General features: G+C 33.5%; 1 protein-coding gene across 1 annotated transcript; it reads right to left on the reverse strand.

Annotated features, from left to right (window-relative positions):
- Window positions 1–3,294: 3,294 nt before the first annotated feature.
- On the reverse strand, window positions 3,295–40,532 carry LOC143245633 (inactivation-no-after-potential D protein-like). Its single transcript, XM_076491984.1, has 8 exons — window positions 40,290–40,532; window positions 20,209–20,303; window positions 18,714–18,783; window positions 17,607–17,663; window positions 16,802–16,903; window positions 13,363–13,434; window positions 12,342–12,480; window positions 3,295–3,515 (listed from the first exon to the last, which is right to left on the reverse strand). The coding sequence occupies exons 1-8, from the start codon at window positions 40,371–40,373 to the stop codon at window positions 3,295–3,297; spliced, it is 840 nt and encodes a 279-aa protein (XP_076348099.1). The 5' UTR covers window positions 40,374–40,532.
- Between the last annotated feature and the right edge of the window lie 31,557 nt (window positions 40,533–72,089).

The raw sequence follows: 72,089 nt of genomic DNA on the forward strand, positions 1-72,089 counted from the left end.
AATCAAACTATTATTTTTAGTGGTTAATTTCTAAGTATTGTATACAACAATAAATGTGTTTTTAATAAAATATTTGATAGGACATTATTACCATAGGCGGATGAAGCTACTAAGGATAATGTTACATTAGTTTATAGGATGATCGATTAATGAATAGTATTTCACCTTATCTGCATATCATACATTTATAAATAACTATCCTTTTCAGGATAGATTTTTCGTGATGAAATCATTTAACTTTCAATCTTACTGTTTGACTAGTTTGGCTTTATGGAGCAAATAGATTCATAGACTGTTCCTTTATCTATATAACTATGTTGATAGTTATTTTATAGTGTTCATTTACATGTTACACATGTTTTACAAATGCTGACGGTGCTCCCATAGGCGGACAGTGTTATTAAGGTTCTACAGGCAGATGCCAAATTGTGGCACTACAGTTAGTGCTGTTAGGGTGGGTAGTGTTTCTGTAACTGAATAGTTCAGTTGGATGCTGATCTAATCACAGGGTGTCTGAAAGTATTTTAGCATGTTATTATGCTATTGGTTTCTGGAGTTAATTATATTATGTTAACAAAACAGCTATTATAACACTCTTATTTCCTGGTGGGACAATAAAAAGTCTACTGACTTCCATCGCTAAAATCCGGGGGTTCTGTTCCCCACGGTGGAGAAAACAGATAGCCCAATGTGAGTAATATATCTGTTTTTAAATGTAAAATAAACATTAAACTAGTTTTTTTTTCTGAACTCACAAATGAAAGCCCATACGTAGAGAGAGAAAATGATATTGCTGGTGTCACAAAACAATTATGTTTGACTACAATGCACATGAGTATATCGTTTATTCATCTATTTATGTAGTGAGAAGTATTGATACAATATAGTAAAACACCTCGTGAAACATTCAGTGTGTGTTTTCACATGATGTTACACAAATTAAAAAATATATTAACTAACTAAAGCAGTAATTTGAACGTAATGTACAAAAGTTGAATGAAAATTAATACAGTATTTTATAAGCTACGATGTTTATAATACATAAGTGTATTTTGAACTTTTCAATAAATGATTCGGCATGTTTGTTAAGTATGTGATTTTACATTGTTTTGCAAAGTGTAATGATAAACAGTAAATAAATGTGATTTATAAAACATGAAGGAATTATCATGTAATTGACAATTACAAATCATTTTAAGATTATGATTTTCACCTTTTTTATATAAACTATGTTAATTTGTAAAACAAAACGTAGTTAATACTTTAGTGAACTATTAGGGTTAAATGCCATAATGTAATAACATTGTCAACAAATATTTAATATATGCACGTGTTTGAATTATCATAAACTGATACGACTTTATTCTCATACATTTCTTCAGAAACTTGAAATTAAATATTTTACCCAAAGACATGTTTTTATGTCAGAAACGTTTCCTGATTTCAAACCTATGTTGACGTTTTATTATATCAGCTTTAAAGATGGACTGATTATCTGGTCACGTGATGACGTATCCAGCCCTCTTCTGTGTGTTTTCTTATAGCAAAGCCACATCGGGCTATCTGCTGAACCCACCGAGGAGAATCGAACTCCTGATTTTAGCTTTGTAAATCTGTAGACTTATTGCTGTACCAGCAATATTTTTCTGACAATCAAATTTTTAAACTTCATTTTGAGTTGGATCTCTCAGACAGTATTAGTGAGAGTTAGAAACCAGTGCAGATAAAACCGCTACAGATGTTTTGATTTACACATAAAGCTAGTATGTAAGATGTTGTCTAGAACCATAAAGTTTTATGAATTTTAATTGAGTAGTAGTATGTTTTGTCCTTCAGGTGAATGTTCTATAGAAAATCATAAAATGGTACTTTTCGTTATGCTATATACTTTCTATAACAATAAAGTGATTGGTTGAACAGTAAATCATTCATTTATTACATTTAGTTAGAATGTCCTTGAGATAGAAATTGAAAGAATGCTTATACGCTGTTAGTTTAAGTCAGCGAGAAACTAAGCTCTTGACAAAGGTCTGTGAAAATAAGTACAAAGAAGGTAAGATTATAGTTTTCTACAACAATAATTGTTAAGCATAACTATTTACACAGATCCTTTAAACTGCCACGAAACAAATCAACTTCTAAAGAACGGGTAGAAAATCAAGTTATCGAGAGATTTTGTAAACGTTCTTTTCAGGTTGAATATGTGTTATACAATATATTAACTAGAAAAATAAAAACTATAGAACAAGTGAATTAGTGACATTAATGATTGTTTTACATGTAGAACGTTAAAAAATGCAAAAAAATGTGTCGTGCAAGTTAAAAAATAGAAGTAAAAACTAAAAACTTTTTACATAAATAATTTATACATAAAGTGATGGATAACTGTAAAAGTACATTAGCTAAATTACTGGCTATGCTACAATGTTTATCTCCTTTAAATAATGGATAAATTAAGACAGCACGTGCAATAAAAAGTGACGTATGTAATGGTGTTAATGGTTTTACTTGCAACTCTTTAGGGCATATAATTAAATCTAAACGTTGATGACAGAATCACGTATTGAGATACCCTGTGTTGAGAAAATCATTTATTTCACTATTCGTTCATAGAAACAGCATTCTCTATTAGTACCAATCTTATTACCACAATATGGCGCCCAGCTATAGAACACAATCCATCTAGTAACGCATTCTGCCTATAGAAACATTGTCCGATTTTGTAAAACGAACACAATTAAATATATAAGCGAAAATTATAAAGTTGATGATAGTGTCACATGAAGATGATTGTGGGGCCTTCTGTTCGTAGGCCTCAAGGCACTGTCCCTGATAAATAATCCGGGCCTGGTTGATGACAACTAGAGATTAAAATAGCAGATTTAATGTTTTACTTATAAAGCACTTCTTGGACCTATGTCACTATCTCTCCCCTAAGATATTTGCGCTTTCTGGTACCTAGTACATAACAGTTACGTAACGCTTAACTTTCAGCATAATTTAAGTATTATGTAACCCTTATGTAGCATCCTGTGATTTCTATTCATCTGGCGACCACCTTCTGAGCCGGTTTTATTTTGCTGCCAGGGTCTTGCCCTAATTACTTTTATGAGACAACTCTTACATAACGCATCGTGTTTATTTGGTCTGTCACTCGTTACAATTCATCCTGATTGTCTAACATAATACAATAAATAACTCACTAGGGGAGTATCGCTTCCGCCGATGATACTTAGACCAAGACCAAGTTTTTCTTTAACGATTTCTATGGTTACTTCTCTTCCAGAAGAAATCTCACATGTTCTGGGATTTTGCGTCAGATCCTGGATGGAGGAGGGCGTTGAAGAAGAATCTTCTAGAATGGGAGTCTGAGTCAAGGGGGGTAATACCGGCGGAAGAAGGGGACGTAGCACGACACAAGCGAGATAATGGAGAGGTGGAAGAGGATGCCGGGTTGGAACGAGATCGAATGGATAATTTAGACGAGAGAAATGACTGTTTTGAGGTTGATACAGCTGTAAAACAAAACCAAAACCAAACCCTTTAACGTAAGTAACTCTTTGCAATGATTTTCTAAAGCCGTTTAAGAAATACTTTCTGCATGTGAAATTTGTTGTTTTGCATATAAACCAATAGATGGAAGCACAGAGAAAATAGAATGTATATCGTGTACAAGGAGCTTGATTCTGTTTTCATATTTACTATTTCTTATGTAAAACTAGAAATGAATTAAAATTATGGAGTGAAAGTTTTATGAATATTATAATTATAAAACTATCTTATCAGTCACATAATTATGTTATTATTCAAATTCAGTAAAATAAATGTTTCACTAATAAACACTTCTTAATCAAATACGTATGTATACATACTACGATTACTAAGAAAATAATAAAACTTGAAAATAACTTTTATTACAGGAGTAATTTTTGTTAAAATTTCTCATCGTAAGTAAGATTGTCATATTTAATTATATTTTACGGTAAAAAGTTCCTTATTTTTTGATTCATAATAACAACTGTACTATACAATGGCGGTATGACCAACCGTGTTAAGGCGTGCGACTCGTAATCTGAGGGTCGCGAGTTCGCATCCCCTCGCGCCAAACGTGCTCGCCCTTTCAGTCGTGGGGACTTTATAATGTGACGGTCAATCCTACTATTCGTTGGTAAAAGAATAGCCCAAGAGTTGGCGGTGGGTGGTGATGACTACCTGCCTTCCCTCTAGTCTTACACTGCTAAATGAGGGGCGGCTAGCAAAGCTAGCCCTTGAGTAACTTTGTGCGAAATTAAAAAAACAAGCAAACTATACGATGAAGAGAAACTTGTTTGACGTAAAAATGTATCTCAAGACGGCTGGTATGGGTATTAACAATTTTACCAAAATAAAGTTGAGAACAACGTTTCGACCTTCTCAGGCCATTTCAAGGTCAACAAAAGAGTTTGCAACTAACCCTTACCGGTCACATCTCAGGGACGAGAGTATAAACGGGTACGAAATTGTAGGGGCGTTGCAGTATATGTTAGGTTATTAATTAGTAGGTGTGAAGATGTTCTTTTTTTTTTCTTTGAATCTGGTTTCAACTTTTCTGATTGTTTTTCCAATGCAAATTGTGTCAGTTGTTACATTGTATTGTATTTTATAAATTATGTTGTGTTGTGCTTGCCAGTGTAGTTTTAACATAGTATGGACTTTAGTTTTGTACCTGGTTTTTGAATAAATTTGGTGTTGACTGGAATGTTGTGTTTTGTTATAAGTTTTTATCAAATGTTGATTATATTTTCGCTGATATCGGGAATATATGGTATGCAGCAGTGTAAAGTTTTGTAGTTTCTTGGGATTTGTTATTGTTTGTTTGTTGTTGACTAGGTGTGTGTGTGTTGACCGTGTTGTTGATCTAGGTGTGTGTGTGTATAATTTTTTCAACGGTCTTGGGAGGAATTTGTAGATTTTGATAAAGTTTTGTTTTATTTTGTTGATTTCGTCGTTAATTGAATCTGGTGAACATAGTTTTGTGGCTGTGTTTATTTGTTTAATTAATATGTTTTATTTCATGTGCTGAGTCCCAGGGAATGTATAGTCCAGTATGGGTGATTTTTCTGTGAATTTCTGTTTTGAACAATGTGTCGGTTCTTGTGATCTTCAGGTTGAGAAATACTGATTGCTTAGTGTTTTTTTTTTCTTGTTCATAGTTGAACTTAATATGTATAGAGTTAAAGCGGTTGAGAAAACTAAGTGTGTGTTCTGTGGATGTGAATCCAGCAACTGTATGGCCAACATATTTGTACCACTACAGTGGTGGGTGTAAGACTTTAGTAAATTGATCGCTTGAGATTCAATCTGTGTCATAAAAATGTTGGTTAGAACTGGTGACACGGGATTCCCCATACTTAGGCCATTTATCTGTAGGTAGTTTTGGTTATTGAACATAAAGTTAGTTTTAGTAGTAGTAAATTCTATAACGGTTGCTAATTGGTTGCTGGGGATGCGTATCAATGGGTTAGGGTCTTGGATCCAAAGTTCTAAATTTATCTTGTAGGTTTCGGTAGTTGGGACTTCTGTGAAGAGGGAGATTACCTCCAAACTGGCCATTAAGGCTTTATGGTTTATCTGATCAAAAACAGATATAAAGTTAAAAAAAGTCTTTGAAAAAGGGCTGATGTTACATATTTAGAAAATGCCCACGCTATATATTTATCAAGGTTGTAGTTGAATGACTTATAGATCGATATAAGTGTCGTAGTGGACAATCGGGTATGTGAGGTTTGGGGATGCCGTATAGCTGTGACGTGCGTGAGTCGATCTTGCGTAGATAAGAATAAAGGTTTCCTGAGATTGTGTTGGTTATTTTTAATTTGTAGTAGCATTCTGTTTAGTTGGTTTTCATGTATTTTTGTTGAATTCGTGTGTATTGGTTTAAATTTTTTGTATCTGATAAGATGTTCATTTTTTGAATGTACTCATATGTGTTCATTATAACTATAGCATTGCCTTTATATACTTTTAGAATTTTGATGTTGTTGTGTTGTGTTAGGTTGTTTACAGAATTAATATCTTGTCATTTGAGGTTGTTTTAGCATTCTTTTCTGTGAAATTATATTGATGGTTTTGTACGAAAATTCTTTGAAAAAGTTGCTTAAGATACCGTTTTGAGGTGGAAATAGATGTGTTTCTTTGTGTACAGAACTTACCTACATGACGTCATTGTTAATTGTACACGCTAGTGCGATCCCAACGAAACTTGTATCAAGAGTACGAAATAAGGATTTTGCTTGAATGAACATACTCATCAAATTTAGGGTCTGAAATAATAGTCGTGGTGCCAGTGATATACAGAAAGAAGCTACCAAGGAGCTAGCTATATGGTACCGGTATATGCTAGAAGAAATTAATTTAATAGCGTTCCACAAATAAACTCCAATAAAAACAGTATTCAACGCAACATATCAAGTACTGTTGTCATTTCAAGGCCCAACAAACACAAAGAATTGTCAGCAGAACACAGAGTTCACCTAAAAGCTTTACCTGATGCTGGTTAAACTCTAACAAATTGCTGCACACTTGAAATGCTCTCCAAACACTGTCAAGTACACTCTAGATCATGAGACTGTGACAGATAAGTTTGAAAATATGAAAGGAAAAGAGAACACCTAATCTCAATGATACTGATGCTAAGTATATTTGTTTATACAGCTTTCGGGACTGAAGGAAGACTGTCACTGATCTCAAGTATAAGTTAAACGTGTCAGATCTCAAAAATGGAATATTGGGTTATGTAACGGTTAAAAGCCTTTACTTCGATTTCCAAATATCGTTATGGACGGATGAGTCCAAGTTTGAAATATCTGGTTGAAAACATAGGTTGTACGTCTGATGGACGAAAGATGAAAGATATTTACCTCAATGCAAAGCACCTACTATGAAGCATGGGGGAAGCAGTGCATTGGTTTAGGTTGTTTTTCCCCGCTGAGGTAAGAGAAAATAGTTGCAAACTTGATGGAATAATGGACAAGTACCGCAGGGTACTAATCAATCATGGTATTCCCTCTGGTTTGTGTATTATTGGTAAAGGATTCTACTACCAAAAAGATAACGACCACAAACACCGATCCAACCTATGCAGAAGTTACTTAGCTAAGAAAAAAAACTATTGGAGTCATTCAAATAATGCAGTGGTCCCCACGGATCCCCGATCTTGATCCAATTGAGCAGATTTGGGATTTGATAGATGAACAACTTGACAAATCAAAAGTTACTTCTAAAAAAACTTCATGGGAGGTTATAAGAGATATTTGGAGTAAACTCCCAAGGGACAATTTGATTAAATATGCTGTAACAATATATGAAAGACTGTCTGCAGTTATTGAAGCAAAAGGAGGACAAGCAAGATATATTAACTGTTTGCTAAAGTCAAGCACTTCCACCGAGTTTCTGTTGTTTTGAATAGGAAGATAAATAACATTTTGATGTTTCATCTGTGATTTTCCTTCCACTGTTCATTGAGAGCATCCTGAATATAATTTTTGACTTTGTTCTAACACCTTTTGCATAGTATTGTATAGTACAATAATTGTGCGGTTAATAGATAATGATATTTACAATAAAATACTGTGGTTAACAAGATTATTAAAAATTGAAAACAGGGAATGAGATCTAAAAAAAAAATACAGAACGAGACAGGTAGCTTAAAGTGAAAATACAGGTAGCTTAAAGTGAAAATACACTCACAGAATTATGTAAAGAAAGAAGCCTAAGGTTTGAGAGAAGATAAATACAATATCTTGAATTTAAAAACCTGTAAATAGAGATAGCAAATAAGGTAAACATACAATAATAGAGATATTGTGGACATTATTTCTCAAGCTACAAATCCCTATTCTGATTCGACGCTGATTGTTTCAATTACATTTTGTGGAGTATTTGTTTTTGAAATTCGCGCAAAGCTACTCGAGGGCTATCTGCGCTAGTCGCCCCTAACTTAGCAGTGTAAGACTAGAGGGAAGGCAGCTAGTCATCACCACCCACCGCCAACTCTTGGGCTTCTCTTTTACCAACGCATAGTGCAATTAACCGTCACATTATAACGCCCCCACGGCTGAAAAGGCGAGCATGTTTGGTGCAACCGGGATTCGAACCTGCGACTCCCAAATTACGAGTCGAACGCCTTAACACATTTGGCCTTGCCGGGCCTTTTGTGGAGTAAAAATAGGGATTTGTAGCTTGAGTAAATAATGTTTACAGTATATCCCTACTTGTATGTTTACAGTATATCCCTACTTGTATGCTTATCTTGTTTATTATCTCTATTTATGTGCTTTTAAATTCACAATTTTTTTATTTATCTTGTGTTTCAAACCTCAAGCTTATTTGGTTACTTATTTTTACGACTGTATTTTCACTTTAAGCTAGCTATGTTGTTCTGTATTTTCACTTTAAGCTAGCTATGTTGTTCTGTATTTTCACTTTAAGCTAGTTATGTTGTTCTGTATTTTCACTTCAAGCTAGCTATGTTGTTCTGTATTTTCACTTTAAGCTAGCTATGTTGTTCTGTATTTTCACTTCAAGCTAGTTATGTTGTTCTGTATTTTCACTTTAAGCTAGCTATGTTGTTCTGTATTTTCACTTCAAGCTAGTTATGTTATTCTGTATTTTCACTTTAAGCTAGTTATGTTGTTCTGTATTTTCACTTCAAGCTAGTTATGTTGTTCTGTATTTTCACTTTAAGCTAGTTATGTTGTTCTGTATTTTCACTTTAAGCTAGCTATGTTGTTCTGTATTTTCACTTTAAGCTAGTTATGTTGTTCTGTATTTTCACTTTAAGCTAGCTATGTTGTTCTGTATTTTCACTTTAAGCTAGCTATGTTCTGTATTTTCACTTTAAGCTAGCTATGTTGTTCTGTATTTTCACTTTAAGCTAGCTATATTCTGTATTTTCACTTTATGCTAGCTATGTTGTTCTGTATTTTCACTTTAAGCTAGCTATGTTCTGTATTTTCACTTTAAGCTAGCTATGTTGTTCTGTATTTTCCTTACGATTCCTATTCCTCTTTCTAAATTCACAATTTGTAATAATTCTTAACATATATATAGCTACTATATTTATATTCTGTAACTATATAGAGATCTATAAACATTGTACTGGAAGGTCCACTGAACTATACTACAAACATGCGTGAACTAGTTTTGAACATACAAGTAAATGCAATGCGTATTGACTAGTATTTGTATCTATACAAATACAGATAGGCTTAAAAGGTTTTCAAAGTTTGAAATCCGTTTCTAATATATCTTATAATTATTGTATTCTACATTTGTGTCTATACAAATACACATAGGCTTAAAAGGTTTTCAAAGTTTGAAATCCGTTTCTAATATATCTTATAATTGTTGTATTCCACCCCCTCCTTTTCCCCCAAAATAAAAGTGAATTAAAACTGTTGAATGGTTTGGTTGTTTGTTTTGGATTTCGCGCAAAGCTACACGAGCGACGGGTATCTGCACTAGTTGTCCCTAATGTAGCAGTGAAAGACAAGAAGTAAGATCTATTGGACTATCAACGAATAGTGGCATCTACCGTAACATTATGACACCCTCACGGTTGAGAGTGTGAGCATGTTTGGTGGGACGGGTATTCGAACCCGCAATTTTCAAATTGCTAGTCATGCGCCCTAGCCACCTGGCCATGCCGAGGCCTGTCGAACAGAGAGTCAGTAACAACAGCTTCAGTTTCTGCGACTACGTATAACCAAACAGCTTGATTGATTGTGAGAAATGTTATGTTTTCAGAAATGAAAGTGTGAAGTGTTATCAGTTACTAACGAGGCTCGAACCTTGAACTTGTCGGTATGTAAGCCCGCAACAGTCATCACGCTTATGATAACAGAGAAATCCGTATGTCAGGAACAAATAAGTGTAGAAGCGTCGAATTTGAGAAGAAATTCCACACCAGAGTGAATTAATTTTTCTCTGTCTTCGTATAATCCTGATGTAGGCACATGTATTGTACGGTTGTTGTTGGGACGTACACAAGCTCAAACTGAATTACATTTACTCACGCTAATATTTCTGGTTGAGACTCAAATATATTCATTTGATCCTCAATGGAACATTTGTTCAATATCTGTTAACAATAACAATTTGAAGTTAACAATAACAAATTGAAATTAATAGTTTCAAACGATGCTACGTTAGTGTTACAACGAGTAGAAAATACTGGATTAAAATAGAATTTAATGATGGGATTTGAAGGTTAAATGGGATTATTAGTTATTCCCGCCAGCTGGATCAGTGACTTAATGTGGATTTTAACGCAGTTGTGGCAGTTGATGTTATAAATTAAAAAAAAGGTCTTAAATAGGCAGTAGGCGCTTTATTACTTTTAAAAATGTTTTATTGCACATAAAACATACAATTTTTGTAGTAGTTATTATAATAATGAGGATTTTGTTTGAATGTGAGTGCATAGATGGTAGGGTACTTTGAGTCCGCTATTGATTTTGCGGTAACAGTTCTATTACTGTCGTGACTAGTTCTTTCAAGAAATTTCAGAAGTATGCTCGTCATATTAATGGTGGCCCCCATAGTGACACATTGGTATGTCTGCGGGCTCACACCGCTAAAAATCGGGTTTCAATACTCGTGTTGGGCAGATCACAGATATCCCTTCGTATACCTTTGTGATTAATACCAATCAATCAATCAGTCAGTAATGGTTAACAATGTATACTGAATGATGGTGGCTATAATTTAGAATTTTAATAAAAGCTGAGGTCAGTATGAAAAAAACCAGACTCGCGTGGTTGGACAATGAACAGGTTGTGCGTTAAGGCCAGAAACTCATGTTGAAACTTCCACGTTAAGTCACTCATGAATTATTTAGTTAAATTAAACTAATTCCTTAAGTTTTCTTATAGTTAAAATCATTAAGTGAGCAAGTAAAGGATATCATAATAAAAGAAGAATGTCCGGAACAATAACAAGTAAAGGATATTATAATAAAACAAGAATGTTCGGAACAAGTAAAGGATATCATAATAAAAGAAGAATGTCCGGAACAATAACAAGTAAAGGATATTATAATAAAACAAGAATGTTCGGAACAAGTAAAGGATATCATAATAAAAGAAGAATGTCCGGAACAATAACAAGTAAAGGATATTATAATAAAACAAGAATGTTCGGAACAAGTAAAGTATATCATAATAAAAGAAGAATGTCCGGAACAATAACAAGTAAAGGATATTATAATAAAACAAGAATGTTCGGAACAAGTAAAGGATATCATAATAAAAGAAGAATGTCCGGAACAATAACAAGTAAAGGATATTATAATAAAACAAGAATGTTCGGAACAAGTAAAGGATATCATAATAAAAGAAGAATGTCCGGAACAATAACAAGTAAAGGATATTATAATAAAACAAGAATGTTCGGAACAAATAAAGGATATCATAATAAAAGAAGAATGTCCGGAACAATAACAAGTAAAGGATATTATAATAAAACAAGAATGTTCGGAACAAGTAAAGGATATCATAATAAAACAAGAATGTCCGGAACAAGAACAAGGGGTTCTTATCATCAATTTGTAAGTTTTTATTACCACGGATTTTTATCTTACAGCTATTAATTCGGGTGTTTTGGGCCTTTCGATTATTAAGTTTGAGAAAATTCTAACAATAAAATATGTGAATAAAACAACAGTATCCATGATAAAAATGGGATGAATAAAAAGAAGGTGCAGAAACCTAGTTCTATCATTGTATCTTAAGCCTAATATTAATGAATCCGATAAAAGCGCCATTTTGTTTTCGCACACCGTATAATGTAATTGTGTTTTTACAAGATTAGGTGGTATTAGAGTTGAAGAAGTCGGACTGTATTTGAAGCACATTGTTTAATGTCATAAAAATTGATGCTTAAAAAAAAAGGTGAAGAAGGATTATCAGTGACATGCAAGTTTTATCAAGAGTTTCTTATCACTACCGAGGTCCGGCATGGCCAGGTGTCAAGGCACTCAACTCGTAATCTGAGGGTCGCAGTTTCTAATCCCCGTCACACCAAACATCCTGCGTTATAATGTGACGCTCAATCCCATTATTCGTTGGTAAAAGAGTAGCCCAGGAGTTGGCGGTAGGTGGTGATGACTGTCGTCCCTCTATTGTTACACTGCTAAATTAGGGAAGGTTAGCGCAAATAGCCCTCGTGTAGCTTTGCGCGAAATTCAAAACAAACCAAACCAAACCAATTATCAGTACCAGACAAAATGTATTAACATGAATATAGAAAAATGCGTTTCTTCTTTTGTTTTATGGACATTTTTATGGCTTACAGTAACTTACCTTTTTCCTTAACATCTGATAAGCTTTCAGAAGAATTTGTCTTTCCTCCTTCAAGAATACACCTGTCGTCGTTGGGTCGATTGGGATGCGACACAACCAGCTGGACATTTCCTTTGACTTGTTTCAAAATCCACGTGGCCTGAAGCATAGAAAACCGAAACAAAAAGTCGAACAAAATGAACCCAGTTTTCTTACTATTGAGTATAACATTTATTTTACATATATATTTATTTAAGTGTAATTAAACATTGCTCTATAACACACACGAAGACTTGAAATGTCTTATTTCATAGGAACTTTGTTAGCATAACGCCAGTAAGTAGTTTCTCTCTTGTTGTAAACTAGTCTTAACCTAAACTACATCTCAAGATAACAATATAATTTATGTGGTTTAAACTGCAAATCACTGTTTTAACAGGACAGTTTGTAAATTGGTTTACACGTAACTTAAACGGCAACGAAATTCGAGTCCTTATGCTGTTAAAGATGTTAAATATTCATCCGTGTGGGTGAGAAGATTAAATGAAGACGCTTTCATTCTCTAAATAAAGAATTCTCTGGTAACATATATCATGGCATTTCATGTCTGTACATCTAAAACGTTCAATAGTTGTCATTTCCCGTCTTAGAAGACCTTTAACCTAGTCAGAGCAGCCAATAGAGATATATTACTGCTTTACATAAAAAATAGCAATATAATTCTCTACACTAATTAATCCAACTTTTCCAGACTCGTGTAAACACTTTACCAACACCTCGTCCAGTGAATATTACAAAAGTTATAATACTTGAAGTGTAAAGGGTAATATATAACATGAAGAGACTAAAATGGAGTGTCAGAGTATTTTAACATGAAATATTTGATATTTTTTGAGGACATGCACACCAGTAGATGTGGTGACATTAGATCAATGTGTAGTCCCAAACCTTAATATGAACGATATATTTTAATGAAATTCGTTATTGGAAATAACTAAGGTGGAATAAAAGTTGCACAAGAAAACAAGAAATTTTCACTTACGGTTTCATAGTCTGTTCCAACCAGTTTTGTATCATTGACAGAAAGAATCATATCCCCAACGGTTAGTCCAGCCTAGGATCATTGTTATAAATATATAGCACAATATGAAAACTCTAGTAGCGCACAATGATACAATAATTATGAATCTCGCTTTTAAACCATTAACCTTGGTGAAGTGATTTATAAGTTTTTAAACAATAAAAAACAATTCAGGAACGTGAACTGCTGCGCAAGCGTAATATGATTTAATAAACAACATGCTTATTTTTCGTTTTATTTGGCATAGCAACATTTGACAATAATAAACGTTGGTATTAGTCCTAAAATCAGAGGAAAGTTCTCTGTTGCGGTGATCTTCATTAATTCAATTAAGCCATTACATTTTTTATTGACGGGTAGAAAATATAACTAATAGATGAAGACTTATGACACCAGTAATCCTAACAGGTTTAATGTTTATGAGTTGTGCTTTTTATGGTGTTTTCTCAACGTTGTTGTCTTATTCAAATTTCTGTTTGGTTTTTGATACATTATTGGTCAAAAGTAATTTTCCGATTATTTTTATTGGTTGCTGAGAAAAGAAATAGTGTGAAACTCTGAGACTGGCAACCAACTGAAGCAAAACTTCGCTTCTGCAGAAGGTAATAAAAAAAGAGAGGTAAAAAACAACAGAAATTTCTAAGTTAGTTTGAGCACCGAAACCTGGCCAAGCATTACGGGTTTGAAATCTGTAACAGATAATTCAAGAGACACTGTAAACCAACTGCTGTCGAAGTGATTTGTTTCACAAGTATTAAGCCTAACTGGTATTTTCTTGGCTACAGTCATTACTCTAAGGAAGCCGTGTGAGAATCTATTATTCACGTGTCCTTAGTAACCTTTATTTTCCGCCTTCTGAATTATAGTGATAGTTAGGCTGTCTCTACGACTCGACATTGAAATAAATTAGATGAAAATAATTGAAAATCACACACTGTCGAAAGTTTAAAACGTTGTTGTAACACTTAGTAAATAAGGTATCCCGATGTGCTTTAGCAGCTGTATCAAACAGGTGGATTGTGCTGTTTTATGCGCATGCGTGTGGTATTACGTAATACATATCAGCTTTAAGACACTGTATGATGTACAAGATTTCGAATGTTGAAAAGTATTAGGTTCTGAACAGCGAAATGTAAGGTTTGAAACGTATCTAAATCACGTCAATAATTTAATCTGTTTTTGAACTGAATTAATATAAGGAGCAGTTTTTTCGAAAATAATTCAAATCACGCTGTGGCCGAGAAATCAACAAGAAAAAGATAAATGACTATACGATGCTTAAGCCTCTTCTCACGAAACTGCTTCTCATCTCCGTTTAAAGTCACTTTTCGGAAAGATTTAAACCCATATAAAGCACGTATTATAGGTTTTGTACGACAAGCTGCCCAAGTAATAGACATGACTTTGTGTGATGCCACGTTCCCATCGGCTTCTCCTAACTTCTTTAAGGAGTTCGTCTGGTGTTATATCATCACGTTTTAGTTTCAGCCAAAGCTAGAGTTATTTTTAGCGCATATATTCAAAGGATAAGATACAAAGTTTTTTTGTTTTTTTTTACCAAACCAGGCAACATTTTCATAGGTCATATAGAACTGATTCTCCCCCGTTTGTATGGCTACTCTAGACTGAAAAGTTTCCCCTCATGACTGGCACAACGGCTTGTCTGCGGATTCACACCGCTAGAAATCGGGTTTAGATACTCGTGGTGGGCAGAGCACAGACAGCCCACTGTGTAGCTTTGTGCTTAATTCCAAACAAATAAACAAACGTAACTGAAAAACGAGATTAACATCCACAATTTGAACAAACACCTCTACCTCTACTCGCAGCTAAAAGTGCATATTGTGTTTAGTGGCATAATGCGGTTCGAACGATGTACCTTCTATTCAGCGACTAATCACTACTCCACGCCCATTTTCATTTACCCTGAAAACCATAAAATAGGATCTGAAATAGAAATTTTATTGTGGCGTAAGATTTAATAATTTACTCACGAATACTGTGATTGAGCATCTTATGGACAACAATTCAATATAATTAAAAACGATAGCATTGTGTCGCTCAGTCTCGTGACATATATCACTTCACATTGTTGCAGGACATAATCAAAAACGATAGCGCTGTGTCACTCAGTCTCGTGACATATATCACTTCACATTGTTACAGGACATAATCAAAAACGATAGCGCTGTGTCACTCAGTCTCGTGATATATTATGCCACTTCACATTGTAACATGACATAATTAAAAACGATAATGTTGTGTCACTCAGTCTCGTGACATATATCACTTCACATTGTTACAGGACATAATTAAAAACGATAGTGTTGTGTCGCTCAGTCTCGTGATATATTATGCCACTACAAATTGTAACAGGACATAATTAAAAACGATAGCGCTGTGTCGCTCAGTCTCGTGACATATATCACTTCACATTGTTACAGGACATAATTAAAAACGATAATGTTGTGTCGCTGAGTCTCGTGATATATTACGCCACTTCACATTGTCACAGGTAATGGATGTGTTACACACTACACTACTGCGAGATAACGGTGTTGATAATATGACGGTTTATGGATCATATGTCTTATTGGAAACATTACGAACATATTTAGAATCAATTATAATTTTTTGTTAGATATTTAATCTTTATTGTACATCATTATTAACACAGCCCCAGAGAAAGCATTGTTATGTTTACTAGTTAACTACTAACCGCCGTGTAATTCTTTCAGTAAATTAGCAATAAGATTTTTTAGTAAATTGATTAAAATGTTTATTAACTTCAGTTGAAAGGGGCCAATCTATTTCTAACTTTCTGAAATTATTATTATTACGTTAAGACCGTCTATTCTAACTCAGTCTATGTGTGTTTTTGTGTTTTTCTTTTAGCAAAGCCATATCGGGCTATCTGCTGAGCCCACCGAGGGAATCGAACCCCTGATTTTAGCGTTGTAAATACGAAGACATACCGCTGTAATAGCGGTGGGGCTAACTCTGTCTACTTTGGGCTATTTTGAAACGTATTGCTTTGAAGGAAAAACCATTTTCATGTGTTTATATAACGTAATTACGAAGCAATGAACTAACCTCACAGGTTTCGTCAGTTTGTTTCTATACTGCTATAACTTAAGGCTGAATAATACATAATAGAAATATCAAATATAATCGGTTTATAGGAAAATTTACCCGAAAAGAAGAATAGCAAAACTGACATGCCTTCATCATCTTTAACTTCTTAAATCAATGATGTATCCACTTCTAAAAACCGAGTTTTCCTAAAGACACAAACATCTAATTAAAATGGAGGGCTTATAATTCTCTTATTTTTGTCAGAGACAGCATAAACACATAACATTTCATTACCCCAAGACCTTATAAGTTGTTCGGAACAAACCTGGTATGCAGGACTTCCTTCTTGAATGTCAGAAACGAATATTCCTTGTCCTGCTTCTGCATGTTTTCCCTCGATGATCATTATTCCCAGGCCATGGTTACCCTGAAGCAAACAACGTAGAGAGTTACTTAATACTTTGACTCCAGTTCGAAGGTATGATAGAATAACAAAGCTTCGGGTATACAATTAAGTAGCTCCGTAGACTATTCTATTTTTCTATAAGTATCCCTTTTTTTATTGGAGTTAATTTGAATTTTAGAAACTTAAGAACCAAAAAGGAAATATAATAGCTGTATAATGGTTGATCAGGTAAACGAAACAGGAGCCAAAAAAACAAATTACAGGGAAGTAAAACTATTAAAAATTACAGGGAAGTAAAACTATTCAATAATTAAATGAGTTTCCTTAAAATCACATTTCAGTCGAAAGACTCAATACTAATGCCTCTGGAAATTTCGAAAACAGTGATAAATTATTTATGTGAATCTAACGCTAGCGTGTTTATTTTCTTTCGAGCCTGATATACAACGTATGGGGGCGATCGAAGTGTATCAACAAAAGTTGGCTGCATCGTAGACTTATGCCACTTGCAAGTGCTGTTAAGATAACTGTTAAAGATGAAAACTAATTTTGTGTGACAGATGAGATAATAGGACATGTAAGTAAAATGTCCCTTTTCATCAATCAATTTAATGCAAAGACAAAAAAAAATCAGCAAAATTACGTTACTTTGAACAACAGAATAAATTACTTATCATGAGAAAAATTAAGTCTATTTCTCGAATGTCAGATTCATTTATTTTACCTTTTTAATACAGAGGGTCCTGACGTCTTTGTATTTATCACAATTCTTTTCGGTATTCTGTAAAAACAACAACAACAGAAAGATGAATGTTAACACAATTTGTGTGATTTCTTTTTAGGTGAAACCGAGGGATTTATTCAGTGGTTGCATCAATTCAACTATCATTATAAAAGGAGAGGAACATTTAAATTTTGTTATGAGGATGATATGGTGTTAACAGTTACAATTTATTGCATTTGCACGATCTCTCTACCTATCTATCGATTCATCTAGTTAACACTACACAAAATATTCACGATATTAAAGCGATTTCTCTTTAGATTTATCCTTTTCTGTTTGTTTGTTTTGTTATTTTTTAATTTCGCGCAAAGCTACTCGAGGGCTATCTGTGCTAGCCGTCCCTAATTTACCAGTGTAAGACTTGAGGGAAGGCAGCTAGTCATCACCACCCACCGCCAACTCTTGGGCTACTCTTTTACCAACGAATAGTGGGATTGACCTCACATTATAACGCCCCCACGGCTAAAAGGACGAAGATGTTTGGTGTGATGGGGATTCGAACCCGCGACTCTCAGACTACGAGTAGAGTGCCTTAACAACCTCTATGCCGGGCCTTCTATAATGTGTCCGGAGATAGTTGATTCTTAAATGCCTCTCAGTGGTACAGCGGCATGTCTGTGGACTTACAACACTGGAAAGCAGCTTTTAATATCCATGGTTCACAAAGCACAGATAGCCTATTGTGCAGTTTTGTGCTTAATTACAAACAAACCATTTTTCAAATATTAATATTATATAATTTTTGGAGAGATGTTAAGATATTGACATCAAAACGTTTCTGAGGCTTTAGCTAGATAAAGAGTTAAATACACAATGTTTTATAACAGACAGAATCTATCGATACTTGTGAGAAACTCAGGATCTTTGATAAGTGAAAATTACTTATGAACTATTTTTAGTATACAAATAAACACGCTGTTAATCGTCTCTCGAACTCTAGTTGGAGAATTAATACGGTTGTGAACTGATAAACGTATAACTAAATTAAATATAAGTTAATAATAAAAACAAGATTTCAATAACAGCAACACAACAACAAAATTTTACCTCATCTCCCAAGTGAAATGGAAAGTGAGTTAAAGGTTTCACTGCCATGTCGTGCGAGGCATTTTCTCTCCTGTAAAACACGTGAAACACATTATAAGCACTTTAACTCTTTAATTTTACGAATGAATTCCCACCCACTTTTCTTCAGGTCTGAAGTTTTTGTTAAAAACGGCTTAAATGTGAGGCTATCCAACCATGAATTTCACTGTAAGGCCACGTAAAACTTTGTTATGGATGAAACGAAATGTGATAATGTGCTTTTACAACACGCGACGAGAATAGGTTAATCAGTAGAATTCAATCAGCCACTTGATCCTGGTCGGATTCTAGAGTTTGAGTTGAATTTCAAAAGATACAGTTGTGGTAGAGACTCACAACAACAAGTCAAGCGCTAGGCCTACTTTAAGTGAATAGTTCGCGAAAACGTGACTTCCATAAAAACAGCAGGATATTTAATAATGATAACTAATTGAATAACTCAGTGCTTTAACTTTAAACGGAACAAATAAGTTAAAAGATTTTGAAAATTACATTCAGTACATTCAAATCTCTTAACAAAACAACTAAGGAAACATTATTAACTAAACGTCTATTCGCTATGCTGTTTATTTGTATTTTTACATTAAAATCGTGAGCACTTAGAGATAATAATAAAGGAAGGGCCGGCGTGAAGTTAAAGTTAGCTTGATCAACGGAATATGATCATATTGCAAAAATAAAATTGATACTTTCGAAAAATTCTTCAGGGTTATATTTCATTTTGTATTTTTAATCGTAAAAGAATTATGAAGATATTTCTCGGTAACTTAGTTTGTGTTTATAATAGAAGCATACGATTAAATTATCAATAAATAGTTCAGACTACTTATTTACAGCCAATTATGTTCACCAGTTGCTAAAAAATTCAGTAGAGGTCTGTAAACATATCTATAAACGTTTATCGATAAACGTGCAACTTTATAAGTTATGAAAATTTATAATATTTGTAAAACACTAATTTCGTACACGGACATAAAACTAATTTCTATTAAACTCGTACAGAAAAATAGCGTTAAAAAAGGTTAACGAATGATACCCGTCTCTAATTTTTTTAAACAAAATTAATTCTATAATAAATAATTCAATAAAATAAGACTGGAAAAAAGGAACATTCGGAAATTAAAAAAAAGAAATCTCACATCTTCTACAATTGGAATTTATCACCTTACGAGCAATTAATTCTAGCTGTTTATAATATTCTATTACCTTATGAACAACGAGTTCCACCCGTTTACAATGTATTAAATATACAGAGCAGTTAATGTCATATTTATTCAATATTAAAAAATTTGTTAAGATAAAAATAATTTCTTTTTGCTTTATTCATATAAACACGTTTCTTTTTTAAATTGCGTATAATTCATTTCATGAAAATTAGCGAGTTGGTTAATAACAATTAACTAACCCTACAAAACTGGTATAGACTGAAGTTGAATTGCGTATGTGAAAGATATACCTGAGAATCAACAACTTATTCACTGGTCCTTGCTGAGCTTTGATCAAAGCTGAGGCATTGAGGTGACAGCGACCATGTACAACAGTCCCATTCACCTGAAACAAAACCAAAAAATGTGCGTTAGCGTGTAGATTGGTTCGTTTGATCCTCAGCACATATATTGACGGACTGAGGTGACAGTCCTTACAATAGTCCAGTTAAGGCAAATATAACAATGTAATGATTTCTGAGTTATGGTAAAAAAACTTCGATATAAAGCTTCATAAATTCAGTAAGAAGACAATATCACGTTAAAATAAGCCCAGCTTACATGTCAACCAAGCACTTAGTCATGATCGATAAATCTCAAATTCTGTATGAGACTCATCTAAACGAAACGATGGTAGATATTGTTTTGTAATGAAATAAGACCAGTTAGTCTTGCGATCAGAACATGACAGGGCCCAGAATGGCCAGGTGGTAAGGTTTCTCGACTATCAATCTGAAGGTCTCGGGTTCAGGTCTCCGTCTAACCAAACATGCTCCCCATCCCTGCCGTAAGGACGTTATAATGTACAGTCCCACTATTCGTTGGTAAAAATAATAGTCGAACAGTTGGCGGTGGGTGGTTATGACTAGCTGCCTGCTCCCTAACCTTTCACGTACACATAGGTTCGTGACTAAACAAAATGACGTAGCTCTTGCTTTATAATGGATAAGGATGAATTATGGAGTTACTGATTTCGTATAATACCTTGTTTTTTACAATAATGAAGTTAGCATTTTTAAAAGTCAAAACACATACACATCTGACCTTAAGTAAAAAGAACCAACTCAATATTTTAAATGTTGAAAGTTTAGTAGTATATGAAATACCAATTTCAAAGTAATGGTTACTATATATATTCATTTTGTTTTTATAGATAATGAGACAGAACGACAAACGGTTTAGATGTCACCTAAGTGTAAAAAACTTACAGTTTAATTTATACAAGAAACAGTTTAATTTATACAAAAACTTACAGTTTAATTTATATAATATACTACAATAAAATGCACATAAAATCTTTTGATTTATATTTTTATTTACGTTAACTGAAATCTCTTGGGGCACATTCAGAATAAAAAAATATCCCGTGATAATATACATATAAACTGAAAATTATATAGAAAGAAAACAATAAAAAGCAAGAGTCATCGAAAACTGGTAAAATATAAACGATATTTGTGTGCAGTTGGAAATAATGAATTTATTATAAATAGTAGATTAGAAACATTAGAAGAAACGTATGTTTAAAAAAAAAAGTTGGGTTATGATCATTTTGAGCCAGAAAACAAAAAAGTAATTGCATTGAAAGATTTTACGTATTTGTTGTTAAACACAATACTTACGCAATAAGCTATCTGTGCTGTGCTCAACACAATTATCTGATCCCAGTTTTTAACGGCGTGAGTCCTCATACCTTCTGTGACCATGAAGGTTTTTACTTCTCCTTAAAAACAACTTCATTCTAATACCAACTTAACAAAGCTCATATAGTTTCTCCTTAATGTTTGGTGTGTTACAACTACAAGGAGACTGGTTTCTGTAGAACAATATAGAAAACAATGCTCTGGTGTTTTGTTTTCAAAATTCAAATAAATCAGTGATGTTATTTTGAAAATCATTTAGTTCCAAAAGGTTTACAGTGCTGTTATCAAGACATGGACTTGGTGAGTGAATATAATTAATTTCCATAAAAAAATTAATATAACAGTTGATTCTTCAGTAGGATGGGACATATTGTTTTTTTTTGTCAGACTTTTGACGCTATGTTTATTATAACGTAGAATAACTTTGACGTTTTCTCACAAGTTGCATTGTTACTTATCCAATTTCATAATAAACTATATTGATTTGTGTGTGTCGAAAAACATTCATTCAGTATTACTCTTGGTAGCGGGTGAATACTTTTAAATATATGGGTTGAAACAGCAAAACCTGTCTTGCAAAATATTGATCAGAAATTCCATTTTTCAAAATATGTTCGTACATTCCTCGTTTGCTCACCCGTGAGTCTTGTTTGTTTTTGTTTTTAAATTTCGCACAAAGCTACACGAGAGCTATCTGCGCTAGCCGTCCCTAATTTAGCAGTGTAAGACTAGAGGGAAGGCAGTTAGTCATCACCACTCACCGCCAATTCTTGGGCAACTCTTTTACCAATGAGTAGTAGGATTGACTGTAACATTATAACGCCCCTACAGCTGAAAGGGCGAGCATGTTTGATGCGACGGGGATTTGAACCCGCGACCCTCAGATGACGAGTCGAACGTCTTAACCCACCTGGCCATGCCGGACCTTACCCGTGAGTCAGTGGTAAGGTTACGGACTCAAAACTCTTAAAGCTAGGGTTCTATTCTCCGCATATAACGCATTTTACAGCTTTTTACTAAAAAGACAACAACAAAGATATCATGCACATATATCTTAAAAACAACAAAAATTAATTTAATTAACAATTGCTGTGTTAGCTTCGGTACATGTACCACAAATATAAAAGGTTTCCTATAAAGAATACCAAACCAATGATAACGTAATTTTACAAAATCGACTCACCACGAGGAGTATCACATCAGTGTTACATAATGGTACATAAATGAATACAAACTGCATTTACTTCATACGATTTTTAAAATTTTCTTCATATATATATTATTTTTTAAACATGTTAGCTATAATTTTACGCTCGTGAGATTCTAATGCTCACGTTATTAATAATTCAAAAATGTTGGTAAACCTCTGAACACACCGAATTTAAATACACGCTTTAAAATGTCTACACAATTTTAACAATTTGCAGTAGTTGATTGAATTTTATCTCACTTTCCTGTTGAAAACGATTTCTGCTTTTTTTTTAAAATCTTTTTATCATTATGTAAAACATTGTAGGTCAGTGTGCGTCAACCCTGCAACCCTAAACGGAGAGAAGAGTACCTGAACAAGATAATGTGATTACAAGGCGTTAAAAACATAAAACTAAATTGCTGGATAGCAAAGTACGAGCTAATTTGTTTTAATTTCTATAAGAATTATCGACTAATTAGATGCTAAGCTTAAATTTAATTATCACAAGATTTGTTTGTTTGTTTTTTGAATTTCGCGAAAAGCTACACGATGGCTATCTGCGCTAGCCGTCCCTAATTTGGCAGTGTAAGACCAGAGGGAAGGCAGTTAGTCATCACCACCCACCGCTAACTCTTGGGCTACTCTTTAACTAACGAATAATGGAATTGACCGTCACATTATAACACTCCCACGGCTGAAAGTGCGAGCATGTTTGGTAAAACGGGGATTCGAAGCTGAGATTCAGAGTCGAACGCCTTAACCCACCTGGTCATGCCGAGCCTATGATTACAACCAAATAAAATAGATTAAAACTACCTGTCTAGCTAACGATACAGACGAGACAGTTAATTCTGATACATGAGTACAGCCGTTTAAAATTTGAATGTACTTAAATTCTGTAATACATCTATATTATTCAGTGTGCGAGTCTTACAACACCCCCACATCGGTCTGTCTGCTGGGCCCACTGAGGAAAATCGAATACCTGATTATACCGTTGTAAGTCATCGAATACCTGATTATACCGTTGTATGTCCGAAGACTTACCGCTGTCACATTGGGGCATATTATTCAGTATAATAGATAATTGGTTCTCAAACAGTTTTCAGTGGATTGTTGTTGTTGTTTTGAATTAAGCACAATGCTACTCATTGGGCTATCTGTGCTCTACCCACCACGGGTATTGAAACCTTTTTTTTAGCGTTATAAATCCGCAGACATTCCGCTGAGCCACTGGGGGGCAATTTCAGTGGAACCCCAGAGTTCCGTGAAGAGCTATCTGAGATTCTCTACGAAGTTAACAGGTATTGGAGACGTTTTTCAACTATTGAATGTTAACTTTCCAAGGACCAAATGTATTCTTAAAAATAATTAGTCAGTTGATATTCAGTGTTAACATTAACAATATTGTTACCAATGCGGTCGCTTTCATGCAGGCTAGGCTTAGGGTCTTGTAACAGAATGAATGAAACAAGAGGGTTTTATAATTTCATAAAGTTTGTTTGTAGTTAAGCACAAAGCTGCATAACGGGCTATCTGTGCTCTGCCTATCAAGGACACTGAACCCGGGTTCTAGCGTTGTAAGTCCACAGACATCCCGCAATTCCACAGGGAGGCTCATAAGGTTTGGCAATAAATGGCTGATTTTATTACGTTTTTGACAAATCACTCTTAACCAGATATTGGCTTAAGGTGAAAGATGTGTTTGGATGGAATGGCAGATGTTAGAGGATGTAAGATAAAACAAGTGTTTCAACGTAGGGGCAGGATGTTAGAGAAATATAGCAAAGTTGATGTGCGGATGTTTTTTTTATACATACGAAGAATCCAATTAGTGATCGGATGAAATCTTATTTCAATCAGATGAGCTGATTTTTTAAAAATAAGGTACACATTTTTGTGAAGGCTGTAGTGGCACAGTTTAGGAATTTCTATAAAATAAAACCTGGCCCAGTATGGCCAGGTGGGTTAAGGCGTGCGACTCGTAATCTGAGGGTCGCGGGTTCGCATCCCGGTCGCACCAAACATGCTCGCCCTTTCAGCCGTGGGGGCGTTATAATGTAACGGCAATCTCACTATTCGTTGGTAAAAGAGTAGCCCAAGAGTTGGCGGTGGGTGGTGATGACTAGCTGCCTTCCCTCTAGCCTTACACTGCTAAATTAGGGACGGCTAGCGCAGATAGCCCCTCGAGTAGCTTTGCGCGAAATTCAAACAAACAAACAAATAAAACCTATTTTATATAGCTTACATGTCAGAATGACTAATAATCAGAAATGAGATTAACATGAAGTTAATTTTAACTATGCTACTATTTACAACGCTACAGGACTAAATCCTACAATCTTGTAGTGATCAGATTTAACTTAATCATCAGAAACGCGTCCTTGTTGCTAACATAGTTTTCTTCCGTAATCCCACGAGGTTTGGACAACACAGGAGGATTATGTTAGGCCTAATTCTACCGCTAAATCAACATAATTAATATTAAATCATTCATTAAAATTTATTTTAGCAAAATACGCACATAAGTTCGTTGTACATTATTTATAGGTATAGAGATACTAGTTACCTCTATAACGTCAGTTCTTGCAAACAAACAAACAGAATTCAAACAATAAAATTACATTAGCAGGTTAATCAAATAATTAATTGTTGTACACTGAATTATACGTAAACACCTTTGCCGTTAGGAACGAAATGGATACAGCGTTTATGTTTAAGCTTGTTTCAGTCACGTCAACAAAAGGTTTAGAAGAGGGAATCATGTTGATGTAGTGGACTTCCATTAATTAGTTAAACAGTGGAGTAAGTGTTGTTTTGGTACTGATACATTGAACTATAAGTTAATACCTTTGTCGTCAAGAGAATAAAGCATTTAGTGTTTATTTCAAAGTTTGCTTTATACACTTTAACAAAAGGTGTAGAAGTGGGATGTTGGTGTAGTGGACACTAAAAACAACCAATTACTAGTCAGAATTCATTAATGTCACGCGCTAAAATGACGTAATATAACAGACATCGTATAACTCTTTTTATTTCTTGAATTTCGCATAAAGCTACACGAGGGCTATCTGTGCTAGCCGTCCATAATTTACCAGTGTAAGACTAGAGGGAAGGCAGCTAGCCATCACTACTCACAGCCAACTCTTGGGCTATTCCTTTACTAACGAATAGTGAGATTGACCGTAACTTTATGACACCCTCACGACTGAAAGGCCGAACATGTTTGGTGTGACGGGGAAATCTAATAGGACGCAGAACTAAAGAACATGCGTAATGTCTCGTGAAACTTTAACATATTTTCGCACAGTTAATTGGTCGTTTTTAAAGTAAAAAAAAACGTGGATAACATTAAAAACTGTTCATAAACCTTCAAGAAAAAACGTTTTCTAATTTGAATTTTGAAACGTGTACGTGAATGATACACTTAACGTTTATATGCTTGGTAGGCAAGGTTTTGAGTGCAGCTGTATGACACTAAGGTAGGAAACACGAGGAGGCTTTGTTAGAGAGTTTGACAGCTCCTTCATTAGCGAACGACTAAGACAGATAAGAAACACGTGTAGATATTCTTAGTTAGGACATAGACAAGTGAGAACCTAGTCACGTGGAAACATCATTCAGTTTTTCTTTTAGTTAGGAAGAAAGAATACGACAGAATCCACATAGCACTTAGTGTCTAGCCTTCTCTTTTCTCGTAACCATAAGATCGAAGAAAAGGCTTTCTTTATAATGGCGTCGAGTGGGTTTCAATCCAGACATGTTTTGTCGCCGAAGAGTGAACAAGATCTTTTTACAGAAAGAGATACTTTATTTTGTTAAGTTCTTAAACCATTATGTATGGAAGCTACGTATTATACTTGTCTGAATGAGCACAATTAATTTGAATTCATAAAGAAAATCAAATCGACACATCTATAGATAGATAGATATAATTAGAAAAACTGAAACTCTAAAGATCTGAAATGTAACCAAATTGAATGAATTCTGTTTCAAAATAAGTAAAAATCAAACATAGTGCTTTAAAATATTTTCTTAGTTAAAAAGTAATTACAGTTCCAGTATGCGTTGCAAAGAAAGATATGTCATTGAGAAAACATCATTTAGTTAATGTGTCGCGGGTTCGAATCCCGGTCGCGCCAAACATGCTCGCCCTTTTAGCCGTGGGGGCGTTATAATGTGACGGTCAATCCCACTATTCGTTGGTAAAAGAGAAGCCCAAGAGTTGGCGGTGGGTGGTGATGATTAGGTACCTTTCTTCTAGTCTTCCACTGCTAAATCAGGGACGGCTAGCACAGATAGCCCTCGAGTAGCTTTGCGCAAAATTCAAAAACAAACTAATGTGTTATATAGTTCAACATGAGATCTGATTTGCGTGTGGACAACACTGAAGCTACTCCAGTAAGGTCGATGTTCCTTAGTGGTTAGCACCCATTAGCTCCACGCACACACGGCTCTGTAATTTGACGTAGCGGGTGCGTTATAAGGGTAAAATTCAAACATCACTATTCGGTCTGGCAAGAGTACACCAAAAATTGGCGTTGAGCGATGCTGACCAGATACTTTCCCTCTTCCCTGTCACTTCAAAAGCAGAGACGGCTAGGGCAAATATTCCCCGAGTAGCTTTGAGCAAGCTTTATGACACCCTCACGACTGAAAGGCCGAACATGTTTGGTGTGACGGGGATGCGAACCCGCGACCCTCAGATTACGAGTCGCACGTCTTGACCGACCTGGCCATACTGGGCCAGGTTTTATTTATAGAGGAAAATTTGGGTGAAATTTGTTTGTTTGCTTTAGAGCTAGCTTGGGCTAGCTGGTGTGTCGAGCCCCGGAATTTTAGTGATGTAAGTTCGCAAACGTTCCTGCTTTGCTAAGTGCAAAGTTAAAAATGAAATAAAGGACAAAGTTTAAAATGTCCATTGTTCGTATTACGTTTACTTGTTTTTAAAAATATATGTACTCTAATGCACACACACATAATGAAAACACGGCACATGTGAATCGATATATTAAAACTGCTTACTTGCTTCACTAGAAATACACAGTTTCTCAAACAAAATTATTTAGTTTCTTCCGTAGCTGAATCAGGGCGGTGGTAAATCTATTGAAAACGACTTTCGAATCCCTAATATCACCTACAATGTGAAGCAAATGTGTAAAAGAAAGACAGTAAGTCCATCTCCTGAAGCGCGCCAAGCCATGCTAATGGATATATCTCTAGAACTGTAGTTAGGCCAACTAATGGGAGAGATTGTCTTTTTTGTTTTATGACTCAATAGATGGCTATCTAGGTTATCATAGTTTGCTTAAAGGTTTTTGGCTCCATTTCCGACGCTTTGCATATGTGAGCTTACAGACCAAAGAGCTGCGAAAGAAAAAAAATTTAGTATGAGTTAGTAAGAAACCGTCTTATCTGATTAAACATGACGCCCTGAAATTGAAAGGATACGTTCTAACGCGTCACGAGACAGAATATTTATCACACAGAAGAACATTAATTTAGCACTGAGGTAATACTCAGAAACTAGGGCCTGCTTTCTTAATATAATTTTCTCACGTGGAGAACTTAAACGTGTTTTTTTCTCTCACTAAATAGAGCTTCCAGTGCTTACATAAACCAATATGCTACCGTACAATAGTTTACACGATAACAGAACAAAGCACATTTCATGTCTGGGCGTGTCACCAGATTAATATTTCCATCTTTCATAAGATTGATTGGTATTAAGCACAAAGCTACACAATGGGTTATCTGTGCTCTTCTCACCATGAGTATCAAAACCCGGTTTCTAGCGGTGTGAGTCCGCAGACATTCCGCTGTGCCACTGGGAGGCGCTTTGATACAAATAAAAAATTATAGGCTGTTTTTTACAAACTTTGAAATACAAGATAAATTGTAAGATCGTTTTAGTTCCCCTTTTGGGGTTAATTTCTAAAGTGTGTGTTAAGGTTTCAATCACACCAATCGCATACGAACTTACTTTATAGTGCTGATAGAAGAAAAAATCCCGAAAATTTATAACGTAATATGCCTAGATAACATGTTTATTATACAGCTACTCATGAAATGAGTGCTTTGAAAACCTTCTAAATATTTCGTGACTATTAAACAGAAAACCCTGTTAAAAAAGATTTAATATTTGCATACTTATTTTTCATTGTAACAAAGATAATCCACATTAATTTCCGTCATGTTGTTCACACTAAGCCTTTTTACCATGGCATGACTTTACACAAAAACTTTTCTCCACGGCATGACATCAGAGAAAAACTTTTCACCATGACATGACATCACAGAAAAACCGTTTTACACAATATTGCATCACACAAAAACATTTTTCACCATGATAAGACATCAGAGAAAAACTTTTCACCATGATAAGACATCACAGAAAACCGTTTTACCATGATAAGACATCACAGAAAACCGTTTCACCATGATAAGACATCACAGAAAACCGTTTCACCATAGCATGACATGTATAAAAATGCTTTTGTTGAGACTTTTAGAATCCTTTGAAAATGTTATAATTTATTGGAACTACAGTCAATTGTTTCGTATTACTTTTTTGTTTGTTTTGATTATGGCAAAGTTACTAAGCCTATTTTCTGCCATTTTTAGTGCCATATAGAGCGCCTTAAGCAGCAGACAATGCCAGACCGATCTGGTAACAATTTACACTTATTAAACATTTTCATTTTACATCTGTCAGAAATGGGAAATAACTTTCATCGTGCATGAAGACAATCGTAACTGACGGATTAGAAAGGTTTTTTTTTTTTTTTTAATAAGAGCACTGGTTAATCTGGTGAAACGTGCCCAAGATATGAAACATGCCAAATATCTGTAACATGTACAATATATGAAACATTTTCGTTAAATGTAACACGTCAAACATACGGAAATGCTCAATATGTGTGACATGTCCAACGTCTATAACACGTAATATATAAGATACATGTCCAATAAATAAAATGTGTTTAACACATGTAAAATGAACCTTTAGATAAAATAAGAATTTCATTTTTGTCAGTAACTAGCTCACTGAAGATCGCGTTTTATAAATCCAAGTTTTTTTACAAGAAGTTTTTTATTTTATTGTAACAAACTACTTTTTATTGTTCAATGTTTTCTCTTCACGTTTGACAAGTTTATATTTTAAAATTTCTGCACTTTTTAGTTCTTAAATTTTATTACAAAACTAAAATATTCTTCTGAGAGCACTAAGCCTTAATCTTTCACTTCACCGTAGGCTGTAGAATCATTTTTATGATCACATCGAAAGCTTCCAATAATCACAACTAGCCAGTTCTCTGGTTGCAGCTAAACGTAAAAAGAACGAGTCAATAAATTTTCCAAACATAAAACTGAAATAAATTTATTTGAAATACTAGCTGGACATTAAAATGTTATCTTTGATTAAGTCACCAAGATGGGTGACGTAAGAGTGCGTCTTGCTGTATTATTTGTTATCTCTCACTATTGTATCGAATAATGCGTGATTTATGTTTGTGCAGTAGTTCAAACTATATTAGATTTTTTTCTTACACACATTATTCTACAAGTGGCATTTTCAATGATATTTTACGCCGTGCATTTTAGTTTCGAATATATTTGAAATTATTCGAAATCTACTCAGATTTACACCAGTACGTGAGAAAATATAGTCTTAAATTACGTAGCCAGTCAATATCGTAAAACTTACTAGAAAAATTCTCATGAAATGTTTCATTTGCAAATTATCGTCTGATAGACTCGAAAATCTCTTGTAGATTTCATTGACTACACTAAGGATTTGGATATTACCACTGTTTTAACGCACCCAGTTTGAAGGATCATTTTACAGCTCTGTCTCTGTGAAAACCGAATGATTTGGTTCAACGAACCAAAAGATTTTTGACACGTACAAAAGTCAGCCGTATTGACTGCTCGTTTTCTCTTCCGCTGGAGAAACGTCTCTTGGTGATATGTGAGATATCAAACACCAGATGGTTTTGACACTTATAAACACTACGTCACCTTTTGAGAAACGCATAAATTCTTTTTTTTAGTTAAAAAGTACCTTAAAGCATAAAGTTTTATAAATATGTATCGGAATTCAACTATATCAAAACTGATAATTATAAGTTTATTTATCTGCAGCGGTATCCATTATATCAGTACGTGAGTACAGGAATATAATATTACGACAATACTTTACGGTTATAATAAACAATGCTTACGAAGTGGAAATCTAGTTAGCACTCGATATTGAATCGTCAATATTTATTGTTTACAGATCCATTACAGAAACATAAGACAGAACTAATTAAGAAGATGAATCCAAAGGAAAAAAAAAAGATTAAAATACCCAATAAAAACGTTGCTCTGTTCAAAGACCATTTTGGACTATTCACTGGTGTGGAATAAAGTAGTCCTAGCATTATTTAGGAACGAGTTTTGTAGCCTGGTCAACTGTTATGAAGTCAACAGAACCCACTCGAACTACAGAGAAACAAAAGAACCAATAAAATTGGATGTTGAATATCAGGGCTGAGATTTAGGCCTAGATAGCCAAGAAGCGTGTTATATATAATCTTTAGGTTATCTCGATGACTTATTAATTCCTAGATACCTGAAAAAAGTGTTACATTTTTCTTCTGCTATTGATATAAACGAGTCACGACTGATTTGCCACATGTGATTTTACTTTAATGTCAACACAAGAATGTCCAAAAAAATGTCAAAAGCAAGAGTATAAACTCAATGAAACAATATATTTTAATCTTTATAAACAAGAACTTATATGATTGGTTCACACTCGTTATCATTATTTTAAGTTTCACTTTAGGTAAGTAACTTGCTCTGATTGAAAGTTAATATTAATGATTCGTCACAGTGTGGAAGTCTACAGTAATACCAAGATAACAATGACATGTGACAACACCTTTCTGGACACGTGATTTTTTAGAGTTATATAAACATCACAATGACTCGTCACAACACACTCTGACACAGCACGTGATTTGGGAATCAATCACTGAAGCACGAATTATATTATGAGCATAAATATCTTTTCACAGGCTCACACACCAACAGAAAACTTTACAGTTCAACCACACCAGTCCATTTAGTTTACCAGCATGAAATTATACCAACGATACAGTAAGTGTTAATATAAATCGTGAGAGGGTGTAAGTTAGCAGTAAAGTTTGTTCCGTTCATTATTAACCGTTGTGAGAATAATGTTAACACAAATGTAGTAACTATCGTGAGAAAACTATTGACTTATTAACTCTCGCGAGTATAGTATTAATATTGTTTACTGTTAATATTGACACAGTTCTCTTAACTGTCACGAGTATAATATTAAGACAGTTTTATTAACTGTCGCGAGTGTAATATTATTGTTTGTTTGTTTGTTTTTGGAATTTCGCACAAAACTACTCGAGGGCTATCTATGCTAGCCGTCCCTAATTTAGCAGTGTAAGACTAGAGGGAATGCAGCTAATCATCACCACCCACCGCCTACTTTTGGGCTACTCTTGTACCAATGAATAGTGGGATTGACCGTCACATTATAACGCCCCCACGGCTGGGAGGGCGAGCATGTTTAGCGCGACGCGGGGGCGAACCTGCGACCCTCAGATTACGAGTCGCACGCCTTACGCGCTCGGCCATGCCAGGCCTGTGTAATATTAAGACAGTTCTATTAACCGTCGCGAGTATAATATTAACACAGTTCTATCAACTGTCGCGAGTATAATATTAAGACAATTCTATTAACTGTCGCGAGTATAATATTAACACAGTTCTATCAACTGTCGCGAGTATAATATTAACACAGTTCTATCAACTGTCGCGAGTATAATATTAAGACAGTTTTATTAACTGTCGCGAGTATAATATTAACACAGTTCTATCAACTGTCGCAAGTATAATATTAAGACAGTTCTATTAACTGTAACGAGTATAACATTAAGACAGTTCTGTTAACTGTCGCGAGTATAATATTAAGACAATTCTATTAACTGTCGCGAGTATAATATTAACACAGTTCTATCAACTGTCGCGAGTATAATATTAACACAGTTCTATCAACTGTCGCGAGTATAATATTAAGACAGTTTTATTAACTGTCGCGAGTATAATATTAACACAGTTCTATCAACTGTCGCAAGTATAATATTAAGACAGTTCTATTAACTGTAACGAGTATAATATTAAGACAGTTCTGTTAACTGTCGCGAGTATAATATTAACACAGTTCTATTAACTGTCGCGAGTATAATATTAACACAGTTCTATTAACTGTCGCGAGTATAATATTAACACAGTTCTGTTAACTGTTGAAACATCTTTCCACAAACGTACTGTAAGTGTTAGTTCCAATTTTTCTAATTCCATCACTCCCTTTTTGTGTTATACAGGGTGTTCGGAAAGTCACTGTGCACTTATATATTTATTAACAGACAAAACTGCACAGCGACTTTCCGAACACCCTGTATATCTGATATCTGAATTTATGCTTACAATAAAAACAAAGGATTATTTTTATCAACTGTCAGCAGTCTACGAAAACAAGTAATTTTTATAACCTTTAGGAAATATGCAACTTCCGTTTTATTAACCCTAATACAACTGTAAGAGGTAAATTAATATTTTCATGACAATAAAATATTTACCCATATCATAATAAATTTACCTTCATTTTATCTAGTAAGTTGCATATTTATCTATAAAGGTCCAGACCCCTTATGACACAACGGTAAGTTTACGGGCTTCTAACGCTACAAATCTGATTTCAATACCCGTAGTGGGCACAGCGCAGATAATTCATTTTGTAGTTTTGCGCTTAAGTTAAACAAATAAATTATCTACAAAAATATATATGTTTGTTTTCTACATATTATGCATAGCTTATGATGGTATATGTGTCAAAAGGTGAAAGGTTAAACAACCAAATACTAACGTTTCTAGCCAGACAGTATTTTCTCTCCTTAAACACACAAATTGAGCGTTGCAGTCAGCCCGGCATGGCCAGGTGGTTAGGGCGTGGGTTCGAATCCCTGTCCTACCAAATATGGTGGCCTTTTCATCCGTAAGGGTGTTATAATGTGACAGTCAAAAGAGTTGGCGAATGGTGGGGATGTTTGTTTGTTCTTGAATTTCGAGCAAAGCTACACGAGGACTATCTGCGCTAGCCGTCCCTAATTTAGCAGTGTAAGACTAGAGGGAAGGCAGCGAGTCATCACCCCTCCCCCAACTCTTGAGCTACTCCTTTAACAATGAATAGTGGGATTGATCTTCGCATTATAACGCTCCCGTGGCTGTGGTGGGGATGACCTTCCCTCTAGTCTCATATTGCTAAATCAGAGATGATTAACACAGATAGCCCTCTTGCAGCTTTGCGCGAAAGTAAAAACAAAACCAATCGTTACACGTAGAGGAGAACCATCAGTAAAGATATTTATTCTAAAGGGTAGAAAGTATTTTAGAGAGACTCACCGATGAAGGATAAGCTGTATAATTTAATCTATCTTCACATATGTGGAAGGAAACTAAATACATTTTCATCGTTTTTGTTAGAGTAATTTATCAAACTGCAATGCTGTTGTACATTAAAACATACATGCAATTCGGTAAGTCCATCAAGTGATCCATGTTCACAATAGAATAGCCAGCCTTCTACCTACAAAATCAGATAATCTTTTCATGAGATAAATAAACGAAAAGAAGAAAACCAAACAAGGACAGCTATCTAATCAAAAGGTAATTTTGCTTTTCAAGTTTCCGTTTAATTTTAAATTTATGTTTATTTCCATTTTTATTGAAATATTTTCGATTTGATATATTACATTTAGCCTTTTAATAATACCAAAGGTTTTTCCTTTGTCAATCTACTCCCGTATCTAAGCTATAATTTAAGAAAAATATTTGCACGTGTCTGCTTATAACTAATCAGCCACTATATTGATTTTCCACAAAGCGTAGCATGCACATTTAAAAACCTTCAGGGAAATGACACGGGAAGTTAAACGAGTAAGGAAGGATCTGAGCCCCTGTGCCATCTCCGGGAGCCCCTAGGTCTTTCACATGCTTGAACTGGTATATCAGCTTTTAAATATAAATTTCAGCATTAAAGTTTGTTTGTTTAGAGTTAAGCACAAAGCTACACAATGGGCTATCTGTGCTCTGCCCATCGAAACCCGGGTTTTAGTGGGTAAGTCCGCAGACATACTACTGTGCTACTGGGGGGCTCACCATTAAAGAGAATACAGTTTAAAACTATAATATTTTAATTATTTATCTATTATTTCAAATACTATAATTTGATAATTTAATAACAAAATTGTTTTTAACTTTTACAAATATATAGGGTTTTAACATATAACATTCGAAAAAGTTATTTTTTAGATGGACAAATAACAAGCTCTAACGCTTCTTTATCCTTATGAAATTAACATCTATTATTTTCTAAAAGTCCTAATTTATTTTAACAAATTACCAGAGTTTAATAATCTTTATAAATATTGTTGTTTTCAACCATATAAATTTTATATGATTTATGATAAAAATGGTTATTCATACAAGTGCTCCTTATTTCGAATAATCTCATATCAAAATAAGAACAAACATTCGATTTTTAAAAAGTTTTAACTCTGCATTTAAATTTTTTTCCTATGAATATTATAAATATTTTATCCCTTTCTGTTTTTTTAGAAAAAAAATTAAATTGCCTTTAACATAAAACTGTAATTTAATTTTATTGTTCCGCTTTGCATTTTATATAAATTACTTATACATTACTTAATAATGTTCATTACCTCATTAATCAGTCATATAAAGTTTAAAAAATAAACAGTTATAATGTCTCCATAATTATGAAAAATCTCTCATCTCCGATTACGTTATGTATTAAACACATTCGATTTTTCTCTAAGAACGCCAAATATGACCAGTTAGGTTTAGGCGTTCACTCGTAATCCGAGGGTCGTGGGTTCAAATCCCCGTCTCACCAAAGATCCTCGTCCTTTCAGCCGTGGGGGCGTTATAATGTGCGGTCAATCTCACTGTTCGTTGGTAAAAGAGTAACCCAAGAGTTGGTGGTAGGTGATGATGACTAGCTGTCTCCCCTATAATCTTACACTGTTAAATTAGAGATGGCTAACGCAGATAGCCCTCGTGTAGCTTTGCGCGAAATTCAAAACAAACAAACAGATTTTTCACGTATTCCATTTCCGTTTAGACGTAAGGATTATTCCCTTGATTCTAATTTCCGAACGTTTCTTAAATAAATCAATTATTCCAGGATATATTTCACAAATTTAACATTATTAGTTTCATCCAGGAATCTTTCTAAGGTTAATATGTTTTTGGTTATTCAAAATAACTTTTATAGTTTGCAAACGAGGAGCTAACGTCCCTAAAATCTATTAATAACATATCTAAACATAATTGAAGATTAATTAATATAATGGTTTTGATATTTGACGTTGTTTAGCTTCCTCTACAATTTAATTGTTATTTCTGTTTGAAAAACAAACAAACTTCGTCTTTAAGCAAAAGTTTATCAAATTTGCAAGTGAAAACGGGCCCGGTATGGCCAGGTAGGTTAAGGCGTTCGACTCGTACTCTGAGGGTCGCGGGTTCGAATCCCCGTCGCACCAAAGATCCTCGTCCTTTCAGCTGTGAGGGCGTTATAATGTGACGGTCAATCCCACTATTAGTTGGTAAAAGAGTAGTCCAAGAGTTGGCGGTGGGTGGTGATGACTAGCTGTCTTCCCTTTAGTCTTACACTGCTAAATTAGGAACGGCTAACGCAGATAGCCCTCGTGTAGTTTTACGCGAAATTCACGCCAAACGAAGTATTAATGGAAACCGACTCAAAGTGATCCACTTAACTTCTCTTATTCAAATCTACTTTTTATAACCAAATATAAATTCTTTGCATCCCTTCTTATATCTTAAGCACGTTTAAATTTCATAAAGTATGAATGTAAAAGCTAGCTAACATAGTGACCACTTGTCGGCATGCAACTTCAAATAATTAAATTTTCACTTGGTTTGTTTGTTTGTTTTTAAATTTCGCGCGAAGCTACTCAAGGGCTATCTGCGCTATCCGTCCGTAATTTAGCAGTGTAAGACTAGAGGGAAGGCAGCTAGTCAACTCTTAGGCTACTCTTTTACCAAAGAATAGTGGGATTGACCGTCACATTTTGACGTCTCCACGGCTGGAAGGGCGAGCATATTTGGTGTGATGGGGATTCGAACTCGCGACCCTCAGATTACGTGTCTAACGCCTCAACCCACATGGCCATGCCGGACCCTCTGCGAAGTAGTTAGATGGACGTACAACAGACAATACTATTATATTCATGTAGATATGTTCCAACGTAATGCAACAGTGTCCATACTTTTAACTGTTATAGATTTAATAAGTAATCGATCCAAAAACAGCTCAATTTGCACGTATTCCACAACAATAACGGACTGTTTGAGTATGGTAGAATGTAACTTTATAAGTATAGTATGAACAGTGTTTAACTGTATATCTGTCATGGAGAAAACTGGGTATACTGTAATGGAATTCTATTGTAACGAGGGTACTTCCTAACTTTATTTGTCTACTAATTTAGTTATCTACAGCTTCTTTACGCTGTTCGTACAAGCAAGTGGCTATTTAGAAGATTAATATTGTATATCATAGCCAATAGTCTAGTTTTAGTAACCTAATTGATAGCTTTTTTAATTCTACTGAAATTGTATTTATATGTATATATATATATATACTTGTGTGTGTATTATTATAAAATATTAAACACTTTAAAGGTAAAAAAAATGTTTTTTTTTTGTTTCTAAGTAAGCATACAGATATACAATGATGGGCTCTCTGTGCTGTACCCACCACGGGTATCTAAACCCAATTTCAAGCAGTGTAATTCCACAGACATGTTACTGTGCTTCTGGGGTGAAGTTTTGACGCACATGAGTGGTTGTAGAAGGTAAACGAACTTGAGATGCGTTTGTATATGAGTACCCATATCTATTCCTTATTTAACATAAAGTCTCTAATTTTCTGGACTTCTACTAAGATGATGAAAGTAAATTAGCTAATAAACTATTACTTTTTTTTTTTTTCGTTTTTGGGGGACATTAAAATGACTTCAAATACGAGATATCTGTAGAAAAGGCTTGGAAAGAATTGAATTATTTTGTAAAATAAAGAAACCTTAACTAACGCCATGAAATTTCTAAAATAAAACAAATCCTTATGTTTATACATAAGAAACTTAAGACGAATTGGGAGAGAGAACCAATTCGACCACTACTACGAAAGTGTAATGTAAAAATAGCAAAGAGGTGACTCAAATATATATATATTGAAATTATTGTGATAAACAGATAATAAACTGATAAGAGTTGAACAAAAATATTTAGTTATGAAAAAAATTAATTTCGGAGCTGAAGGTCAAAGTTTGGATTAACAGAAACCAAAAATTGAAAATATTTAACAAAAAATACATTCATACAATGAAAGTACAGAGAAAATTGAAAATTAAATGAAAACTAAAATTTTACGAATGTAAATTTACCATATAAGAATAACTTTATTAATTTATGGAATTTCGTGTTAAAAAGAAATAACTAAAATCTCTTTTAGGAAGATTTAAAATTGGAAAGCAAATATATGGAGTTTTAGGCGTACGAGGATTGCTAATTTCTCAAACTAGTAAATCACATTAAAATATTATTGCTTCCTTGATGCTAATTTAAAGAAATATAATGTTGTAAAATATTACACTTTTAAAGGGAACAAATAATAATTGTTACATATTTCCTCCTACCAGGAGTAAGAATGGTGAACTTTTAATTAGTTAAAGATGCTTTCATTGCTTGTTTTGAATTTCGCGCAAAGATACTCGAGGGCTATCTGTGCTAGCCGTCCCTAATATACAGTGTAGGACTAGAGGGAAGGCAGCTAGTCATCACCACCCACCGCCAACTCTTGGGCTACTCTTTTACCAACGAATAGTGGGACTGACCGCAACATTATAATGCCCCCACGGCTGGGATAGCAAGCATGTTTGGTGCGACCGGGATTCGAACCCGCGACTCTCAAATTACGAGTCGAACACCTCAACACGCTTGGCCATGCCGGGCCAAGACGCTTTCAAGTTATGAAAATAAAGACACTGTGGTGTATACTGTCAAGAAAATAAAAAATGGTATTAAATGAAACATTGTGTAAATGTGTGTGTGTGTTAGTTGTTTCAGTAGTGAAACTGAAAAAAGAATCTGTAGAGGCCTAATGCATTCTTTGACATTGTATAAATTTGTTAATTTACATTTGGTAGGAGAGAAATAAAGAAAGAAATGGTAAAAGAAAGAGACAATCATTTTTGTAATAAACTATTTTTCTATTTTACGTATATAAGCTATATCATATTTAATTAAAAAAATTGTATAATATGTTGAGTTTGATACAAAAACATGTTGGTACGTAAATAACCAAAATGTTGAAAACGAAATACACGCCCTGCACGGCCAGATGGTGAAGGCCATGTCCTCGTAATCTGATGGTCGCGAGTTCGAATCCCTATCACACCACATATGCAAATTTGTTTATATACACTACATAAATTTATATATATAAGTTTATAATATATAAAACCTAAGAAACATTCACAGCGGATAGCATCACACTTATATTATAAAAATAAACTCGGGTCTAAATAACTGGTGTGAATGGTAGAATATATCTTTGTGAGAAACATATCTTAGTAGGTTGAAGTCGTAAAGATTAAGCCTTAATTCGCTGGTACAACAGCCGCCTCTAGTGATCTGACTCTAAAGCATATCTGTTTACTTTGTTGGTGTTCTTATAAGGAATAATCAATTTATCTTAACTGATTGTAGCGGGTGGTAATTCTAAATGTCGAACATTGTGGGTTTGAACGTCCACTTTTTTGCCCCTATTGTTTAATTTCTGATTTATTTTTTAACAAGAGAGTTTCAAACGGACGTTACGTCTAATAAATGTGTATTTCTCACACATCAGCACATCAGGGTCCTACGTCAGCAGATATCTCTTGCTCAGATATCTTACTCAGATACATTCTAAAGTTTTCGAATTTTTTATGTAGTTTTTATTTGTTTATCCAACGCGTGTTAACACTGAACGCAAAGAAATAATGGTGTTATACGCTCTTTTTTTCTTGTTTAGATGTTAAACTTAACACAGTTGATTGTTTTCCTCTTATAAATGCGTGTACTCACACTCATTGCAACAGTTTGTAAAACCAAAACAACACCATAAAGAATTACACGTATTTTTCAACTAATCAACATAATTAATAATAACTAATATATATATAATCTGCGGACTTACAACACTAAAAAATAAGTTTCGATACCCGTGGTAGGCAGAGCACAGATAGCCCATTGAAGAGCTTTGTGCTTAATTTAAAACAACAACAACTAATATATAATAATTAATAATTACGTTATTTACCTCTAAAAGTTCGTCCCCGACTTCTATTCTTCCATCACGTGCAGCACTTCCATATGGATTAATACCACATACAAACACACTCATTTTGGTTCGGTCTTTGTTTCCCACCAAACTGATTCCGAGACCATTAGGTCCTTTCTTCAGATCCACGACCAGGATCTCTCCTTTTAAGTCGCCATATTTTTTGTGGATTTTCTCTGTAATACCAAGTCAATTAATTGTATAATGGAAAACATGGGTTGTTTTCACTAATCAAACATACTTCATAGTTTCTGGAAAGGAAACTCCGAAATTAATTTGATATAAGCCTGACGAATTTCTGAAATGAAGGAACAGTTTTTGTTATAATTGATACTTTTAGGTGACACAACTAAGAAATTAAAATTTTAAATTAAGGCTAAAAATATTTTATGTTTAAATATAAAGGTTCTTGTAGAGTAGAAATCTGTTTCGTCAAGAAGGAATTAGTCCTTATATTCTATTATTATTATTATTTATGCTTAACCAAACGGTTAAAACTTAAATATTATGCTTTTATTCGGTGGTAATGTTAAATCATAAAGCTATAAAGAGACCAGTAAAGAGGTTTCCTACGCTCCCTGGTAACTTATAACGCTAAAATTCGGGTTTCGATATTCGCGGTGTGTAGAACACAGATTCGAATACAGTCCAATAATTAGTTGATGTTAATTTAATTAATAGAATCGTAGTCAGCTGAAAGCAGGTAAACAGGTTAACTCATGCTTTTAGACGAAACGTAATTTGCAATTGTGTTAAGGTTAGGAATATATATGATTCAAAATATACAGCAAAAAATATTCTTATAAATGCACGTAAAAAGATGAAAATCTCTTCGATCTTTCAGGATACATTGTTTTGCAAACATTCCAATGTAAAATTATTCAAGATGTAAATTCTTTATCTTGAGTACAAAATATTCCGTAACTATGTCATAATCTAAATGGGTGGAGGAAACAGTTGAAAATTTCCTAATCACATTGAATCATATTTTCATTATTCTTGATCACACTGCATCATCTTGTTTATTGTTCTTGATCACGTTGCATCATCTTGTTTATTGTTCTTGATCACACTGCATCATCTTGTTTATTGTTTTTGATCACACTGCATCATCTTGTTCATTGTTCTTGATCACATTGCATCATCTTGTTCATTGTTCTTGATCACATTGTATCATCTTGTTTATTGTTCTTGACTATATTGCATCATCTTGTTCATTGTTCTTGATCACATTGCATCATCTTGTTTATTGTTCTTGATCACATTGAATCATCTTGTCTATTGTTCTTGATCACACTGCATCATCTTGTTTATTGTTTTTGATCATACTGCATCATCTTGTTCATTGTTCATGATCACACTGCATCATCTTGTTCATTGTTCTTGATCACACTGCATCATATTGTTCATTGTTCTTGATCACGTTGCATCATCTTGTTCATTGTTCTTTATCACACTGCATCATCTTGTTCATTATTTTTGATCACATTGCATCATCTTGTTCATTGTTCTTTATCACATTGTATCATCTTGTTTATTGTTCTTGATCACATTGAATCATCTTGTCTATTGTTCTTGATCACACTGCATCATCTTGTCTATTGTTCTTGATCACACTGCATCATCTTGTTCATTGTTCATGATCACACTGCATCATCTTGTTCATTGTTTTTGATCATACTGCATCATCTTGTTTATTGTTCTTTATCACACTGCATCATCTTGTTCATTGTTCTTGATCACACTGCATCATATTGTTCATTGTTCTTGATCACGTTGCATCATCTTGTTTATTGTTCTTGATCACGTTGCATCATCTTGTTTATTGTTCTTGATCACACTGCATCATCTTGTTCATTGTTCATGATCACACTGCATCATCTTGTTCATTGTTCTTGATCACGTTGCATCATCTTGTTTATTGTTTTTGATCACACTGCATCATCTTGTTCATTGTTCTTGATCACACTGAATCATCTTGTCTATTATTCTTGATCACACTGCATCATCTTGTTTATTGTTTTTGATCACACTGCATCATCTTGTTCATTGTTCTTGATCACATTGCATCATCTTGTTTATTGTTTTTGATCACACTGCATCATCTTGTTCATTGTTCATGATCACACTGCATCATCTTGTTCATTGTTCTTGATCACACTGCATCATCTTGTTTATTGTTCTTGACCACATTGCATCATCTTGTTCATTGTTCTTGATCACACTGCATCATATTGTTCATTGTTCTTGATCACGTTGCATCATCTTGTTTATTGTTCTTTATCACACTGCATCATCTTGTTCATTGTTCTTTATCACACTGCATCATCTTGTTCATTGTTCTTGATCTCATTGCATCATCTTGTTCATTGTTCATGATCACACTGCATCATCTTGTTCATTGTTCTTGATCACACTGCATCATCTTGTTTATTGTTCTTGACCACATTGCATCATCTTGTTCATTGTTCTTGATCACACTGCATCATCTTGTTTATTGTTTTTGATCATACTGCATCATCTTGTTTATTGTTCTTTATCACACTGCATCATCTTGTTCATTGTTCTTGATCACACTGCATCATATTGTTCATTGTTCTTGATCACGTTGCATCATCTTGTTTATTGTTTTTGATCACACTGCATCATCTTGTTCATTGTTCTTGATCACACTGAATCATCTTGTCTATTATTCTTGATCACACTGCATCATCTTGTTTATTGTTTTTGATCACACTGCATCATCTTGTTCATTGTTCTTGATCACATTGCATCATCTTGTTTATTGTTTTTGATCATACTGCATCATCTTGTTCATTGTTCTTGATCACACTGCATCATCTTGTTTATTGTTCTTGACCACATTGCATCATCTTGTTCATTGTTCTTGATCACACTGCATCATATTGTTCATTGTTCTTGATCACGTTGCATCATCTTGTTTATTGTTCTTGATCACACTGCATCATCTTGTTCATTGTTCTTTATCACACTGCATCATCATGTTCATTGTTTTTGATCACATTGCATCATCTTGTTCATTGTTCTTGATCACATTGAATCATCTTGTCTATTATTCTTGATCACACTGCATCATCTTGTTTATTGTTTTTGATCACACTGCATCATCTTGTTCATTGTTCTTGATCACATTGCATCATCTTGTTCATTGTTCTTGATCACACTGCATCATCTTGTTTATTGTTCTTTATCACATTGTATCTTCTTGTTTATTGTTCTTGATCACATTGAATCATCTTGTCTATTGTTCTTGATCACACTGCATCATCTTGTCTATTATTCTTGATCACACTGCATCATCTTGTTTATTGTTTTTGATCACACTGCATCATCTTGTTCATTGTTCTTGATCACATTGGATCATCTTGTTCATTGTTCATGATCACACTGCATCATCTTGTTCATTGTTCTTGATCACGTTGCATCATCTTGTTTATTGTTTTTGATCACACTGCATCATCTTGTTCATTGTTCTTGATCACACTGAATCATCTTGTCTATTATTCTTGATCACACTGCATCATCTTGTTTATTGTTTTTGATCACACTGCATCATCTTGTTCATTGTTCATGATCACACTGCATCATCTTGTTCATTGTTCTTGATCACACTGCATCATATTGTTCATTGTTCTTGATCACACTGCATCATCTTGTTTATTGTTCTTTATCACACTGCATCATCTTGTTCATTGCTTTTGATCACATTGAATCATTTTGTTTATTGTTCTTGATCCACATCAGGGAATTTTAATGGCGTAAATACAGTATTTCAGCCACCAAGAGTCAATAGAAAATGTTTGAAGTTATTTTTAAAGTGAGAGCTTGTACAGACTTTCTTTGATTGGATAATCCATGAACAGGTAAACATGATAAATTACAATACATAAAAAATGTCCATGTCGTTAGTCATCAACTCAGTAAAGAAAATTTTGGCTTAAATTATTATAACACTGTAATGTTTTACTTGACGTTTATCAAAACTGACGGTAAGCCAACTTGGACGTTTCGTTCCAATGACGAATGTAGTAGCAGTTTATATTTTTACAAAACACAGATGCGTGTTGACCTCTATATTCACGTCAAGTAAATGATAAATTATATTCTTACTACTTCATTCTTACAACTACATTAAATGTAATAAGAAAATTTCATTATCCCTCACAGGCTCACACTTTGATAAAAAAAAAAGTACCCATAAATGAACTTACAAAAGCCTATATTTACGTACAGCTGAAAACATCACAATATTTTACTTAATAAGTAACTACATAATATTTAAGAAATTAAACACTTTAAATGTAATACATTTAAAATACTTGAGTATAATAATCGTTCGTTTTGAGCTGACAGGACAGAGGGAAGGCAGAAAGTCAGGTGCGCCACCTGTTGGGCTATCCGTGTATGACTATACATATTGAGATTTTACTGTTAACATTAAATGGCATATGCTGTTCCAAAGAACGGGCGTATTTTTATATCAACGATACGCAAACCAAGAGTTCTCGGATACTAACCACTTGACTATGCTCGTCTTTTCTTGTAATTAACAACATAAAACAAAATCATATAATTACAAAAACAACACTGATTTTAGTTAGCATCATATCTCAATAAACCGATGGGATAAGTTTGTTTAGAATTTCGAGCAAAGCTACACGAAGGATATATGCGCTAGCCATCCATAATCTAACATTGTAAGACTACAGGGAAGGCAGTTAGTCACCACCACCCACCGCCAACTCTTGGGCTACTCTTTTACCAACGAATAGTGGGATTGAACGTAACATTATAACGTCCCCACGGCGGAAAGGGCGAGCATGTCTGGTGCGACGGGGATTCGAACCCGCGACCCTCAGATATGGAGTCGTGTGCCTTGACTCCCTGGCCATGCCGGGCCGTGAGCGTGAAATTTTGTAGTCTTTATTCTCGGTCTTGTATTTCATCTTAACATAAATGTTGATTTATAATAGTAGAAATCTCTCTGGTATTCCTTCATATACATATTTGATTTCTTCGACTCTTTGATCGAGATGTATTCTCACATAATACCAAGGAGCCCTAACTTAAACAACACTATGATGAAATAAGTGCGTGACAGAAAAGTAAATATAATTAAACCAGTTATGAAGATACACTTTGTTACAGTATATAAGTCCCTATGTTAAGGTTATCAAAGTCGTTCTTCACACGTTTACGTTTATCGATTTCGCATTGTAGAGAAATAGACGACTTGTAAGTGTTTAATTGCGTAAGCAGCGAATCATATGTAACGAACTTATTTTGATTACAACAAGATTCGGTAAAGGTGGTTATCGTTATTGCTAACCTTCTCGATTTTTCAATAAGTTTAAATATCTAAAACACACATATAATGTTTTTAACGGCACTTGGATCATGCAGCTCATATTTGGTATTTTTATTCCTGGAAAGCTTAAGAATCATATGGGCTGAAGGGTAAGGTCAGAAACTCCTCAGATTTAAATGCAATAGCCCGTAAATCGAAGGAGAACTTCTAATCAGCGGCACCTGCTTTCTAAATGTTCTGAACAGAATGCTCACCAGTGGTGGGTTAAGGCGCTCGACTCGTAATCCGAGGGTCGTGGGTTCGAATCCCGGTCGCACCAAACATGCTCGCCCTTTCAGCCGTGGGGGTGTTATAATGTGACGGTCATTCCCACTATTCGTTGGTAAAACAGTAGCCTAAGAGTTGGCGGTGGGTGGGGATGACTAACTGCTTTCCTCTAGTCTTACACTGCAAAATTAGAGACAGCTAGAGCAGATAGCCCTCGTGTAGCTTTGCGCAAAATTAAAAAAACCCAAAAACAATGCTCACCAATAGCACAGAGGTACGTTTGCGGGCCTATACTGTTAGAAACCGGATATAGATACCCATGGTAGGCAGAGCATAGATCGCCCAGTGTGTTGCTTTCAGCTTAACTTCTAACAAACAAAAAAACTGAACTGACGTTTTAACGTCTGCGTAGATGAAAATGTGATGCATATTTAGCAGAAAATCAATGTTCGAAGCTTGGACCTTCTAGTCTGTGGTCAACCACACTAACCAATATTGACATTTTAAATATATTTTTTATTAACACACCAAAATGTTTGTGAGTTATTGATTTTGTTGATTACAAGGTTCCTAATAACACACGAGACACACAAAAGAAAAATACCATAAATATTGTGGTTAATCTCATTAATTTATGCAGGATGCCCTATGTATTTTACATAAAAAGTAAAGGATATTTCTATATAGTTTTTTCTTTGGAAACAGGCAAAAGCATAACAAATAAATGTGTAGATGCAATATGTAGATACCGCACGGTAACGAACGGTACAAAAACAAGTTGTTAATCTGGAAATTAAGAACACACCAATAATCATTATAATAACAATGACAGACTATGAGATACATGCTAGACTTGGTAGATCAGTTTAAATCACTTCATGTTTTCCTACTATACATTACAGTTGAATCTTGTATTTAAATTTAAAAAAATATTAATGCAAAATTTATTGATTAATTGTTTTGAATTAAGAACAAAGTTACACAATAGTCTACCTGTGCTCTGCCCACCAGGGGTATCAAATCCACGGGTGAGTCTGCATACATGCCACTAGGGGGCTTTTAATGAAAGAAGTGAACGTTTAATATTTGAAGCGTGCGATATAAGAAAAAAAAACAACTGAATTCTATACAAATAAATTTCGCGCGCGACGATGTTTGAATAGTCGATTATTGACCTTCTACTTTAATGCAATTTAACTTAAATCTAATTCAGTGTAGCCTGAAAGAAAATAATTATCTTATAAATTGTGAGGTGAACCAAACTTCGTTACAGAGAAAGCGTCTATATAATACACGCATCTAACGTAAACTGATTCTGTCCGGTATACTTCGATGTAACCTAAGAAAAAAGTAAAACACATACAAAGAGATCAACTCTGTGCATCGCTTCCAAATAGGCTGATTTTCTGATAAGATATACAGTTCAACCAATCAGAGATCTCGAAAATCTTGGACTAGAGGGTTTCGAATGTTTATCTTGAAAACTGAAACCTATAATGATTAAAATGCATTGAACAACCATTGTGGGTATTCCTACTTTAAAAACTATTTTGGGTCGAAATCTCAATATACCTGCTACTTTCTATAACAGATTCGTAAACAAGAAAGATCGACCAATCCAAATGGCGCGTGATCTCGTTTACCACGAGATCGAGGACCGGACTATTACTCTAGAGTTTTCATTTTGTGCATAAATATTTTTGAATTAGCTATGCAAAATACCTAAATTCGGTCCTCCATCTGACGTATCATCATAATATTTATCTGATGAATCGGACTTCCGTTTCCTGTTTTTCTGAATACAGGAAAGTATGGAAACAAATTTAAAAAGTTTACGACATCATCGACCATAAAAAACAACAAAAAACAAACAAACAAACAGTTTCCGTTTCGCCATTTCAAACTTAACTTAAGAAAATGAAGGTTTTGATGAAATTTATTTTCACTCACAAAGTCGGACATTAGATGCACTGAAACTGACAAAAATGGGCTAAACGGACAGTCCGGAAACCCCAAATAGGAATCAGGCATAGTTAACCCTAATTTTTGAGTCGCTGACTAGAGGGAATACAGACTGTCAATAGTAACCACAACAAAAAATAATTTGTCGGATGTTATAAATAAATAAACACTACTGATAAAAACTATTACGCGACTATATCATTTCTCAAATGTCAGATTCTTCCATCCACGTATTAGAAGTGACGTGTTGTATAGGGACATTTTAGCACACTTGTATTAAAGAAGAGGATACTTATTTTCCTTAGCCTAGAAATGAAAGCACTGTTCTACATTACTGACAGAACTCAACAGTAAATGACGTCATTACTACAATGTACGCCGCTTATCTTTTGAAACAGTAAATAAGGTCATTATCCACAACGTTTCGTCATTTATTATTATTTTTTTAAGTAACATAATTACTATACTTTTGTGACCATCATTCCATATCACGTGTCTCTTTATTACTGTTGAAACTTTTCTTTCTCTGGAATTAACTTCCTAATAAATAGGAATTTTGTTGTTACTGAAAGATACAGTTCTTAAATGGAGAGAGCTATTTAGAATAAATTTCAAGATTAGTTAGGGCACACACACACACACTCATATATAATGTGTTTCTGCTCTTTAGATTTCCATTGGACTTCTATTATTTTGCTAGCTATATACACGCATGGCATGAATATTGTATTTCATTTTTAAAGGAAAAAAGAAAACATACTTTTTGTTACGATAGCAAACATTAATTTCGCTTTCACTCGAACATTTAATGTAGGTACTGAGATCACTACATGAGGCTTAGAAAATATGATGTAGGTATTGTAAAACAAATAGGACGTTAATTCAACCCAGTAACTAAAACCTCCAAAAGACAACACATAAAAAGAGAGTGAACAAGGTACATAAAGCTTGTTGATGGTTGTCAGTCGCGGCATAGTGGCTTAAAAATGGCTTTGAGTTTTTTTGCAAGTATAAACTTTTAGTTCATAGCTCTGTCATCTATTGACCAAGTTGAAACCTAATTATAGTTTTTGGACTCAGGAAGTGAAACCTTTTCGATGGATGTATTTGACCATGACCGAGGTATTCTATATTAATTTACTATAATCCTACCTAAAAGAATTTCAAGTGCCGAGATTAGTGAGGATTCCTTTTTGTTGTCTGTTCTGTATGTTTAGGGTCATGTATCTAGAAACACTTTATAATTACAGGAAGAAAACTCAGTCAATATAAGTCAAAAAATAAAACCATATTGGTGCGCTAGTAGTCGTCACACATTATGCATTGCCAAATGTCGCGAATTACGTAAACTTGAGAGTAATTTGGTAATAGTTTGCCGGTACTGCAAAAAAATCCGATAGGTGAAATATTCTCAATGGTTGCTTACGCACGATCTTCTGCAGTTGCTTCTCAACATCACAAATGCCCCCAGAGTACAGCCAGAGTGTGGAAAAATGTTAACTTGCTGGCATTGTGAAAATCACCAGACATGTTTTTCTCAACAAACAAATTTAACCAATGTATAGAGCCTTTAATGTACACTCTGCGACTGTGGGGACGGTAGAGAATTTAGCATATGGCAACTACACGTTATCTCCAAGTGTGTTCGCTATCCTTTTACTCAGCCAACAGGCTACGAGCAAGCGGTGTGTCTGGAAATGGAAGGAACCTACATTTTGAGCTTGGAACCGCTCCGTTAGATATCTTCTGGCTTTAGTGTCTTGGAATTTCGAGATATTTTATGAGAATAGATTCTAGAATCCAAGGTTGAGGTTTTACTTTGCATAAGAATGCGTGTGTGTTTTTTTTAGCAAGATAATGCTCTCTGCCAGTAAAATAAAAATAAAAAATAACCACCTGGAATAGCCCGCCTCAGTAATTTCTAGATCTTAACCCTATAAGACACTAGGGTTAAGTATTAGTTAGTTAGTTATCACCATTAGATTCCATCAAGGAACATAGGGCCGCAATCGCTTGCGGATTCTTCAACAAGTATTTAAGTGAGTAGGTTGTTAGCCCACTGCACCGAGCCGTCCCTAATTTAGTAGTGCAAGACGAGAGGGAAGGCAGCTAGTCATCACCACCCACCGCCAACTCTTGGGCTTCTCTTTTACCAACGAATAGTGGGATTGAACGTCACATTATAACGCCCCCACGGCTGGGAGGGCGAGCATGTTTGGCGCGACGCGGGCGCGAACCCGCGACCCTCGGATTACGAGTCGCACGCGCTTGGCCATGCCAGGCCAGGGCTAAGTATAGGGTTAGTTTTATCCTTTGAACCACCACATGCTTCCTGTCGAAATTGAGTGGCAGAATTTTTCAAATTACAATGGATACAAATTAGACGAGGTACACATCAAAGTTATTTATGGTCCTGCCACACGGATTAGCTACAGTTTTTCAGATCGAAGTTACTCTTTATTGTGGCGGTGATTCCAACACAAATGTGACAACTGTTCGAATACTTGTCAAATGTCAGTGTACGGTATAGATTGGGAAGATGTTCTAACAGAGATAATCTTGTAAAACCCTTTTTATGTGAGTTCTGAAAAGCAACAGTATCTTTAAAACTAGAAAACAACTAGAAATTTTAATGGTAACGTACGTCATTGTGTTTTAGAACGACGTGAAAAATGAGAAATATTTATTAGGGTTCGTCATAAAAAAAAATCTGTAAATGTAGTTCAGTCTTATCATTCAGCAAATAGATAAACAAATCCCACAATCAAACCTTTGAAATTTATAAATTTTGAATTATGATAAGAAAGAGGTCTAATTTAAGTTCATTTATTTATTTTTTTTTTCATTTCTAGGCATGATTAGAAATGATAATCACTGCCCTCTCAGGAAATGGTGTATTTGTGCTCTGGAAAGCCGTTAAACTCAATTTCAGTGTAGTGTTGTTTTTCATTCTTGTTTTCTCAGTATGCTACTTTCCCTTTCTGGTTTGAACAGCTGTGGTCTAAAAATACCGTGTTACGGTGAAAGTACAATAAAACGTGTCAACTATATTGACGATAACCGTGTTACGCTGAGAGTACAATAAAACATGTCAACTATATTGACGAGAACCGTGTTACGGTGAGACTACAATAAAACAGGTCAGCTATATTAACGAGAACCGTGTTACGGTGAGACTACAATAAAACAGGTCAGCTATATTGACGAGAGCCCTGTTATGGTGAGCGTACAATAAAATATGTCAGCTATATTGACGAGAGCCCTTTTATGGTGAGCGCACAATAAAACATGTCAGATATAGTGACGAGAGCCCTGTTATGGTGAGCGTACAATAAAACATGTCAGCTATATTGACGAGAGCCATGTTATGGTGAGAATACAATAAAACATGTCAGCTACATTGACTAGAGCCCTGTTATGGTGAGCGTACAATAAAATATGTCAGCTATATTGATGAGAGCCCTTTTATGGTGAGCGCACAATAAAACATGTCAGATATAGTGACGAGAGCCCTGTTATGGTGAGCGTACAATAAAATATGTTAGCTATATTGACGAGAGCCCTGTTATGGTGAGAGTACAATAAAACATGTCAGCTATATTGACGAGAGCCATGTTATGGTGAGAATACAATAAAACATGTCAGCTATATTGACTAGAGCCCTGTTATGGTGAGCGTACAATAAAACGTGAAATCATCTTCAATTGCTGATATAGTAATCCAGATAAAATTTCGAAATGGCTTGAAAAAATATCACAGCGGGTTAACTTATTCGATATTGCACTCAAATATGCGTTATTATAACTATTTGTTATTGAAAATTAAAAAAATGAAACCAGCTAAAATGGGTTAGGGAAAAAAATCACCTAGAAGAACGAGGATCAGTTATATTTTGTCAGTGCGTTTTTGTTTCTAATTAAGCTCGAATTTACACAATGGGCTATCATCTGAGCTTTGCCACCACGGGAAATGAAACCCGAATTCTAGAATTGCAAATCCTCAAACATATGGCCCGGCATGGCCAAGTGAGTTAAGGCGTTCGACTCGTAATCTGAGGGTTGCGGGTTCGAATCCCGGTCGCACCACACATGCTCGCCCTTTCAGCCATGGGGGCGTTATAATGTGACGGTCAATCCCACTAATCATTGGTAAAAGAGTAGCCCAAGAGTTGGCGGTGGGTAGTGATGATTAGCTGCTTTCCCTCTAGTCTTACACTGCTAAATTAGGGACGGCTGGCACAGATAGCCCTCGAGTAGCTTTGTGCGAAATTCAAAAACAAACAAAACAAAAAACAATCCTCAGACATTCCGCTGCGTCACCCGGGGAGGGGAGTGCTCCTGAATATGATGGTTAATAATGTTAATGATGCATTTAAAAGGAAGTTAGTTATAAAGGAAACACATACTGACTTGTGGTTGAATTGGTTGTCAGCTTATCCCAGATCTGAAAAAATTCGGATTATAAAAACGTCTTTGGCAAAAACAAAAAATAATTGCAGTTCATAAGAAGAGCTGGATAAGGAAGTACATTATTTGAACTATGTATTGGTAAAGAGGAATGATTATCCTATTAGTGTGGTTAGAAAATACTTAATTGATAGAAAAGAAGAAAAGTCACTTAGAAAATTAGGTTACATGTGTAACTCCTTACGTACCTCGTTTGTCAAAGGTTACGGAGAGAAACAAAAAGAATGTACATACTTTCAGTTGCAGGTAAATTTAACTTTTAACAGAAAAAAACATCTTTAAAAGTAAAATTAAATCGACAACTATTGATAAAGAAGTAGTTTTTCGCTGTAGAAAGTACGGTCTGTAATAATATCAATATAGGGGAGTCTGGTAGTAATTTAGTATTATAAGAGCAGAACATGGATATGCTCTGTCACATGTACACTAATATTTTAAAGATAAAGAACATTGTAATTAAAATAAACATTTTAAAACTATTTGTCGAGAACCTATTATTAATTAACGTAAAAAAATAAACCATTTTAATAAAGAAATACAAAACCTTTAATAAATAATATGCAACGAGTGGGTTTATATTTATGTTCGCTCAAGGTTATGTGGTTGACGTCACTAATTGGTACCAATGTGTTGACTTCCTAATGATGCCAAATTAACAGCGGTGAAACGTTATTTTTAAATGATGCATTTTTTTCTATCCCATTTTAGCTATTTCTGAATTTTAAATTTTGTAAATTATATAAATATTTTTTCAGTTAATTGGTTGGTCTTTAGACGATATTAATTACTCGTCAATAGAGAAAATGGAAGTATATTAAACTAATTCTATTTAAGATTTTATAAAGTACAAAATAAGCAAGGAAAACTGACATGTTGATGTTCTTAGAATTCGTACATCTGAACCATAGCTGCTGTCACATCTTACATATATTATTAATTGTTGGAAGCTATTTCTATTGGTGTGATGAGTTATTCTGTTTTGGATGCATAGAGGCCTCAGACTGACCCGTAGGGAGCCATGCGTTTATCACCACTGGTTTGGACATTTAGTGAGAAATTCCATGAACATCCGAAACATGTATATAAGAAAAAACAAGCTAACAATACCACAATTACAATGAAATACCATCCAAGTATTACTGTACAATATTATAACCACAATGACAATGAAATACCATCCCAGTATTACTGTACAAAATTATAACCACAATGACAATGAAATACCATCCCAGCATTACTGTACAAAATTATAACCACAATGACAATGAAATACCATCCCAGTATTACTGTACAAAATTATAACCACAATGACAATGAAATACCATCCCAGTATTACAATACAAAATTATAACCACAATGACAATGAAATACCATCCCAGTATTACTTTACAAAATTATAACCACAATGACAATGAAATACCATCCCAGTATTACTGTACAAAATTATAACCACAATGACAATGAAATACCATCCCAGTATTACTATACAAAATTATAACCACAATGACAATGAAATACCATCCCAGTATTACTGTACAAAATTATAACCACAATGACAATGAAATACCATCCCAGTATTACTGTACAAAATTATAACCACAATGACAATGAAATACGATCCCAGTATTACTGTACAAAATTATAACCACAATGACAATGAAATACCATCCCAGTATTACTGTACAAAATTATAACCACAATGACAATGAAATACGATCCCAGTATTACTGTACAAAATTATAACCACAATGACAATGAAATACCATCCCAGTATTACTATACAAAATTATAACCACAATGACAATGAAATACCATCCCAGTATTACTGTACAAAATTATAACCACAATGACAATGAAATACCATCCCAGTATTACTATACAAAATTATAACCACAATGACAATGAAATACCATCCCAGTATTACTGTACAAAATTATAACCACAATGACAATGAAATACGATCCCAGTATTACTATACAAAATTATAACCACAATGACAATGAAATACCATCCCAGTATTACTATACAAAATTATAACCACAATGACAATGAAATACGATCCCAGTATTACTGTACAAAATTATAACCACAATGACAATGAAATACCATCCCGGTATTACTGTACAAAATTATAACCACAATGACAATGAAATACGATCCCAGTATTACTATACAAAATTATAACCACAATGACAATGAAATACTATCCCAGTATTACTGTACAAAATTATAACCACAATGACAATGAAATACCATCCCAGTATTACTTCACAGAACTATAACCACAATGACAATGAAATACGATCCCACTATTATTGTACAGAATTATAACCACAATGACAATGAAATACGATCCCATTATTACTGCACAGAATTATAATTACAATGACAATGAAATACGTTCCCAGTATTATTGTAGAGAATTATAACCACAATGACAATGAAATACGTTCCCAGTATCATTGTACAGAATTATAAACACAATGACAATGAAATACGATCCCACTATTACTGCACAGAATTATAATTACAATGACAATGAAATACGATTCCAGTATTACTGTTCAGAATTATAACCACAATGACAATAAAATACGATCCCAGTATTACTGCACAGAATTATAACCACAATGACAATGAAATACGTTTCCAGTATTATTGTACAAAATTATTACCGCAATGACAATGAAATACCATCCCAGTATTACTTCACAGAACTATAACCACAATGACAATGAAATACGATCCCAGTATTATTGTACAGAATTATAACCACAATGACAATGAAATACGATCCCAGTATTACTGCACAGAATTATAATTACAATGACAATGAAATACGTTCCCAGTATTATTGTAGAGAATTATAACCACAATGACAATGAAATACGTTCCCAGTATCATTGTACAGAATTATAACCACAATGACAATGAAATACGATCCCAGTATTACTGCACAGAACTATAATTACAATGACAATGAAATACGATCCCAGTATTACTGTACAGAATTATAACCACAATGACAATAAAATACGATCCCAGTATTCCTACACAGAATTATAACCACAATGACAATGAAATACGTTTCCAGTATTATTGTACAAAATTATTACCACAATGACAATGAAATACCATCCCAGTATTACTGCACAGAATTATAACCACAATGACAATGAAATACGATCTCAATATTACTGCACAGAATTATAACCACAATGACAATGAAATACGATCTCAGTATTACTGTACAAAATTATAACCACAATGACAATGAAATACGTTCCCAGTATTATTGTACAAAATTATAAGCACAATGACAATGAAATACGATCCCAGTATTACTATACAAAATTATAACCTCAATGACAATGAAATACCATCCCAGTATTACTGTACAAAATTATAACCACAATGACAATGAAATACCATCCCAGCATTACTGTACAAAATTATAACCACAATGACAATGAAATACCATCCCAGTATTACTGTACAAAATTATAACCACAATGACAATGAAATACCATCCCAGTATTACAATACAAAATTATAACCACAATGACAATGAAATACCATCCCAGTATTACTTTACAAAATTATAACCACAATGACAATGAAATACCATCCCAGTATTACTGTACAAAATTATAACCACAATGACAATGAAATACCATCCCAGTATTACTATACAAAATTATAATCACAATGACAATGAAATACGATCCCAGTATTACTATACAAAATTATAACCTCAATGACAATGAAATACCATCCCAGTATTACTGTACAAAATTATAACCACAATTAAAATGAAATACCATCCCAGTATTACTGTACAAAATTATAACCACAATGACAATGAAATACGATCCCAGTATTACTGTACAAAATTATAACCACAATGACAATGAAATACCATCCCAGTATTACTGTACAAAATTATAACCACAATGACAATGAAATACGATCCCAGTATTACTGTACAAAATTATAACCACAATGACAATGAAATACCATCCCAGTATTACTATACAAAATTATAACCACAATGACAATGAAATACCATCCCAGTATTACTGTACAAAATTATAACCACAATGACAATGAAATACCATCCCAGTATTACTATACAAAATTATAACCACAATGACAATGAAATACCATCCCAGTATTACTGTACAAAATTATAACCACAATGACAATGAAATACGATCCCAGTATTACTATACAAAATTATAACCACAATGACAATGAAATACCATCCCAGTATTACTATACAAAATTATAACCACAATGACAATGAAATACGATCCCAGTATTACTGTACAAAATTATAACCACAATGACAATGAAATACCATCCCAGTATTACTGTACAAAATTATAACCACAATGACAATGAAATACGATCCCAGTATTACTATACAAAATTATAACCACAATGACAATGAAATACTATCCCAGTATTACTGTACAAAATTATAACCACAATGACAATGAAATACCATCCCAGTATTACTTCACAGAACTATAACCACAATGACAATGAAATACGATCCCACTATTATTGTACATAATTATAACCACAATGACAATGAAATACGATCCCATTATTACTGCACAGAATTATAATTACAATGACAATGAAATACGTTCCCAGTATTATTGTAGAGAATTATAACCACAATGACAATGAAATACGTTCCCAGTATCATTGTACAGAATTATAAACACAATGACAATGAAATACGATCCCAGTATTACTGCACAGAATTATAATTACAATGACAATGAAATACGATCCCAGTATTACTGTTCAGAATTATAACCACAATGACAATAAAATACGATCCCAGTATTACTGCACAGAATTATAACCACAATGACAATGAAATAAGTTTCCAGTATTATTGTACAAAATTATTACCGCAATGACAATGAAATACCATCCCAGTATTACTTCACAGAACTATAACCACAATGACAATGAAATACGATCCCAGTATTATTGTACAGAATTATAACCACAATGACAATGAAATACGATCCCAGTATTACTGCACAGAATTATAATTACAATGACAATGAAATACGTTCCCAGTATTATTGTAGAGAATTATAACCACAATGACAATGAAATACGTTCCCAGTATCATTGTACAGAATTATAACCACAATGACAATGAAATACGATCCCAGTATTACTGCACAGAATTATAATTACAATGACAATGAAATACGATCCCAGTATTACTGTACAGAATTATAACCACAATGACAATAAAATACGATCCCAGTATTACTACACAGAATTATAACCACAATGACAATGAAATACGTTTCCAGTATTATTGTACAAAATTATTACCACAATGACAATGAAATACCATCCCAGTATTACTGCACAGAATTATAACCACAATGACAATGAAATACGATCTCAGTATTACTGCACAGAATTATAACCACAATGACAATGAAATACGATCTCAGTATTACTGTACAAAATTATAACCACAATGACAATGAAATACGTTCCCAGTATTATTGTACAAAATTATAAGCACAATGACAATGAAATACGATCCCAGTATTACTATACAAAATTATAACCTCAATGACAATGAAATACCATCCCAGTATTACTGTAAAAAATTATAACCACAATGACAATGAAATACCATACCAGTATTACTGTACAAAATTATAACCACAATGACAATGAAATACCATCCCAGTATTACTGTACAAAATTATAACCACAATGACAATGAAATACCATCCCAGTATTACTGTACAAAATTATAACCACAATGACAATGAAATACCATCCCAGTATTACTGTACAAAATTATAACCACAATGACAATGAAATACCATCCCAGTATTACTGTACAAAATTATAACCACAATGACAATGAAATATGATCCCAGTATTACAAAACAAAATTATAACCACAATGATAATGAAATACCATCCCAGTATTACTATACAAAATTATAACCACAATGACAATGAAATACGATCCCAGTATTACTGTACAAAATTATAACCACAATGACAATGAAATACCATCCCAGTATTACTGTACAAAATTATAACCACAATGACAATGAAATACCATCCCAGTATTACTGTACAAAATTATAACCACAATGACAATGAAATACCATCCCAGTATTACTGTACAAAATTATAACCACAATGACAATGAAATACGATCCCAGTATTACTATACAAAATAATAACCACAATGACAATGAAATACCATCCCAGTATTACTATACAAAATTATAACCACAATGACAATGAAATACGATCCCAGTATTACTGTACAAAATTATAACCACAATGACAATGAAATACCATCCCAGTATTACTGTACAAAATTATAACCACAATGACAATGAAATACCATCCCAGTATTACTGTACAAAATTATAACCACAATGACAATGAAATACGATCCCAGTATTACTATACAAAATTATAACCACAATGACAATGAAATACTATCCCAGTATTACTGTACAAAATTATAACCACAATGACAATGAAATACCATCCCAGTATTACTGTACAAAATTATAACCACAATGACAATGAAATACCATCCCAGTATTACTGTACAAAATTATAACCACAATGACAATGAAATACGATCCCAGTATTACTATACAAAATAATAACCACAATGACAATGAAATACCATCCCAGTATTACTATACAAAATTATAACCACAATGACAATGAAATACGATCCCAGTATTACTGTAAAAAATTATAACCACAATGACAATGAAATACCATACCAGTATTACTGTACAAAATTATAACCACAATGACAATGAAATACCATCCCAGTATTACTGTACAAAATTATAACCACAATGACAATGAAATACCATCCCAGTATTACTGTACAAAATTATAACCACAATGACAATGAAATACCATCCCAGTATTACTGTACAAAATTATAACCACAATGACAATGAAATACCATCCCAGTATTACTGTACAAAATTATAACCACAATGACAATGAAATATGATCCCAGTATTACAAAACAAAATTATAACCACAATGATAATGAAATACCATCCCAGTATTACTATACAAAATTATAACCACAATGACAATGAAATACGATCCCAGTATTACTGTACAAAATTATAACCACAATGACAATGAAATACCATCCCAGTATTACTGTACAAAATTATAACCACAATGACAATGAAATACCATCCCAGTATTACTGTACAAAATTATAACCACAATGACAATGAAATACCATCCCAGTATTACTGTACAAAATTATAACCACAATGACAATGAAATACGATCCCAGTATTACTATACAAAATTATAACCACAATGACAATGAAATACCATCCCAGTATTACTATACAAAATTATAACCACAATGACAATGAAATACGATCCCAGTATTACTGTACAAAATTATAACCACAATGACAATGAAATACCATCCCAGTATTACTGTACAAAATTATAACCACAATGACAATGAAATACCATCCCAGTATTACTGTACAAAATTATAACCACAATGACAATGAAATACGATCCCAGTATTACTATACAAAATTATAACCACAATGACAATGAAATACTATCCCAGTATTACTGTACAAAATTATAACCACAATGACAATGAAATACCATCCCAGTATTACTGTACAAAATTATAACCACAATGACAATGAAATACCATCCCAGTATTACTGTACAAAATTATAACCACAATGACAATGAAATACGATCCCAGTATTACTATACAAAATAATAACCACAATGACAATGAAATACCATCCCAGTATTACTATACAAAATTATAACCACAATGACAATGAAATACGATCCCAGTATTACTGTACAAAATTATAACCACAATGACAATGAAATACCATCCCAGTATTACTGTATAAAATTATAACCACAATGACAATGAAATACCATCCCAGTATTACTGTACAAAATTATAACCACAATGACAATGAAATACGATCCCAGTATTACTATACAAAATTATAACCACAATGACAATGAAATACTATCCCAGTATTACTGTACAAAATTATAACCACAATGACAATGAAATACCATCCCAGTATTACTTCACAGAACTATAACCACAATGACAATGAAATACGATCCCAGTATTATTGTACAGAATGATAACCACAATGACAATGAAATACGATCCCAGTATTACTGCACAGAATTATATTTACAATGACAATGAAATACGTTCCCAGTATTATTGTAGAGAATTATAACCACAATGACAATGAAATACCATCCCAGTATTACTGTACAAAATTATAACCACAATGACAATGAAATACGATCCCAGTATTACTATACAAAATTATAACCACAATGACAATGAAATACCATCCCAGTATTACTATACAAGATTATAACCACAATGACAATGAAATACGATCCCAGTATTACTGTACAAAATTATAACCACAATGACAATGAAATACCATCCCAGTATTACTGTACAAAATTATAACCACAATGACAATGAAATACCATCCCAGTATTACTGTACAAAATTATAACCACTATGACAATGAAATACCATCCCAGTATTACTGTACAAAATTATAACCCCAATGACAATGAAATACCATCCCAGTATTACTGTACAAAATTATAACCACAATGACAATGAAATACCATCCCAGTATTACTGTACAAAATTATAACCACAATGACAATGAAATACGATCCCAGTATTACTATACAAAATTATAACCACAATGACAATGAAATACCATCCCAGTATTACTATACAAAATTATAACCACAATGACAATGAAAAACGATCCCAGTATTGCTGTACAAAATTATAACCACAATGACAATGAAATACCATCCCAGTATTACTGTACAAAATTATAACCACAATGACAATGAAATACCATCCCAGTATTACTATACAAAATTATAACCACAATGACAATGAAATACCATCCCAGTGTTACTGTACAAAATTATAACCACAATGACAATGAAATACCATCCCAGTATTACTGTACAAAATTATAACCACAATGACAATGAAATACCATCCCAGTATTACTGTACAAAATTATAACCACAATGACAATGAAATACCATCCCAGTATTACTGTACAAAATTATAACCACAATGACAATGAAATACCATCCCAGTATTACTGTACAAAATTATAACCACAATGACAATGAAATACTATCCCAGTATTACTGTACAAAATTATAACCAAAATGACAATGAAATACCATCCCAGTATTACTGTACAAAATTATAACCACAATGACAATGAAATACCATCCCAGTATTACTGTACAAAATTATAACCACAATGACAATGAAATACGATCCCAGTATTACAAAACAAAATTATAACCACAATCATAATGAAATACCATCCCAGTATTACTATACAAAATTATAACCTCAATGACAATGAAATACGATCCCAGTATTACTGTACAAAATTATAACCACAATGACAATGAAATACCATCCCAGTATTACTGTACAAAATTATAACCACAATGACAATGAAATACCATCCCAGTATTACTGTACAAAATTATAACCACAATGACAATGAAATACCATCCCAGTATTACTATACAAAATTATAACCACAATGACAATGAAATACCATCCCAGTATTACTGTACAAAATTATAACCACAATGACAATGAAATACGATCCCAGTATTACTATACAAAATTATAACCACAATGACAATGAAATACCATCCCAGTATTACTATACAAAATTATAACCACAATGACAATGAAATACGATCCCAGTATTACTGTACAAAATTATAACCACAATGACAATGAAATACCATCCCAGTATTACTGTACAAAATTATAACCACAATGACAATGAAATACCATCCCAGTATTACTGTACAAAATTATAACCACAATGACAATGAAATACGATCCCAGTATTACTATACAAAATTATAACCACAATGACAATGAAATACTATCCCAGTATTACTGTACAAAATTATAACCACAATGACAATGAAATACCATCCCAGTATTACTTCACAGAACTATAACCACAATGACAATGAAATACGATCCCAGTATTATTGTACAGAATTATAACCACAATGACAATGAAATACGATCCCAGTATTACTGCACAGAATTATAATTACAATGACAATGAAATACGTTCCCAGTATTATTGTAGAGAATTATAACCACAATGACAATGAAATACCATCCCAGTATTACTGTACAAAATTATAACCACAATGACAATGAAATACGATCCCAGTATTACTATACAAAATTATAACCACAATGACAATGAAATACCATCCCAGTATTACTATACAAGATTATAACCACAATGACAATGAAATACGATCCCAGTATTACTGTACAAAATTATAACCACAATGACAATGAAATACCATCCCAATATTACTGTACAAAATTATAACCACAATGACAATGAAATACCATCCCAGTATTACTGTACAAAATTATAACCACAATGACAATGAAATACCATCCCAGTATTACTGTACAAAATTATAACCACAATGACAATGAAATACCATCCCAGTATTACTGTACAAAATTATAACCACAATGACCATGAAATACCATCCCAGTTTTACTGTACAAAATTATAACCACAATGACAATGAAATACGATCCCAGTATTACTATACAAAATTATAACCACAATGACAATGAAATACCATCCCAGTATTACTATACAAAATTATAACCACAATGACAATGAAATACGATCCCAGTATTGCTGTACAAAATTATAACCACAATGACAATGAATAACCATCCCAGTATTACTGTACAAAATTATAACCACAATGACAATGAAATACCATCCCAGTATTACTGTACAAAATTATAACCACAATGACAATGAAATACCATCCCAGTATTACTGTACAAAATTATAACCACAATGACAATGAAATACCATCCCAGTATTACTATACAAAATTATAACCACAATGACAATGAAATACCATCCCAGTATTACTGTACAAAATTATAACCACAATGACAATGAAATACCATCCCTGTATTACTGTACAAAATCATAACCACAATGACAATGAAATACCATCCCAGTATTACTGTACAAAATTATAACCACAATGACAATGAAACACGATCCCAGTATTACTATACAAAATTATAACCACAATGAGAATGAAATACCATCCCAGTATTACTATACAAAATTATAACCACAATGACAATGAAATACGATCCCAGTATTACTGTACAAAATTATAACCACAATGACAATGAAATACCATCCCAGTATTACTGTACAAAATTATAACCACAATGACAATGAAATACCATCCCAGTATTACAATACAAAATTATAACAACAATGACAATGAAATACCATCCCAGTATTACTGTACAAAATTATAACCACAATGACAATGAAATACGATCCCAGTATTACTTCACAGAACTATAACCACAATGACAATGAAATACGATCCCAGTATTATTGTACAGAATTATAACCACAATGACAATGAAATACGATCCCAGTATTACTGCACAGAATTATAATTACAATGACAATGAAATACGTTCATAGTATTATTGTAGAGAACTATAACCACAATGACAATGAAATACGTTCCCAGTATCATTGTACAGAATTATAACCACAATGACAATGAAATACGATCCCAGTATTACTGCACAGAATTATAATTACAATGACAATGAAATACGATCCCAGTATTACTGTACAGAATTATAACCACAATGACAATAAAATACGATCCCAGTATTACTACACAGAATTATAACCACAATGACAATGAAATACGTTTCCAGTATTATTCTACAAAATTATTACCACAATGACAATGAAATACCATCCCAGTATTACTAAACAGAATTATAACCACAATGACAATGAAATACGATCTCAGTATTACTGTACAGAATTATAACCACAATGACAATGAAATACGATCTCAGTATTACTGCACAGAATTATAACCACAATGACAATGAAATACGATCTCAGTATTACTGTACAAAATTATAACCACAATGACAATGAAATACGTTCCCAGTATTATTGTGCAAAATTATAAGCACAATGACAATGAAATACGATCCCAGTATTACTATACAAAATTATAACCTCAATGATAATGAAATACCATCCCAGTATTACTGTACAAAATTATAACCACAATGACAATGAAATACCATCCCAGTATTACTGTACAAAATTATAACCACAATGACAATGAAATAGCATCCCAGTAAGACTGTACAAAATTACAACCACAATGACAATGAAATACCATCCCAGTATTACTGTACAAAATTATAACCACAATGACAATGAAATACCATCCCAGTATTACTGTACAAAATTATAACCAAAATGACAATGAAATACCATCCCAGTATTACTGTACAAAATTATAACCACAATGACAATGAAATACCATCCCAGTATTACTGTACAAAATTATAACCACAATGACAATGAAATACCATCCCAGTATTACTATACAAAATTATAACCACAATGACAATGAAATACCATCCCATTATTACTTCACAGAACTATAACCACAATGACAATGAAATACGATCCCAGTATTATTGTACAGAATTATAACCACAATGACAATGAAATACGATCCCAGTATTACTGCACAGAATTATAATTACAATGACAATGAAATACGTTCCCAGTATTATTGTAGAGAATTATAACCACAATGACAATGAAATACGTTCCCAGTATCATTGTACTGAATTATAACCACAACGACAATGAAATACGATCCCAGTATTACTGCACAGAATTATAATTACAATGACAATGAAATACGATCCCAGGGTTACTGTACAGAATTATAACCACAATGACAATAAAATAAGATCCCAGTATTACTGCACAGAATTATAACCACAATGACAATGAAATACGTTTCCAGTATTATTGTACAAAATTATTACCACAATGACAATGAAATACCATCCCAGTATTACTGTACAAAATTATAACCACAATGACAATGAAATACCATCCCAGTATTACTGTACAAAATTATAACCACAATGACAATGAAATACCATCCCAGTATTACTGTACAAAATTATAACCACAATGACAATGAAATACCATCCCAGTATTACTGTACAAAATTATAACCACAATGACAATGAAATACGATCCCAGTATTGCTGTACAAAATTATAACCACAATGACAATGAAATACCATCCCAGTATTACTGTACAAAATTATAACCACAATGACAATGAAATACCATCCCAGTATTACTGTACAAAATTATAACCACAATGACAATGAAATACCATCCCAGTATTACTGTACAAAATTATAACCACAATGACAATGAAATACCATCCCAGTATTACTGTACAAAATTATAACCACAATGACAATGAAATACCATCCCAGTATTACTGTACAAAATTATAACCACAATGACAATGAAATACCATCCCAGTATTACTGTACAAAATTATAACCACAATGACAATGAAATACCATCCCAGTATTACTGTACAAAATTATAACCACAATGACAATGAAATACCATCCCAGTATTACTGTACAAAATTATAACCACAATGACAATGAAATACGATTCCAGTATTACTATACAAAATTATAACCACAATGACAATGAAATACCATCCCAGTATTACTATACAAAATTATAACCACAATGACAATGAAATACGATCCCAGTATTACTGTACAAAATTATAACCACAATGACAATGAAATACCATCCCAGTATTACTGTACAAAATTATAACCACAATGACAATGAAATACCATCCCAGTATTACTATACAAAATTATAACCACAATGACAATGAAATACCATCCCAGTATTACTGTACAAAATTATAACCACAATGACAATGAAATACCATCCCAGTATTACTGTACAAAATTATAACCACAATGACAATGAAATACCATCCCAGTATTACTATACAAAATTATAACCACAATGACAATGAAATACCATCCCAGTATTACTGTACAAAATTATAACCACAAAGACAATGAAATACCATCCCAGTATTACTATACAAAATTATAACCACAATGACAATAAAATACCATCCCAGTATTACTGTACAAAATTATAACCACAATGACAATGAAATACGATCCCAGTATTACTGTACAAAATTATAACCACAATGACAATGAAATACCATCCCAGTATTACTGTACAAAATTATAACCACAATGACAATGAAATACCATCCCAGTATTACTGTACAAAATTATAACCACAATGACAATGAAATACGATCCCAGTATTACCATACAAAATTATAACCACAATGACAATGAAATACTATCCCAGTATTACTGTACAAAATTATAACCACAATGACAATGAAATACCATCCCAGTATTACTTCACAGAACTATAACCACAATGACAATGAAATACGATCCCAGTATTACTGCACAGAATTATAATTACAATGACAATGAAATACGTTCCCAGTATTATTGTAGAGAATTATAACCACAATGAGAATGAAATACCATCCCAGTATTACTGTACAAAATTATAACCACAATGACAATGAAATACGATCCCAGTATTACTATACAAAATTATAACCACAATGACAATGAAATACCATCCCAGTATTACTATACAAGATTATAACCACAATGACAATGAAATACGATCCCAGTATTAATGTACAAAATTATAACCACAATGACAATGAAATACCATCCCAGTATTACTGTACAAAATTATAACCACAATGACAATGAAATACCATCCCAGTATTACTATACAAAATTATAACCACAATGACAATGAAATACGATCCCAGTATTGCTGTACAAAATTATAACCACAATGACAATGAAATACCATCCCAGTATTACTGTACAAAAGTATAACCACAATGACAATGAAATACCATCCCAGTATTACTGTACAAAATTATAACCACAATGACAATGAAATACCATCCCAGTATTACTGTACAAAATTATAACCACAATGACAATGAAATACCATCCCAGTATTACTATACAAAATTATAACCACAATGACAATGAAATACCATCCCAGTATTACTGTACAAAATTATAACCACAATGACAATGAAATACCATCCCTGTATTACTGTACAAAATCATAACCACAATGACAATGAAATACCATCCCAGTATTACTGTACAAAATTATAACCACAATGACAATGAAATACCATCCCAGTATTACTGCACAAAATTATAACCACAATGACAATGAAATACGATCCCAGTATTACTATACAAAATTATAACCACAATGACAATGAAATACCATCCCAGTATTACTATACAAAATTATAACCACAATGACAATGAAATACGATCCCAGTATTACTGTACAAAATTATAACCACAATGACAATGAAATACCATCCCAGTATCACTGTACAAAATTATAACCACAATGACAATGAAATACCATCCCAGTATTACTGTACAAAATTATAACCACAATGACAATGAAATACCATCCCTGTATTACTGTACAAAATCATAACCACAATGACAATGAAATACCATCCCAGTATTACTGTACAAAATTATAACCACAATGACAATGAAATACCATTCCAGTATTACTGCACAAAATTATAACCACAATGACAATGAAATACGATCCCAGTATTACTGTACAAAATTATAACCACAATGACAATGAAATACCATCCCAGTATTACTGTACAAAATTATAACCACAATGACAATGAAATACCATCCCAGTATTACTGTACAAAATTATAACCACAATGACAATGAAATACCATCCCAGTACTACTGTACAAAATTATAACCACAATGACAATGAAATACGATCCCAGTAATACTATACAAAATTATAACCACAATGACAATGAAATACCATCCCAGTATTACTATACAAAATTATAACCACAATGACAATGAAATACGATCCCAGTATTACTGTACAAAATTATAACCACAATGACAATGAAATACCATCCCAGTATTACTGTACAAAATTATAACCACAATGACAATGAAATACCATCCCAGTATTACTGTACAAAATTATAACCACAATGACAATGAAATACCATCCCAGTATTACTGTACAAAATTATAACCACAATGACAATGAAATACCATCCCAGTATTACTGTACAAAATTATAACCACAATGACAATGAAATACCATCCCAGTATTACTGTACAAAATTATAACCACAATGACAATGAAATACCATCCCAGTATTACTGTACAAAATTATAACCACAATGACAATGAAATACTATCCCAGTATTACTGTACAAAATTATAACCACAATGACAATGAAATACCATCCCAGTATTACTGTACAAAATTATAACCACAATGACAATGAAATACCATCCCAGTATTACTGTACAAAATTATAACCACAATGACAATGAAATACGATCCCAGTATAACAAAACAAAATTATAACCACAATGATAATGAAATACCATCCCAGTATTACTATACAAAATTATAACCACAATGACAATGAAATACGATCCCAGTATTACTGTACAAAATTATAACCACAATGACAATGAAATACCATCCCAGTATTACTGTACAAAATTATAACCACAATGACAATGAAATACCATCCCAGTATTACTGTACAAAATTATAACCACAATGACAATGAAATACCATCCCAGTATTACTATACAAAATTATAACCACAATGACAATGAAATACCATCCCAGTATTACTGTACAAAATTATAACCACAATGACAATGAAATACGATCCCAGTATTACTATACAAAATTATAACCACAATAACAATGAAATACCATCCCAGTATTACTGTACAAAATTATAACCACAATGACAATGAAATACCATCCCAGTATTACTGTACAAAATTATAACCACAATGACAATGAAATACCATCCCAGTATTACTGTACAAAATTATAACCACAATGACTATGAAATACCATCCCAGTATTACTGTACAAAATTATAACCACAATGACAATGAAATACCATCCCAGTATTACTATACAAAATTATAACCACAATGACAATGAAATACCATCCCAGTATTACTGTACAAAATTATAACCACAATGACAATGAAATACCATCCCAGTATTACTATACAAAATTATAACCACAATGACAATGAAATACCATCCCAGTATTACTATACAAAATTATAACCACAATGACAATGAAATACGATCCCAGTATTACTGTACAAAATTATAACCACAATGACAATGAAATACCATCCCGGTATTACTGTACAAAATTATAACCACAATGACAATGAAATACGATCCCAGTATTACTATACAAAATTATAACCACAATGACAATGAAATACCATCCCAGTATTACTTCACAGAACTATAACCACAATGACAATGAAATACGATCCCAGTATTATTGCACAGAATTATAATTACAATGACAATGAAATACGATCCCAGTATTACTGTACAGAATTATAACCACAATGACAATAAAATACGATCCCAGTATTACTACACAGAATTATAACCACAATGACAATGAAATACGTTTCCAGTATTATTGTACAGAATTATAACCACAATGACAATAAAATACGATCCCAGTATTACTGCACAGAATTATAACCACAATGACAATGAAATACGTTTCCAGTATTATTGTACAAAATTATTACCACAATGACAATGAAATACCATCCCAGTATTACTTCACAGAACTATAATTACAATGACAATGAAATACGATCTCAGTATTACTGTATAGAGTTATAACCACAATGACAATGAAATACGTTTCCAGTATTATTGTACAAAATTATTACCACAATGACAATGAAATACCATCCCATTATTACTGCACAGAATTATAACCACAATGACAATGAAATACGTTCCCAGTATCATTGTACAAAATTATAACCACAATGACAATGACATACCATCCCAGTATTACTGTACAAAATTATAACCACAATGACAATGAAATACGATCCCAGTATTACTGTACAAAATTATAACCACAATGACAATGAAATACCATCCCAGTATTACTATACAAAATTATAATTACAATGAGAATGAAATACCATCCCAGTATTACTATACAAAATTATAATTACAATGACAATGAAATACGATCCCAGTATCATTGTACAGAATTATAACCTAAATGACAGTGAAATATAATCTCAGAAATACTACACACAGCTATAACCATAATGATAGTGGAATACATTCGTGTACTGTTGCATATAATCATAAGACTGAACAATGTCGAACAGTTTGTAATCTACAGTATAAGACGAAACAGAGTATACATTGTCATCTTAGCCTTTAGCTAAGACTTTCGTATTCGCTAATAATGAGAAAAGATCTTTTTTTGTTTATATCCTGTACCGATATATGTCTTCCTAAAATAGTCAACTTTCCTGTTTAACTTATATGGCTATTACTATAATTATCACTGTAACAGTAAATAGTTTTTGCACTAACATGGTGCCAAAATGTCCCCTAGGGCTTTCAATATCTTTATTACCTTGTGGGCTACTCAGTGTAGTAATACTCATGTTATTTCTTGGTCAATAATGGGAGATTTAAAGTGTTGCTAAGCAACGGCTTTTACGAAAGATGGTGTTAGAAACATGCTGTACCGGAACAGATGTGGAACACTCTATCTTTGTTCATGTACAGTACGTAAGGTGAACGTTAGGGCCACATATCGTGTGTCAGTTCGCCCTCCGTAAGCTAAGTATAATTTATCACTGATTTCTACTTAATGTTTCTAGCTCCATGGATCCTCACTCCAACATAAATAAATACTTAACAGAATCTGGAACTTGGTTTTCTGTGAGAGTCCATATACGTTGTTATATTATTTGCCTTGTTGTTACGTTAATAGACATTAATTACACAGGTAGTAAACTTAATTAATTAATAGTCCTCTCGGTGAAAGAGCCATAAATTTACGGACTTAAACAAACCTCTAATATCTGGGGTTCGATTTCCACGCGGTGAACAGAACACACTTAGCCAGTTGTGTGAAAAGTACAGTAATCTAATTAATGATTTCTCTAACTACCACTGCTACATTTGGAATCACTAAACCTAATATACTTTACTGTTGTTGTTGTTTTTGTTCAATCATCTTTGCTTCAGCCGTAGTCATTAAGAATATTTTATATCACGACATAATTCATTAATACAACACTGTTTTAATGTCAACTATAGTTTGTTTATTTCTGTCCTGTTATCGTCATCACTGTTGACATCATGAGAGAAAACGGATATTCCAGTGATGTAATATGCGTCTGAACTGTATAGTTAAAAGCTAAAGATAAAAGTATATAGTTTTTACACATCTAGCTGGGAAGAAACAGTAGCAAAGGAAAAATTATTCTAACTTTACAAGTCTAATTGAAAAGCCACGCTAACATACTGACGTTAAACCATGAATATCTGGGATGGAAAGTACATATATACTACTGTGTTGGGTCCTAATACATACCACACCTGGAACAACAGCACGTAGGATGGCCAGCTCATACATAAATAAATACTAGTATAACAGAAGGGATGGTCAGCTCGTACACAAATAAATACTAGTATAACAGAAGG

The sequence above is a fragment of the Tachypleus tridentatus genome, chromosome 2 (genome assembly GCF_004210375.1).
Source record: "Tachypleus tridentatus isolate NWPU-2018 chromosome 2, ASM421037v1, whole genome shotgun sequence".
Taxonomy (NCBI): Eukaryota; Metazoa; Arthropoda; class Merostomata; order Xiphosura; family Limulidae; genus Tachypleus; species Tachypleus tridentatus.

What these genes read in the sequence shown, in the direction of transcription:
- LOC143245633 (XM_076491984.1), bottom strand. Translation starts at nt 40,373, where the DNA reads ATGAGTGTGTTTGTATGTGGTATTAATCCATATGGAAGTGCTGCACGT. An exon ending in GGACCCTCTGTATTAAAAAG is followed by an intron (nt 16,904 to 17,606) that starts GTAAAATAAATG and finishes TGTTTGCTTCAG; the next exon opens with GGTAACCATGGCCTGGGAAT. An exon ending in ATCAGATGTTAAGGAAAAAG is followed by an intron (nt 3,516 to 12,341) that starts GTAAGTTACTGT and finishes TTTGTTTTACAG; the next exon opens with CTGTATCAACCTCAAAACAG.